Source organism: Neltuma alba, unplaced genomic scaffold (genome assembly GCF_004799145.2).
Source record: "Neltuma alba isolate B1F8T4 unplaced genomic scaffold, ASM479914v2 tig00010203_pilon, whole genome shotgun sequence".
NCBI lineage: Eukaryota > Viridiplantae > Streptophyta > Magnoliopsida > Fabales > Fabaceae > Neltuma > Neltuma alba.
This window is the reverse complement of record NW_021635140.1, coordinates 7,825-79,913: the sequence shown is the minus strand read 5'-3', so window position 1 is coordinate 79,913 and position 72,089 is coordinate 7,825.

Sequence of the window (72,089 nt, the reverse complement as noted above, 5' to 3'; positions counted from 1 at the left end):
TATATATATATACACGTCCACCCTATATTATTCAATGAATCTGGACATATCTTAGATTCTATGAATCTGGACATCATAACTCGTGTTGGGCTATTTTGTGTGCAACCTTGTAGGCCCATATGAAGTTGGCAGTGGGCCATTAACTATAATGACTCACAAGTCGTAAGCGGTCTCTAGCAAGACATCACGACTACCCAAATGATATGAGGATCGTTGAACGATGTAACCTTTCATACAACCATATCACGTCCCTTTTGTCACATGACATTTTGGTCATGGATGAGGCATGGAGAACGTCATCCTCCTATTCATGATCGTTACTTTCTCGATCCCTGAGTAGTATGAGTATAGAAATGGAACTACCTTTCCATTATAGTATGGCCATACATTTCTCAGACTCACTCATCGAGGGGCCCAGTAATATCTCTCTACGAATGTGAGGGACAAATTCCATCTTGACCATTCACATTCCTCCGCATGAAAAACCACTAAGCCTGAACATAGTCTTTATGATCACTTGGTCAAAAGTGACTTTTGACTAGGTCAAAGCTGAGCGTTTCTCATGTAGGAATCCATGATGATCTCAGGTCAAAGGGCATAGTGACATGGTTTAAATATGAGTGAAGCTTATGACTTAACCCATGCAGCTCTCTCTCATAGTGGGTCGATCCAACACCTTGTACTCTTACATGTGCCTATGACTTTTGTAACACCTCATGTTTAAATCAATTAACTTTCCTTGCGGAAGCATTTGGAATCACTTTTGAAGGCTACAATTGATGAAAAATCAAGTTTGAAAATTTTCATTTACGGGTTACTATTCATTGTCACCTTAAAATGTGACAAACTTCGAAAATTCATAACTAATTGTAGAAAAATTGCAATTGAGTGATTCCAAGTTCTAAAGAAAGCTCTTTGGATAAAATTTTGAGGAAAAATAGTTTCTGAACTGATTGCCTTGAAATTCGAGCTCAATTTCCTTTGAAAAAGTTACTGTTCATTTGATCATTTTCAGATTTTACTGTATTTTTACCTAACTTTGGAAAGGCATAAGTTTCTGCTCGGTTATCGGAATCAGGAAAACTGCCCCTCATTTTAAAGAGAAACATCAGATCTCTTTGCTTGCCAAATCCTATGACCTAACTCACTCGTTTGATAGGTCAAACTGGAGCTACAAACTCACTGCTCCAGGACTTATGTTTTATCCCTTAACATCTCTTTAATTCTTTTTATTTCTTTGGCATACATAACATGGCCTTACTCTTTCCCGTTCATACTCATACACTTTCATTCATGCCACAAATATTATAATTAAATACATGGCATCATTGGCCTTCATAACATAGTTCACAAAATAGTAGAATTATACATTTATCAACAGTCTCATCCATTAACAAGAATAATTCTCCGCTTACTTCTCCTTGCTTCTCATGCCATTATTGCCCATCATTGATTGACCTAAATGGTTGGTTAGGGAGGGGTGAGATTCGGGAGAATCTCAGTAGCAAACACTACCCATAAGCATGCAAGACATAATGCACATGCATGACATGTTATAACATTAACACATGAATGCCATGGAAAGTAAGCTAAAGCATTTCATGCTTCCATAACATATTGCCAAGGCAAAATATAACATAAACTTACAAACATAACTTTGCAAACATTTCATCATAGCTTAGTCACATCATGGCAACACAATCACATCATGCAAGCATACATATCAAGCACACAGTATAGGTAAGTTCACTACCTTGTAACATGGCTTTCCCCTTGCTTTTCCTTTGATTCCCTTGTCTTTCCAACCATGTGGACATTCGGTCAACATCACCAACATCCTCTTGGATGGTCCAATGTCCTAAACATAATCATAATGATCACACAATCTATTAGGACCACTAAATTACATAAAGTTCAAGACTAGCTTTCTTGAACCTCAACCCTTTCTCTTGCTCTTAGGGTTTTCTTTCCAACTTTTCTAACATAAATCTTATCATTTCCCATCCTTAAGATCCATTTCTTGTCAATTAGGACCACTTTAGATGGCCTTAGATTCAAGAATACCAAATCTGGAAATTTTGCTTCGCGGGTACTGTTCACGCAGAATTTCCAGAATTTTTGCTCAACTTTGAAAATTCACAATTAATTCTAGAAAAATCCAAATTGAGTGATTCCAAGTCTCAGTGAAAGCTCCTTAAGTTAACTTTAAAGGAAAAATAGTTTCAGGAACCAATTCTACTTTGAAAAGTACCGGAACTGTACGGAACTCGAAACTCTTCCAAAAGTTCAACACTGTTTCCAGATTTCAAACCCTAACTTTGAAAAATCACCATAAATCGTACACATATCCAAATGAAGTGTTCTACCTATGGATTTAAAGCTCACAGAGTGTACTTTAAGCGTGCAAAATTTCAGAATCAGATACACACAGTAACTAATCCGAAATAGTTATACAATCAGGTGCTATAACCACCACATATCTTATTTTAGAGTTTGATCTGGCTTGGAACCACTTGGCCTTTCTTTCTCCCTCTTCTTTCTCTCTCTAGAAATCATTTTGCAAGAGCTTCCCCATGGATTCCTTATGCTTGGACGAAATGGTAGGGAGGGGAGGGGGTATTTATAGAAAAACAGACTGAATCTGGACCATTGATCTTAAAAATACGTGACTCGATCTGGACCGTCCATTTTCTCTTTTGATCTTACGATGACAAGTGTCCTATGACATCATGCTTACCTCATCATGATGACATCATGCTTACATCATCAAGCCACATGTCTTTAATCCGACCGTACACGTGTCTTGCATCCGACCGTACACGTGTCTTCCATCTAGCCGTACACGTAATATTTTCTTTTTCTCATCTAACCGTACACTTGTCACTTTCATGTCTTTTCATCATTTATGGCATTAAAATAGGGAGAAAATAAATGGAAATTCGTGCAAAAATATCTCCTTAATTATTTCTCCACTTATCAAGCCAATCTTGCATCGTAACGGGTATTTTTCGGGTCCTGACTTACCCTGTACCACCGGGACAACTTCTTCTTAAAATTCTGGCCAATAAAAGGTACATATATGGCACCATCTCAGAGGAGCATAGATGAAAATAATTAGCTCTACTGACAGGCTACTTAACCTTACTGAGTCATGCAGTAGAGATTTCACTATAGCGGGTAGACTGTCTAAAATATTCCCATACTGCATTCTGATTTTTATGCTGTCCATAAATATCTTCTGGTGACTCAGCATGATGACTCGTAGGTGTCATGATTATGCTTGGTGACTCAGCATGATGACTCGTCGGTGTCATGATTACGCTTGATGACTCAGCACGCTGACTCAGCATCGTCATGATGGCTCTTAGATATTTTCTTTGGTTTTGTCTCCTATTTAGGGGACAAAATTATTTAATATTTGACTGGAGCATTTTATTCAATCCAGAGCTCCAAAAATTCATCCAAAAATATCATAAAATTCCTCATATTCTAGAGAAAATCTATGAATTTTCTCGGGTCATAATTCAACATGTAGCTCCACTTAAAAATCATTCTTTAAAATGCCCTTTTTCGGCACAACTGGCTTTTAGGTATTCTTAAAGCCATTTCGCTAGTCTTCTGGGGATGAGACTAATTTTATAATTTTCTACAGTCTCTTAGATCATACATCCCCATTTTACCATAATTTTCTGAGGTTTCCTTATGACTCAAACAATTAAATCTACCTCCACATCTCAAATTGCGCCATAAACTTATAAATTCCTTTTAAGTTACCTCAGGGGTATTTTCGTCATCTCTCTTCACAAAAGAGCCTTAGAATATTATTTCCCATTTTCTGGGATTTTCTTAGAATTTTCTAAGTACTTTCCATTTTTACCCCTGATGGCCGTAACTTTTGAATTTACAGTTTTACCCCTGCATAGGCTCAACCTCATAAAATCATCTCTTTGAGGCTTCTAACTTAACCTTTGGTCTGTATCTAGCCTCTTTTCTCTTTCTGGGCCTTTGAGACTTTACTGGAGCCTCTAACTTTGATTACACTTTAGCCCCTTAAAACTTTCATTTTGCAGTTTAGTCCCTGAAACTGCTTTAACTTCCTTTCTCATCTTTAGGACCTCTACTAAAAAGGGGTCTGGTAGCCTATCCCATTCAGGCTATTTCTAGTACTTATAGGCCCAAAAATCGGGATGTTACAACTTTAATTTATATCTCTATATATGTTTAGAGTCATATTGGTCTTATTTCATCTCTGCTCCCACATAGATGACTGACCAGGGACATTTAGGATAAATCATGAGTTATCTAAGGATAGTCATCACAGTAAACATGCAAATAATATGATAACATAATTAATAAATTCATAAATCAACAATGTTCATAACACAATGATTGGCCCCTAGGGCACAATTTCCAACATTTTGAACCCTAATGGTTCTGCCAAACTAAAATTGAAAGAAGGGATTTTATTTTGTTAAATCTAAGTAGATATTTGGAATCTACATGAAAAATTATGTAGGAATGAGTTAAGAGGGAATTTTTAGGGTTAAGGAAATAAACTTTAAAAAATTCAAGAACAAAGGTGGAAGCTTTAAGGGACAAAGGTTGTCCTTGAGTTATGTTATTGATTTTTATGAGGAATGGTTGATGATTCTTACTACCTTTTTTGTGGATTGCCATGTTAGGATTTGGCTTTTGTGGAAGTAAGAAAGAAGAACAAGAAAATCAAAGAGCTTTTTATAGAATTTTGAACCACTCCATTTTGATTTTTCTAAATTATGTTATGAATTTTTTAAGTTGGGTCAGAAAACTGGATTTTTACTCGATAAACAGTAAAAATCTGAAAATCAGCATTTTTCCTGGATTTTTGAGCCCAAGACCATCCAATGTAGTCTAAAATGGTTTTAATTAAATCCTAAGTGGATCCGATAGTAAGGTGCGACACTCAGTACAGTAATTGAATCTCTCAATCACTCTGCCTTACTACCGTTAAAGTTACAATCCCCTCAAGAGTCCACACTCTTGAGTTACTCTCATAATTTGAGTAAAAGGATATAACAAAAACTCTCAAGAGTATACAAGTGATAAACATTGAAGTTCAGTAAAACAGAGTATTGAATGCAACAGTAAATTTCAGCAGACGGTAGCTTCGTGTATTCAATACTTCATCCAATTTCATAGTTAGAGTATTTTAGTTATCCGTTGGACTGAAGAGCTTCTAGTCGTTGGAAGATCGCTTGGGTGTGTTCAGCAATTACAACGGTTGTTCACTATTAATGCTTCTAACACAGTAGCTTAAGCCTGCAATATATCCGTTGTGCTTTGTAATCTGCAGAAGTCTCTTGGCATAAGTAAACTTTCTTCTTCAAGATAATAGAAGTGAGTAACAAAAGAAGTGATGATTCTTGATAATGAGACAACAATTGAAAAACATAGAATCAATTATCAGATATTTAGAAAGTAAGATGAACTTACTTGATTGATGCCTTAATCGATAACTCTTTGATTGATCATATTATCGATTAACAAGAAAGAGAAGTAGATTTAACTGATGTATGCATTTATCTAGTTAATTATGGATCATTCAATAATAGAACAATCGATCAATAAATGGTGAAATATAACTAAAGTGATTTTATAAATGGAAATACTTCTAAGTTCAGTATAAACTTATTTCCTCTGAATTTGTATGCCTTTGTATCTTTTCAAAAGAGGATAATATAATCAAAGAAGGCTGAGAAAAGCTTGAAGATAAAATGAAAATATGATTTATGAAAGATCATGGTGAAGAACTGTATAAGTGTATTGATCGAATACGTGATTGATAATCACTTAATTGATCATGTTATCGACAAAACTAAGCTATTGTGAAAACAACCATGAAGTAAGATGATCAAACATTTGATCAATAAAGGTCTGATCAAATAAATGATCGAAAAGGTAGTTTGAAGAAGAATTAAACAATTATGCATGAAGAATGGTTGATGATTGATTAAATGATCAATTAATAATTAATCGATGATGAAAAGCTTGATTTAGAAGGTGACAAAATGCTTTGATCGAATAAGTTATATGAAAAGAATATAGAAAGATTGATGATGATTGATCATATTATTGATAAAAGGTTGATCAAATAAGTGATCGATCATTGATTGTAAAAACCTTGTTTTGCAATATAACAAAGAATACTTTGACAGAACACATTATCGATTAAGTAGAAATGATATGACACACAATGTTCAAACAAGTTATCGATAAAGAACTGATATGATGGATAATACATAAACTATTTAACGCAGTAACTAAGTCAAGGAGGCTTACCAAATTATCTGAGTCATTATCGATTACATCTTGATCGATCAAGTGATCGATAATTCTTTTGGTATGGGACAGAGGAGGTTGAACCTTGTTCTGACAGCTTATCAATTAATCAATTATCGATTAAATGATCGATAATTTGCTGTGATATCTTACACTCAAATATTTTTGTTAGTGATCGAATACTTGATCGATTACCCATTTTTACAGTGAACTATTATAATAGCAAGGGATCACATAACAATTATCTAACACATGTTCAATTAACTATTGATTGAACACTTGATCGATTAACTTAACAATTATGTAGAGAAACTAAAAACTTATTTTGTTATCATCAAAACCTTTAAATCTAACAGAGTAGTGATCATGCAAGGTGAGGATGGTAGACCTACAAATGCTTGAAGTTGACTTGCAATTGTGGCTAAGGAAATTCTACTGCGAATTGATCAAACCAGCAAATGACTCTGGCTCCTCTTGGCTTTGTTGGTTTTTCAGAAACTGTAAGTATTTCTCCTCTACCTTCTTGTACATCCTGTGTTGTGCTGTTGATGTCAGAAACTTTGATTACCCCTCCATGTTTGGTCTTCCTCAAGGAACCCCACAACCCCATGATCATCTTTGCCATAATTGTAGTTATGACAATAATTAATCATAATAGTCATTGTTATTATTCTATCCCCAAAATAACCTTCACTTTCTTCTCTTCCTCCTTCTCTTGGTCACTAGATCCACTAGCTAAGTTGGAATCATTGATTTCAAGTTCTAGTTACTATCACTTATGGGAATTGAAGAACATAAACAAGTTGTGATTCGGATTGGTTTCGACAGATAAACTATTGCTTTCTTCTCTTCTTTTATCTCTACTTGTCCTCCATTCTTACACGTCTAGCTTTTCTTCTTCTTAAAAGTGTGACGATCTTAAGAATTAAGTAAGGACAGGAGCTTCTTGTGAGTGTTTGAGTTAGTTCCTTGATTTCTTAGCTTCTTGTGAGTGCTCTATTCAAAGTTTTACTGCCCTCCTCACATGATCACCTTGCCCTCACCAATGGTGTTTAACAAGAGGTTAAGTACTTATGTGCATCACTAGTCCATGTGGCATAATCTGATTGGTTACTTGCACCTAATAGACCTAATTAACTTGACCTAAGTATTATCCTTTATTATATATATATATATATTAAAGAAAGGTTACACATACATGCATAAATATATATATTATATCTAGAAAGGTTAAAAACACACAATTTTGAACAATTTAAAAGAAGTTTTTATAATTTATTTTCATTTTAGAATAAATTTCTCTCATATTTCTTTATTTCTTTTAGTATTTACTCTTAGATAGATATATATATATATACATGGATTAGATTAATTTTTGGTAAATGTGTTAGTGGCAGTCTCACCTAAGAGGGGGTGAATTGGGTGAGTTATAAAAATCTTGCATATTAAAACAATAAGCTAAACAGAAACAGAGTGCGTGAGTTAGAGTGATTTCACTGTAGAGAGTAGACACAGAATTTACATTGGTTTGGTCTCAACCACTTGACCTACGTCCACTCCTTAGAACACCTCTAAGTATTTCACTAAGTTCAAAGATTAATCGGGCTCTTGGTGCGGCAGTACAGCAATTGATTTGCTCAATCACTCCCCCTTACTATCCGTAAGGTTACAATCCCACTCAAGAGTCCACACTCTTGAGTTTTGTAAAACCCCTGACCCCAAAACATTATAAACTCGTCATAAAATTACTACTATGGTAGAAAAGGAAAGTTGTTACAATAAACTACCATAGTATAAAGAAATTGCGTAATTTTTGAAATTTACATTCAAACTCGAGTCAAACCCGAACTCCGTTGCATGCAACTAAAAATCATTCATTAACATCTACTGGGCCTCCGAGCCTCCGGCCTGGGAAACAAAAGACATCAACATCAGCCCATCCAAGTGGTTTCCAACAAAATAAATTATAGTTTCGTAAGACACTAGAATTGGCCTCTGGCCAACCAAAATAAGGAGATAACATTCCCTCCAGTTTACAATAAGGCCGGCAATCAAAATATTTCAAAAGGGGCCCTAAGTGTGGCAATATACAACTAGCCATACATATACAAGGGCTAGAGGCCTAAAGCTAACGAAGCTCAAGCCTCTGCGTCTCTTCCCGATGGCACACACCCAAAACCTTCACCTGAAAACATTTTAAACCACAGGGTGAGACAAACGTCCCAGTAACCAACCTTTCCAATTCAAAGTACTACTAAATAGGTGCTCGTGAGGTGTCAAGTGGGGCAGTTCACAAGTAATATTATAAATGGTAGCCACAACAAGTCATGCAAGTGCCATGATGTAATCCCATCAACCATATCCCTCACTTTGGGGGATTTTTAAGAGTTGAACCCGGCCTATCCCTCACTATGGGGGACATAAGGAGCCAAAAGGCCTATCCCTCACTATGGGGGATGTAAAGAGCCAACCATCATGCATTAATGGAGGCCTTACCACGTGGTAGTAACTATCAAAACTCTCACCAATTCCCAATTCATGCATCATGCTCAAACCGTAATCAAAGAGTAAATGACCATTTCACAATTAACTTCTTTCAGTGGCCTATCTTTCACAAGTTCAAAAATTCATTCCATATCAATCGAAACCCCACAAGACGGTTTTCCGTTTCAATATACAACATACAATCTGAACACAATTTGTTACACGGAGCACAAAACATAAATCCACTCACAATACCATAAAAGCATGTATAAAGGATTGGAAAGTGGTTACCTCTCGTCTGAGCAAGGAATAATAAACCAACAATACGGCCCCGTGCACCAACAATGCTCACAACGGGTCTACACAAGCATACAACCATCATGTATTAGCTTTCAACTAATAATGTGGCCAAAACAACATTTGGGGACACAAAATTCTTAGCTCCAACTACAACTCTACCCAACTAAAAAGGGTATAACCATCAAGGCTGTAACACCTCATGTTTAAATCAATTAACTTTTCTTGCGGAAGCATTTGGAATCACTTTTGAAGGCTACAATTGATGAAAAATCAAGTTTAAAAATTTTCATTTACGGGTTACTATTCATTGTCACCTTAAAATGTGACAAACTTTGAAAATTCATAACTAATTGTAGAAAAATTGAAATTGAGTGATTCCAAGTTCTACAGAAAGCTCTTTGGATAAAATTTTGAGGAAAAATAGTTTCTGAACTGATTGCCTTGAAATTCGAGCTGAATTTCCTTTGAAAAAGTTACTGTTCATTTGGTCATTTTCGGATTTTACTGTATTTTTGCCTAACTTTGGAAAGGCACAACTTTCTGCTCGGTTATCGGAATCGGGCAGACTACCCCTCATTTTAAAGAGAAACATCAGATCTCTTTGCTTGCCAAGTCTTACGATCTAACTCACTCGTTTGATAGGTCAAACTGGAGCTATAAACTCACTGCTCCAGGATTTACGTTTTATCCCTTAACATCTCTTTAATTCTTTTTATTTCTTTGGCATACATAACATGGCCTTACTCTTTCCCGTTCATGCTCATACACTTTCATTCATGCCATAAATATTATAATTAAATACATGGCATCATTGGCATCCATAACATAGTTCACAAAATAGTAGAATTATACATTTATCAACAGTCTTATCCATTAACAAGAATAATTCTCCGCTTACTTCTCCTTGCTTCTCATGCCATTATTGCCCATCATTGATTGACCTAAATGGTTGGTTAGGGAGGGGTGAGATTCGGCGGAATCTCAGTAGCAAACACTACCCATAAGCATGCAAGACATAATGCACATGCATGACATGTTATAACATTAACACATGAATGCCATGGAAAGTAAGCTAAAGCATTTCATGCTTCCATAACATATTGCCAAGGCAAAACATAACATAAACTTGCAAACATAACTTTGCAAACATGTCATCATAGCTTAGTCACATCATGGCAACACAATCACATCATGCAAGCATACATATCAAGCACACAGTATAGGTAAGTTCACTACCTTGTAACATGGCTTTCCCCTTGCTTTTCCTTTGATTCCCTTGTCTTTCCAACCATGTGGACATTCGGTCAATATCACCAAACATCCTCTTGGATGTTCCAAAGGTCCTAAACATAGTCACAATGATCATACAATCTATTAGAACCACTAGGTTACATAAAGTTCAAGACTAGCTCTCTTGAACCTCAACCCTTTCTCTTAGTCTTAGGGTTTTCTTTCCAACTTTTCTAACATAAATCTTATCATTTCCCATCCTTAAGATCCATTTCTTGTCAATTAGGACCGCTTTAGATGGCCTTAGATTCAAGAATACCAAATCTGGAAATTATGCTTCGCGAGTACTGTTCACGCAGAATTTCCTGAATTTTTGCTCAACTTTGAAAATTCATAATTAATTCTAGAAAACTCCAAATTGAGTGCTTCCAAGTCTCACTGAAAGATACTTAAGTTAAATTTAAAGGAAAAATAGTTTCAAGAGCCAATTCTACACCGAACAGTACCGGGACTGTACGGAACTCGAAACTCTTCCAAAAGTTCAACACTGTTTCCAGATTTCAAACCCTAACTTTGAAAAATCACCATAAATCGTACACATATCCAAATGAAGTGTTCTACCTATGGATTTAAAGCTCACAGAGTGTACTTTAAGAATGCAAAATTTGAGAATCAGATACACACAGTAACTAATCCGAAATAGGCATAAAATCAGGTGCTATAACCACCACATACCGTGTTTTAGAGTTTGATCTGGCTTGGAACCACTTGGCCTTTCTTTCTCCCTCTTCTTTCTCTCTCTAGAAACCATTTTGCAAGAGCTTCCCCATGGATTCCTTATGCTTGGACGAAATGGTAGGGAGGGGAGGGGGTATTTATAGAAAAACAGACTGAATCTGGACCGTTGATCTTAAAAATACGTGGCTCGATCTGGACCGTCCATTTTCTCTTTTGATCTTACGATGACAAGTGTCCTATGACATCATGCTTACCTCATCATGATGACATCATGCTTACATCATCAAGCCACATGTCTTTAATCCGACCGCACACGTGTCTTGCATCCGACCGTACACGTGTCTTACATCTAGCCGTACACGTAATATTTTCTTTTTCTCATCTAACCATACACTTGTCACTTTCATGTCCTTTTATCATTTATGGCATTAAAATATAGAGAAAATAAATAGAAATTCGTGCAAAAATATTTTCTTAATTATTTCTCCACCTATCAAGCCAATCTTGCACCGTAACGGATACTTTTCGGGTCCTGACTTACCCTGTACCACCGGGACAACTTCTTCTTAAAATTCTGGCCAATAAAAGGTACATATATGGCGCCATCTCAGAGGAGCATAGATGAAAATAATTAGCTCTAGTGACAGGCTACTTAACCTTACTGAGTCATGCAGTAGAGATTTCACTATAACGGGTAGACAAAAGACTGTCTAAAATATTCCCATACTGCGTTCTGATTTTTATGCTGTCCATAAATATCTTCTGGTGACTCAGCATGATGACTCGTAGGTGTCATGATTATGCTTGGTGACTCAGCATGATGACTCGTCGGTGTCATGATTACGCTTGATGACTCAGCACGCTGACTCAGCATCGTCATAATGGCTCTTAGATATTTTCTTTGGTTTTGTCTCCTATTTAGGGGACAAAATTATTTAATATTTGACTGGAGCATTTTATTCAATCCAGAGCTCCAAAAATTCATCCAAAAATATCATAAAATTCCTCATATTCTAGAGAAAATCTGTGAATTTTCTCAGGTCATAACTCAACCTGTAGCCCCACTTAAAAATCATTCTTTAAAATGCCCTTTTTCGGCACAACTGGCTTTTAAATATTCTTAAAGCCATTTTGCTGGTCTTCTGGGGATGAGACTATTTTTATAATTTTCTATAGTCTCTTAGATCATACATCCCCATTTTACCATAATTTTCTGAGGTTTTCTTATGACTCAAACAATTAAATCTACCTCTACATCTCAAATTGAGCCATAAACTTATAAATTCCTTTTAAGTTATCTTAGGGGTATTTTCATCATCTCTCTTCACAAAAGAGCCTTAGAATATTATTTCCCATTTTCTGGGATTTTCTTAGAATTTTCTAAGTACTTTTCATTTTTACCCCTAATGGCCGTAACTTTCTGAATTTACGGTTTTACCCCTGCTTAGGCTCAACCTCATAAAACCATCTCTTTGAGGCTTCTAACTTAACCTTTGGTCTGTATCTAGTCTCTTTTCTCTTTCTGGGCCTTTGAGACTTTACTGGAGCCTCTAACTTTGATTACCCTTTAGCCCCTTAAAACTTTCACTTTGCAGTTTAGTCCCTGAAACTGCTTTAACTTCCTTTCTCATCTTTAGGACCTCTACTAAAAAGGGGTCTAGTAGCCTATCTCATTCAGGCTATTTCTGATACTTCTTGGCCTAAAAATCGGGATGTTACAAAGGCAACACTCCAAGGTCATAAAAATCCATTAAAACCTTAATTCCTTTCCAAACATCAATTGAAACTCATAACCTCAAGGACCCACTATAGGAATTCAACACCCAAACATCCCATTTGAACAATTGAAGTCTTAACAATATTCTAAACCGATTAAACATCCAATTTAACCCTCCTTCACATAACCCAAATCACAAAACTCAAAATCAACCTCTACATTATCATCCTCAATCACAAACCTCCCATTCTCATAAACCCTAACTTCAAAAACTCCAAGTTCTTTAAATCCAAGAAAACTACACCGATTAAATACTTAGGCTAACCTAAAACAATCAATTAAACTCAAAACAATCGGTCAAAAACCTCAATTCCATAACAACCTAGAAAACTCTAGGGTTTCAACATAAATCCTCAGAAATTCGAAGAAAGAAAGTAGATTAGAGGTTAAAATCACTTACTTGAGGTAATGGATCCTTAGAAATGCCCCCTCTAAGCCAAAAATTTGAAACCTTAGCAGAGCCTCTCTCTCTTCCTTCAAATTTTCTAATTTTCGCACATCTGACCCCTCCTACGATTATATAGATTCGACCCCCTTCGCCGCGGCGAACTAATCCTGAGAGGGATTACTCGCCTGAAAACCTGACTTCGCCGCAGTGAACTCCAATCTTCACTGCGATGAAAGCTTCCCGAAAGGAAACTCTCGCTCGCCTAAAAAACCTACGCCGCGGCATACCCCTACATTCGCCGCAACGAAACCTTCCCGAGAGGGAAACCTTGCTCACCTAAACAACTTCGCCGCGTCGTCCTTCTGATTTTGCCGCTGCCAAACCTTCCCGAAAAGACACTCCCCCCTGGAACTCTCGGTTCACTTCGCCACGGCGAACAAACCCTGAGAGGGATTGTTCACCTATTCCTCCAACATACCTCAATTCCAACCCGAACACCAAGATCAACATTAAATCACTAATCTATCCTTAAAATCAACCAAAAGAGGTTATTAAAACCTGATAAAACTCAGGATGTTACAAGTTTCACTCAGAAAGTAATTGAAGATGATAGATATAACTCTCTTGTAGAGTAAATAAATGAGAAACATTGAAGCTCAGTATAAGCAAGAACAGAGTATTGAATGCAACAGTAAATTATTTACAGAAGGTAGCTCGTGTATTCAATTCTAGAATTCAATGCTTCTTCACGCCTTTTATAGTTGCAGAGGTTTAATAACTGTTAGACAGAAGAGCTTCTAGCCGTTGGAAGTTCAGTTGCATGTTTTCCCAGTTGTAACGATTTTCACCATTAATGGTTCTGATGGTTCTGACATAGTAGGTTACTGGCTTCTAAATAACTGTTGGATAACCGTTGAACTTTCTTCGTAATCTGTAACAATACGTTAATCGAATAAGTTTTTCTTGCAGAGTAAAGCTCAGAAACATAACTAATCAAATGATAATAATGAATATTCATTCATTGAAAATGGAATCAATCAGTTGCTAAAGGTATTGAACAAGAAATGGACATCTTTGATCGAAGTCATGATCGATGACTGGTTGATCGATTAAGTTATCGATTATTCAAAGTGAGAGCTTTTAAAACAGTAACTATATTTATCGACCAAGTGATGGATTAACCATTGATCGATCAAGTGATCAAAAAGTGAAAAGGATGACTTCAGAAAAACATGTAAAGAACAGTCTCGAGTTCACTGTCTATTTTGAATTCCTTAGAATAGAGAATTAGGATAATCAAGAAAGCTGAGAAAAGCTCGAAGAGAAATATTCAACATATTTTGAGAGTCACTGCAACAAGTTGATGTTTAACTGAAATAAGTCAATGATCGATCAAGTGATCAAAAAATATTTGATCAATCATGTTATCGATAAAGCTGAGTGAAGTAGAAATAGATTTTCAACAAGTAATGATCGAGTACTTTATCGATAAATGAAAGATAGACAATTTGATCAATAAAGAGGTTTAACAAAGATTTTCTCAAAGTGCACAAAACATATGATGATAGATTAAGTGATCGATAAAGGATTGATCGATCAAGTTATCAATAAAGATAGTGGAAAGACTTAGTTTTGATATGCTAGGAAAACATTTGATCGATCACGTTATGTGAAAACAGAGCACTCAGAAGTTTGGGTGATCGATCAATTTATCGATAAATAGATTATTGATCAGGTGATCGAAAAAGATAACTTAACATAGTAGCACAGCGAGATAAAGATGATCGATCATTTGATCGATAAATTGTTGATCGATCAAGTGATCGATAAAAAGCTTTGTCAGCATACTTGAACAAAACGATAAACAAGTAAGTTATGATGCAATGATAGAACAAGTTATTGAAAAACTTTTGATCGATAATATGATCGATAAATTGTGATTAAGACAAAATACAAAGTGAGTAGAGAGCTTTACCATTTATATATCTTCTCATCGATGACTTGTTTATTGATCATGTGATTGATAAATACTTACCAGATTTGTGTTCCATTATCTGACAGTTATTCGATCATTAGATTATTGATCAATTGATTGATAATTTTCTGCAGGCTTCTATACACAACTGTGTTAACAATGATCAATCAACACATTATCTATCAAGTTATCAGTAAGTTATTAATCACCTGATCGATCAAGGGTTTATCGATTACTTTATAGATAACTTTCCTGTGCAAACAATTGATCGATTACTTTATACTAACTTAAGCATTGTTGGATTTTGACTTTGACCATAGAGATTTTCTCTGAGGAGTGGGTTGCTCTTCGGTCTAACTTTCCTGAATCTTCAATACTCCTCTATTCTTTGATGGTTCTTCCCTCACTTTCAGTCTGTATCTTTTCTTTGTAGTGTCTCGGAACTGGGTTTGTTTTTTAGTGCTTTCCTCTTGGCCAACATTAGGTTGCTTAACTCTCACCATACTTGTTGTATCAAAGGATTCTAAGGATTTGATTGGTGAGAAGAGTGTTTGAAGGGTGCGGTGGAGAAAAAACAATGCTTCAGGAGTGATTTCGAGGGGAAAGGGAACAGCAATTTAATAGAATAGTGAGTTTTGGACCGTTACGTAGGAACAGGGGAACAATTTATCGAGTTAGGGCTGCGATAACTGATGGGGGGTTTTCAAAAATTGAACATTATAAACACTAAAATTATCGATCAAGTTATTGATCAATGAATGATCAATCACGTGTTCAATAAATATGGAGAACACACAAGAACACTGAAGACAATTATCGATCAAGTTATCAAGCAATAAATTATCGATCACGTTAACAAAAGAAATACGTACCTGGTTTGATTTATCAATCATTTGATCGATTAACATTTTATCAATCAGCTTATCGATAATTCTCATTGCTCCTGATCGATGTGTTGATCGATAATTAACTTATCAATCAGTTTATCAATAATTCTCCTTCCAACTTTGTTCTTTTGCTTCACATACTTTATTTATCGATCAGTTGATTGATAAATTAACCCTTCTTGGTAGCATGATTATTGATGTCTTTATCGATCATTCCATACTCTGTTTACCTTTGTTTTTCTTCAACAAAACAAAGCTTCTTGCAAAACAAATTTCTATACACTCCGATGCTTAAGTTAGTCTTTTAATCATCAAAACATTAAATTTAAAGATTCAAATTAGAGAAATAATATGAGATTTCTTATAGCTCATTGGGATTTACCATTTCCAATTCTCTTCTGAAGTAGTTGAACTTCTGTTGATCAAGAGGCTTTGTGAAAATGTCTGCTATTTGATATTCAGTGGGGATGAATTCTACTTTTACATCTTTTTTTGTACACGATCCCGAATGAAATGATGTCGAACGTCAATGTGCTTAGTTCAGGCATGATGAATTGGATTCTTGGACAAACTTATTGTACTTGTGTTGTCACACAGAATTGGAATCTCTCTCAAGTTGATTCCCAAATCTTGTAGTTGTTGTCTTAACCATAGAATCTGAGCACAACAGCTGGCAATGGCAACATATTCTGATTCTGTGGAGGGAATTGCCACAGTATTCTGCTTTTTACTTGACCACGAGACAAGACATCCTCCGAGGAATTGACATTGTCTACTGGTACTCTTTCTGTCTGTCTTATAACCTCCATGATCAGCATCTAAGTATCCCATTAGATATTCTGTGCCTTTCTTTGAATACCAAATTCCCAAATTTTGTGTACCGACAAGATATTTGAGGATTCGCTTGACGGCTTCTTCATATGATTCTTTCGGGGCTGATTGATATCTTGCACACATTTCCACACTACATTAAATATCTGGCCTGATTCCCGTGAGATAGAGTAATGAACCAATCATTCCTTTATACCTAGTTAGATTCACGTCCTTGCCCTTCTCGTCTGCGTCCAGTGAAATGGTTGAGCTCATAGGAGTTTTTACACTTTTGGCATTTTCCAATCCATATTTCTTTAGTAATTCCTTGAGATACTTTGTCTGAGATATGAATATGCCATTTTTCTTTTGCTTGATTTGCAATCCCAGAAAGAAGTTCAGTTCTCCCATCATTGACATTTCAAACTCACCTTGCATTAGGTTGGCAAACTCTTGACAGAGATCCTCATTAGTAGCTCTGAAAATAATATCATCTATATAAATTTAAACAATCAAAAGTTCCTTTCTACTTCTTTTAATGAAAAGAGTAGCATCCACTTTGCCTCTTTCAAAACCTTTTCCCATCAGAAAATTGCTAAGGTGTTCATACCAAGCTCTAGGAGCTTGTTTTAAACCATATAAAGCCTTTTTCAAAACTAGGAGGCTGCTCGATAAAAACTTCTTCTAAAATATAGCCATTCCAAAATACACTTTTAACATCTATTTGATATAATTTGAAATCTTTTATGCAAGCAAATGCTAAGAGTACTTGTATGGCTTCCAATCTAGCTACTGGAGCATATGTTTCCTCATAATCAATACCTTCTTCCTGATTATAGCCTTTAGCTACTAATTTGGCTTTCTTCCTGATGATTTGTGTAGATTCATCGAGCTTATTTTTGAATACCCATTTTGTCATACCTTACTATGGGATCCACTTAGGGTTTAATTAAAACCATTTTAGGGCACATTGGATGGTCTTGGGCTAAAAAATCCATGAAAAAAGCTGATTTTCGGATTTTTACTGTTCATCGGGTAAAAATCCAGTTTTCTGGCTCAACTTCAAAAATTCATAACTTAATCTAAAAAAATCAAAATAGGGTGGTTCAAAATTCTATAAAAATATTTTTGAATTCTTTTTCAAGAAAAAAATAATCTTATGAACCAATTCCATTTGAAAAAGTGTCAGGTTTTTGTGAAATTCACCTCTGTCCATTTAGCAAAAATCCTTTTTTGATATTCTGAACCTTAACTTTGAAAAATCAATAAAAATGGTGTAGTTTGCCATTTTTAACATGCTGCCTATCAATTTGAAGCTCATGATGTCAAATTTAAGCATACTAAATTTCATGTATAAATTCATTCAGCAACTTAATAAAATGTGGCTCTAAACTGACATCCTGCTTGGGGATTACAGCACTATCCAGCTGAATATTTACATAATCAAAAGTCCATGAATTTTTATGGTGTGACACCATAATTTAGCCTTTAATCTGTAGCTTGCTCTTGGGAGTTTCAGGCCCTAAAATGTTATATTGTATTTGGGGGATGAGATTTTAAGAAATCCCAGTAGCAAGATCAATCAACCAAAACATTAATATGCATCAATTACAAGCATTCCAATCTTTTGCTATTAATAGGGAACTACTTTACCTCATACATGTAGCACTCTAACATGCAATAGCCAAGGCACATAAAGCAAGGAGTATAGCTACACAATCATCATCATTTAGTTCAACCACATAATAGCACATGAAATTACATAGCAATCAATGCAACACTCAACATTAAGGTCAATTAAATCTTACTACCTTAATCCAATGCTCTTTGATTTTCTTGTTCTTCTTTCTTGCTTCCACAAATGCCAAACCCTAACATGGCAATCCACAAAAAGGCAGCAAGAATTATCAACTATTCCTCATAAAAATCAATAAGATAACTCAAGGACAATCTTTGTCCCTTAAAGCATACACCTTTGTTCTTTAACTTTTAGAGTTTGTTTCCTTAAACCCTAAAAATTCTCTCTTAACTCATTCCTACATGATTTTTCATGTAGATTCCAAATATCTACTTGGATTTAACAAAATAAAATCTCTTCTTCTTGTTAGGATTATGGTTTTGTTGATAACAAAGTAAGATAAAAGTGGTTCAATGTGTTAATCGATCATCTGATCGATCAAGTGTTTATCGATAAGCTATCAGATAAATTGACTGTGTAAGCAAGAAACATAACTGATATTTTGATCGATAAGCTGTTCGATAATCCACTGATCGATAAAATGATTGATCATTGTTAATGCAGAGGTTATAGAAGTTTACTGTGAATTATCGATCACTTGATCGATAATGTAGATTAATCAAACATGAAACAGATAAGACAACTAAATCTGAAGTGTATTTATCGATCACATGATCGATAAATCAGTTATCGATAAAGACTCCGATAAATGGTAATACAATTTACTCATTTTGTACTTTGATTCTGTCATCATTTATCGATCACATTATCGATCAACCAGTTATCGATAATATGATCGAATATTGTTCGTTAACTCTTTGAATGCAGGTACTTATCAAAGCTGCTGATCAATAACCTGATCGATCACCAAATTATCGATAATCAGTGTTTCATCTGCTCTTACTTGGTTCTTCTATAGCCAAATTATCGATAACATTATCAATAATTTAACCATTCTGCATAGTTCTTTTTCACATAACGTGATCGATAAAATGCTTCAGGATAAAGTCTCTGTCTCACATTTTATCGATAACTTGATCGAACATTCACTGATCGATCACCTATTCAATCAATCCATTTAGTCTTTGCTCTTCACTGAATATTTTTCACATGGTGTTTATCGATAACATTATCGATCTTGAGTTTATTGATAATGTGTTCGATCAACATTGACTGAAGTTTTATTTCTGTAAAATTTGTATTATCGATAATCTGATCAATTAACAAATATTCGATTAACTGATCGATCATGGAACTCCTTCAGTTCAATTTCAGTTAGCTTTGATATTTCTCATATTCAATTATCTATTTCCTTTCAAACTATTTTTAGTATGCATGATCATCTTGATTATTTTGCTAAGTGATTTATGATCAAAAGTGACTCTAATCTTTCTCTGGGTTACATATCAGCATAAGTGTCTCTACTGCATTTTATCGATCACTGGATCGATAAAGTGATGATCCATCACTTGATCGATAATCCTCATTAACTGAGTCAAAAGCTTTCACTCTAATTATTGATAACTGGATCGATCAACCAGTGATCGATCAGCACTTCAGTCAAAGGGGAACCATCCACTATCGATTCACCAAGCACTTGACTTTCGCTTCTAGCACCGATATCTCATTTCATGGATTCGGGATTTGTCCCAAAATTAGGTCCCACAATGACATGACTGGTTGGTCAGATCTATTACTTATTTTCTTGCTTCGAAAGCTACTGAGAAAAGTAGTCTTTTAGGGAGCATTTCCGAAGGTGAAGTAGTTAACCCCCCTTCCCTCAGTTAAGGGAATTGAATGGAGTGAGCATTCTACTCAGATGAAAAAGTCCCGACAAAGGGAATTCGGGGATCACATTAGATTGAGATAGGACGAGCTAAGTTAGCAGCATCTTCTAACCTGAGCTGATATCTATACTCGCAAAAGCTCACAATGACGGGGAAATAAATACATTCAACAGCTGCTCGATATTCTCCAACCACTAGACCAGAGGTTTGTCTTTCATCTCCGCACGGGAATGGAAAGCTTCCCGGCCACTTCCTGATCTCAGAGATTTGATGATAGGGATTGTTCACAGCACGAGTTCTCACCTTCGACCTGACATACAGCTCTGAAAATGTCCTGTGCTACTTTTCCACATCACTTGACTTTGCCAAAGGCATGCCAGGGAATAGATTCACCAGATAAATGAAAAAGGAAAAGATTCAAACCTGAGAGAGATACTGAACACATTCCATTAGATGAAAGAGACTCTATAAAAAGATAGGGATCACAGCCCAATCCAAAAGACCTTGAACACTAGACTTCATCCCATGGAGAGAGAAAGATCCAGTCAGATGGGAGAAGACTTTCATTACTGGAATCAATCTATCACACGTTGGGATCAGCAGGAAACGAAGGTCAAGGTTCAGAAGTAGCCAGCCATATGCTGATCCTCCCTGAACCCTTAAAGACATCAGCTTAGACAACAACAACTAGAGCAGGAGAAGAGGGATAAAAACCAGCATGCATTGTGAATAGCATTAGTTGTCACCGTCTAATCCTTTCATCAAAGACATTCACTGACCCACGTAGGACTGCTGAATGGAATGATTCCTCCCCCGAGGGTGATGGAAGGGGGGGCACGACCCAATCTAAGATTACTCCCTGAGCAGAGTCTGACTTTTCAAAAAGAAGAGAGGAAGGAAGGGGCGTACAAAGAAGTTCTCCAATTTGATGAGGACAAGCAGGCACAACAATCCCAGGAAAGGTTCAAAGCACGTAGTTGCAAAGCTAATATTCAGAAGTTCAGTTCGTGAGATAGCTCCCCGGACCAGATACTTTTGATAGATTCCTAGTACCGACCTTCCATTCAGTGTAGGGAATGGAAGGGAAGGGATTCGCCCCTTGCCACTCGGCGGCCTTTCTATCCCATCTCATCCGCTTTGCTTTTTCCCATATCTTCTCACGTGATGGTCAGAAAGCTTTTGGACAAAGGAAGCTGATAGTCGCATTCCGTTCCTTGAAACATGATTTAAAAATCGCATTAGCTTTCCCCTGTGTCGCTGACGTCAGCCCCTACTTCAATTAAAGCTCGCTCAGTGTCCGGAATCGGGACCCGGCTGGACCATGGTAACTCGGCGAGTCACTTACTCATGAGATCCAGCCTTGCCTCCCCTCAACCTGCTTTCTCTTTTTTTGTTTTAGACTTGGATCTAGGGGCCCAACCCCATATCCCTGCTCGAAGAGATGGTCATCTGTGCTCCACAGCTATTGGTCTCATCACCCTACAAGGATGGGGAACCAACCAAGATGTATGTCATCCAACCTGACCTCAGACTCTTTCTTCCCAACCTAATTGACTCTCTGACCGCAGTTATCAAATTTGTTCAGATTATTATTTTGCATATTCAACAAACATTTGATTCTACCTGAAAACAATGAATAATCATATGATGACCTATTCAGTTTTGCTTTAAGGGTTACACTGCAAAGATCAACTTATTGAGTAAAAGTTTTGTTGTAGATTACGAAGGAAAATCCCAACGGCTCTTCAACGGATGATTACGTAGCATGTAACCTACTTTGTCAGAAGCTTAAAAGCATTAATGGCAGAACTGTTGCAATTGGGAAAACACACAAACGGAGTCACAATGGCTAGAAGCTCTTCCGTCTAACGGTTACTTAACAACCTCAACTACAAAAGGCGTGAAGAAGCATTAATGAAGGGATTGAATACCCGAGCTACCATCTGTGATCATTTACTGTTGCATTCAATACTCTGTTCTTTCAATATACTGAGCTTTAGTGTTTATCATCTATACACTCTGTAAGAGAGATTACTCACTCATCATTAATTACATTTGTGTGATACTCAAGAGTGTGGACTCTTGAGTGGGTTTGTAACCTTACGACAAGTAAGGGGGAGTGATTGAGTGACTCAATTACTATACTGAGGCGCCAAGAGCCCGATCAATCTTAGAAGGTAGTGAAATACTCAAGGTGTTCTAAGGACTGGACGTAGGTCAAGTGGTTAAGACCGAACCAGTATAAATCATGTGTCTTTCTCTCTACGGTGAAATCTTCCTAAACTTACACTCAATGTTTTCAATAGTATTTATTTTTAATTCCGTAAATTTTTATAACTCACCCAATTCACCCCCTCTTGGGTGAGACTGCCACTAACATTTAGTATTAGAGCAGGTCTCTTTAGTAAAGGCTTAACAGTCTGAAGAGAGATCCCATGGTAGGATTCGGAGACAGTGTGCTACCGGAAGGGTGTTCAACGTCTAAACCGCTAGGCTTTAATGGTGAAAACTATACATTTTGGAAAATAAGGATGAAAATCTTTATCAAAGCTACCGAATATGGATTATGGGACGTGATAGAGCACGAAAACTATGTCCTTATGAAAACCGTAGACGGATAGCAAATACGCAAGAGTCCCAGAGAGTTCGATGAAGAAGACAAGAAGCTGGTGACCCTAAACGACAAAGCCATCAACATACTCACCTGTGCGCTGAACTAAAGAGAATACTTCAGAGATTCCAGCCTGGAGACTACAAAGGAAATGTGGGAACCCCTGGAGATAGCTCATGAGGGAACCACCGGTGTAAAACAAAGCAGAATCAACACTCTCACCACAGAATTCGAGCTATTCAGAATGAAGGATGGAGAGAGTGTTCGAGACATGGAGGTTAGATTCTCACATCTCATAAACCACCTCACGGTACTCGGAAAGAAATACAGTCAGGAAGATCAAGTGAGGAAAATACTGAGCGGTCTCACAAAAGAATGGGAACCGAAAGTGACAGCAATTGAAGAAACCAAAGGAGAATCAATTGGGTCTGTTGCAACGCTGTTCGGAAGTCTTGCTGAATACAAGACCAAGCAAAGATACAAAAAGAGATGAACGAGAAGAACCGCAAAAGCATCGCTCTTAGAACTCAAGAGAGCGAAGATGAAAATTAAGATGATTTGGAGGATGATGAAATGGGCCTTATAGTCAAAAGGTTCAAGAAATTCTACAAGAACAGAGCTGGAAAGAAGTTCCAGTCAAAATGCAGAGCCTCAACATCTCAGAATGAATCAGAGGAACCAATCATTTGCTTCGAATGCAAGAAGCTAGGACATATCAAGGCAGAGTGTCCCAACTATCCAAGATGAAGGATAAAGAAAAGAAGAAAGAAAGATTTAGAAAGAAGAAAGCCTTCGTCACATCAATCTGGGGAGATAGCTTTTTGGAGGAAGAAGAAGAAAGTGATGATGAAGAAACCGCTAACATCTGTCTCGTGGCCTAGGAAAACAAAGAATCAGAGACAGATGAGGTAATCATTTCTGAACCCTCTTATGATGAATTACAATCCGAATACAATGCATTACATTTAGAATTAGTAAGAATTGCAAAGGAGTTGGTAAGCTCCAAGAAAAGAATAAAGTTTCTAGAGGAACAACAGACAAAGCCTGAAGACAACATAGACCCGCCTCCAGTATGCAAGGAATGCGAAAAGAATAAAAAGAAAGTTGAAGATCTCACAAGAACTCTAGAGAGATTCACTAAGGGAAGTGAAATGGTCAAAGTAATCCTAGGAGCTCAATGGTGTTCGATGGATAAAACCGGTATAGGATATGATCCTGCTCAGGATAAGTCGAAGGGAAAGAAGAAGAGTAGTGGTAGATCGTATCTTACATACTTTAGAAATACTGTTCATTCTTTTAATCCTTTTGTACTATGTTCTTACTGCAACCGTAAAGGTCATTCAACCTCTTCTTGTTATCACAAGAAGAAAGGAACTTACGGGACATTAAAATGGGTACCCAAAGGTACTTATGTGCCTAGAACAACTCATACTAACCAAAAAGGACCCAAGAAGATATGGGTACCTAAAACATGATTGTGTTTTTGCAGGTATGCCTCAAAGCATCCAGAATGAACAAATAGTACATCGACAGTGGATGCTCCAGACATATGACGGGTGATACTGAGAAGTTCATGACTCTCAAACCAAAAGACGGAGGCAAAGTAAGTTTCGGAGGCAATCAATCCGGAAGAATTGCTGGAATTGGAGAGGTAGGAAGTGACAAAGGCATGAAAGTTGAGGATGTATACTATGTGGAAGGTCTGTGTCACAATCTACTCAGTGTTAGTCAAAGTACAGATAAAAACAACTGGGTGATCTTCGATTCTGAAGAATGTATAGTAATAAGCAAAGACGACCTACCTTTGAAGAAAGAGGAGTTGAATATAAAGCTAAGAGCTCTAAGGGACGGTAACTGTTATACACTTCAAATTGACTTTAAATCCTTTGAAAACTATTTTATTAGTAAAAAGGAGGAAAGTTGGATTTGGCACAAACGTCTTGCACATGTTAACATGAATCAAATTTCAAAATTAACAAAAAGAGATTTAGTTGTCGGTTTACCAAAAAATTCAGTATGAACATGATATTATTTGTGATGCCTGTCAGAAAGGTAAACAAACAAAGTCTTCATGTAGATCAAAGAAGACAGTCTCAACTAAAAGGCCACTCTAAATGCTTCATATGGATTTGGTTGGTCCATCGAGAGTGAAAAGTTTCGGTAGAAACCTGTACACTCTTGTGATAGTTGATGATTATTCAAGATTCACTTGGACTTTTTTCTTTCCTCTAAAGATGAAACGTTTAGTGCATTCATTGTTTTTGCCAAAAAGGTCCAAAATGAGAAAGGTATTTCCATTGTGTCAATTAGGTCTGATCACAGAGGAGAATTTGAAAACAACAAATTTGCTTACTACTGTGATAAGCATGGAATTGACCACAATTTTTTAGCACCAAGAACTCCTCAACAAAACGGAGTAGTCCAACGGAAAAACAAAGTGCTCACAGAAATGGCAAGGGCAATGTTGAACGAAAAAGGAGTTTCACAAGTATTCTGGGCAGAGGCAATGAGCACGGCTTGCTACATCTCTAATAGAGCCTACATCAGAACGCTACTTGGGAAGACGCCATATGAGCTATACAAAGGGAGAAAGCCTAACTTGGCTCATTTAAGGATCTTCGGGAGTAAGTGCTACATTCACAACAACAACAAAGAAAACTTGGGTAAATTCGATCCTAAAGCTGATGAAGGTTTATTTCTTGGTTACTCTAATCGTAGTAAAGCTTATAGGGTTTTCAACAAACGTACTTTTACAATTAAGGAATCAATTCATGTTGTGTTTGCTGAAACCGAACCAATTTCAAAACCTCTAGATGATGATGCTGAGATCATTCAAAATTTTCAAAAATTGGATTTGAAAAAGTCTTCAAACAAATTACCCTCAGAAACCTTTTTAGAAAATAGGGATGATCTAAATGAACCTTCTTCACAAGAAAATTTAGAGCAGCCTAAGGCCTGGAGACATAACCGAGATCATCCACTGGAACAAGTCATTGGTAAAGTCAATGAAGGGGTTAAAACTCGGAGACAAGTGTTCAATAAAGTGTGTTTCTCTGCATTCATATCTCACATTGAACCTACCAATGTTGACGAGGCACTATCCAACAAATTCTGGATAGTCGTAATGCAAGAAGAGCTTAACCAATTTGAGAGAAATCAAGTTTGGGAATTGGTACCCAGACCTAATGATCATCCGGTCATAGGCACCGAATGGGTATTCAAAAATAAGTTTGATGAGTCTGAACAAATCGTCAAAAACAAAGCCAGATTGGTAGCTAAAGGTTATAATCAAGAAGAAGGTAATGATTATGAAGAAACATATGCTCCAGTAGCCAGACTGGAAGCCACACGAGTACTTTTAGCGTTTGTTTGCATTAAAGACTTCAAATTGTATCAAATGGATGTTAAAAGTGCATTTTTGAACGGTTATATTTTAGAAGAAGTCTTTATCGAACAACCTCCTAGTTTTAAAGATTCAAATTTTCCTGATCACGTTTATAAACTGAAAAAGGCTTTATATGGTTTAAAGCAAGCTCCTAGAGCTTGGTATGAACGACTTAGCAATTTTCTGATAGAAAAAGGATTTGAACGAGGCAAAGTGGATGCCACACTCTTTATTAAAAGAAATAGGAAAGATCTTTTGATTGTTCAAATTTATGTGGATGATATTATTTTCGATGCTACTAATGAAGATCATTGCCAAGAGTTTGCTAAGCTAATGCAGGGAGAGTTCGAAATGTCAATGATGGGAGAACTAAATTTCTTTCTGGGATTACAAATCAAGCAGAAGAAAAATGACATATTTATATCCTAGACAAAATATTTGAAGGAGTTATTAAAGAAATATGGATTAGAGAATGCTAAAAGTGTAAAGACTCCTATGAGCTCAACCATCTCGCTTGATGCAGCGAAGACGGCAGGGACGTGAATCTAACTAGATACAGAGGAATGATCGGCTCATTACTATATCTCACTGCTAGTAGACCAGATATTCAATTCAGTGTGGGAATATGCGCAAGATATTAATCAGCTCCAAAAGAGTCACATGAAGAAGCTGTCAAGAGAATGCTCAGATATCTTGTAGGAACTCAGAATTTAGGAATCTAGTATCCAAAAAGGGGAGCAGAATATCTAATGGGATACTCAGATGCAGATCATGGGGGATATAAGACGAACAGAAAAAGCACCAGTGGACAATGTCAATTTTTCAGAGGATGTCTTGTCTCGTGGTCAGGCAAAAAGCAGAATACCATGGCAATCTCCTCGACTGAATCAGAATATGTAGCCACTGCCTGCTGTTGTGCTCAAATCTTATGGTTAAAGCAACAACTACAGGATTTAGGAATCAACTTACGTGAGATTCCAATCCTATGTGATAACAGAAGCACAATAATTCTGTCCAAGAATCCAGTCCATCATGCCCGAACTAAACATATCGATGTTCGACATCACTTCATTCAGGACCATGTTCAAAAGAAAGATGTAAAGGTTGAGTTCATCCCCACTGAATATCAAATAACCGATATCTTCACGAAGCCTCTAGATCAACAAAAGTTCAACTTCTTTCGAAGAGAATTGGGAATGGTAAATCCCAATGAGTTGTAAGAAATCTCACATTATCTCTTAAATTTCAATATTTAAATTTAATGTTTTGATGATTAGATAACTAACTTAAGCATCGGAGTAGATAGAAATTTGTTTTGCAGGAACTCTGTTTTGTTGAAGAAAAACAGAGATAACCAGAGTATGGAATGATCGAACAAGAGATCGATAATCATGAAGCCACAAAGAAGTAATTTATCGATCACCTGATCGATAGATATAGCATATGTGGAAAATGAAGAGATTCAGAACGATGATTATCGATAAGCTGATCGATAAATGGACTATCGATCAGAACATTGATCAAAAGCGCCAAGTTCTTGAGACACTTTCAGAATTGGTAAGCATTAATCGATAAGCTGATCGATAAATGGATTATCGATCAAATGATCGATAAACAGACTAGGTTCGCATTTCTGTCACTTATTTTATCGATAACATGTTCGATAATTGCTTGATCGATAACGTGATCGATAATTCTATTCTGTGTTCTTGTGTGTTCTTCATATTTATCGAACACGTGATCGATCATCAATTGATCGATAACATGATCGATAATTCTGAAGCTTATAACGGTACATTTTTGAAATCCCTCTGTCAGTTATCGAACCCTAACTCAAACATTACCCATCCCCTATTTCTCCCAACGATCAAGAATCACTGTTCTATTAAACTTCCAACCTCTCTTCTACTCGAATCCATGCCTACACCTTTTCAACCCTCACCGAGCTCAAAACACATCCTTTCAACCGATCAATCTCTTAGAAATTCCCCAGTACCTCAGAAATGGCGCGAGTTAAACAGCCGAATGTGGAAAGGGAAGAAGGGTCGGAGAAGCAAGTCCAATGGAGCGACACTACTCCTTTGGGCACTCGGAAGCGATATAGACCAAAAGTGAGGGAAGAATCATCCAAGAAGAAAGGTGTCCTGAAAATCTGAGAAAGTCGAACCGAAGAGCAACTAGTTCCTCCAAGAAAATCTCCCCGGTCCAAATCCAAGTTGCCTGTAGTCACTGAGGAATCAAAAACCGAGTTAGATGATGGAGCCTCAGTTTAGAAAGCTGTGGAGACCGCATTGAGAATACCCATTCCAAAGCAACCGAGGCAGAAAAAGCAAAGAGCCAGTGAAGGGATCGCACGGCAAATCCCCCTTGAAGGTATATCAACTGATTTCTCTGAGTTGTTAATTGGCAATCTTGATAGTGAAGTAAATATAGCAAAGTATAAAGCTGATTTTGCCAATAGAAGATTCTGCCCTGTGGTATCTGTGGACATAGAAAGCCTAAAGAAAAACAAGTAGATCAATCTTGACTTAGGTGACCCACTGCAGCACTACTCTAATTGGCTAATTATAGGTAGTGAATACTGTCCTGAGGTAGTTAAGAGATTCTACTGCAATATGGAATCAGTAGAAGAATATGATGATAAGGACAATCTCATAGAAAATTATTTGAAGGTCACACTGAGAGGCAGATCGTTCAAAATCACTAGTACTAAGTTGAATGAGCTGCTGGAGACTCAGGAATTTGTAAGAGGGGGAGATATGAATGAGATAAAAGCATACAAAATTTTGATGCAAAGTGATGATTACCCTAGTGAGCTAAACTTTCCACCTAAGCAGATGTGATTTTTATCGAATAATCCATTACATCTACTCCAGGAGGATGATCAATAAATCTGGAAGTTTCTCACACCTTACTCAGGATGACTATCTTCTTCTGGCTCGGATTATTAGTGGGGAGAAGATAAATATTGGGGATATAATCTACACTGAGATAAAGGACTTTGTCCTTAACAAGTCCAAATCCACCCCAATTCCCTACCCTCAGCTGGCTACCTACCTCTTACAGGCACATAATATTGCCCCATTTGAGCCTGGAGAACTCAAGACCAAGATTCCTGCTTTTGGTCTCACACAGCTCAACAAGATGAGAATTCCTGTTCCCTTTACTCCATCACAGGAACATAACTGATATTTGGATCGATAAGTTGTTCGATAATCCACTAATCGATAAAATGATCGATCATTGTTAACGTAGAGGCTATAGAAGTTTACTGTGAATTATCGATCACTTGATTGATAATGTAGATTAATCAAACATGAGACAGGTAAGACAACCAAATCTGAAGTGTATTTATCGATCACATGATCGATAAATCAGTTATCGATAAAGACTCTGATAAATGGTAATACACTTCACTCGTTCTGCACTTTGATTCTGTCATCATTTATTGATCACATTACTGATCAACCAGTTATCGATAATATGATCGAATATTGTTCACTAACTCTTTGAATGCAGGTACTTATCAAAGCTGCTGATCGATAACCTGATCGATCACCAAATTATCGATCACATGATCGATAATCAGTGTTTCATCTGCTCTTACTTGGTTCTTCTATAGCCAAATTATCGATAACATTATCGATAATTTAACCATTCTCCATAGTTCTTTTTCACATAACGTGATCGATAAAATGCTTCAGGATAAAGTCTCTGTCTCATATTTTATCGATAATCTGATCGAACATTCACTGATCGATCACCTATTCGATTAATCCATTTAGTCTTTGCTCTTCACTGAATATTTTTCACATGGTGTTTATTGATAACATTATCGATCTTGAGTTTATCAATAATGTGTTTGATCAACATTGACTGAAGTTTCATTTCTGTAAAATTTGGATTATCGATAATATGATCGATTAACAAGTATTTGATTAACTGATCGATCATGGAACTCCTTTAGTTCAATTTCAGTTAGCTATGATATTTCTCATATTCAATTATCTATTTCCTTTCAAACTGTTTTTAGTATGCATGATCATCTTGATTATTTTGCTAAGTGATTTATGATCAAAAGTGACTCTGATCTTTCTCTGGTTTACATATCAGCATAAGTGTCTCTGCTGTATTTTATCGATCACTGGATCAATAAAGTGATGATCCATCACTTGATCGATAATCCTCATTAACTGAGTCAAAAGCTTTCACTCTGATTATTGATAACCGGATCGATCAACCAGTGATCGATCAGCACTTCGATCAAATTTGTTCAGATTATTATTCTGCATATTCAATAAACATTTGATTCCATCTGAAAACAATGAATAATCATATTATCACCTATTCAGTTTTGCTTTAAGGGTTACACTACAAAGATCAACTTATTGAGTAAAAGTTTTGTTGCAGATTACGAAGGAAAATCCCAACGGCTCTTCAACGGATGATTACATAGCTTGTAACCTACTTTATTAGAAGCTCAGAAACATTAATGGCGGAACCGTTGCAACTGGGAAAACACACAAACGGAGTCACAACAGCTAGAAGCTCTTTCGTCTAACAGTTACTTAACGGCCTCAACTACAAAAGTCGCGAAGAAGCATTAATGAAGGGATTGAATACCCAAGCTACCATCTGTGATCATTTACTATTGCATTCAATACTCTATTCTTTCAATATATTGAGCATTAGTGTTTATCATCTATACACTCTGTAAGAGAGATTACTTACTCATTATTAATTACATTTGTGTGATACTCAAGAGTGTGGACTCTTGAGTGGGTTTGTAACCTTACGGGAAGTAAGGGGGAGTGATTGAGTGACTCAATTACTGTACTGAGGTGCCAAGAGCCTGATCAATCATGGAAGATAGTGAAATACTCAGAGGTGTTTTGAGGACTGGATGTAGGTCAAGTGGTTAAGACCGAACCAGTATAAATCCTGTGTCTTTCTCTCTACGGTGAAATCTTCCTAAACTTACACTCTTTGTTTTTGATAGTATTTATTTTTAATTCTGTAAATTTTTATAACTCACCCAATTCACCCCCCCTCTTGGATGAGATTGCCACTAACACTTCTAGTTTTGAACCGACCAAACCATTAGGGTTCAAAATCCAAAAATTACAACTTTGATTCTATGGCTTCCAACACTTGTTCTTTAGGTTTACCCTACACCATTTTTCATTTTGAACACAATGAAAGCCTCAAAACTTTGAAAAACACATCCTAGGGTCCAGATCTTGCTTTGGCCGAAATGGTTCTCATGTAACATAGCAAAGAAAACACTTCAAAATCAACCTACAAACTCTTGTAACCACTAGGATCTATCATGTTTTGAAGTGTTCTAGCAAGATTGAACAATAAAACTTCCTCCCCTACACCATAAGCATTTCGGCTAGCTCCAAATGAAGAGGGAAAACCAAAAATTTCAACCATACAAAGCATCAAAACAAGACAAGGAACAACTTGAAACCAACAACTAACCTTAAATCTCACTTAGATGATCAAAGTTGCTCCCTTTCTCATGATTTCTCCATCAAGCTGTCTCTTTTCCCTCACCTTTCTCACTTGGCCGAAACATGATCTAATTTAGGGGGAGGAGGAGCTCATTAATGTTCACAAAATATCCCACCAACCATCATTAATGATTTGCCAAGTGTCATATGCCTACTTAATCTTAATCCTCTCTCTTAATTAACTTAAATCATAATGTAATTAAATTCCAAAGTCAAGATCCTCTCCATTGGTAGCTTGACACTTGAAAAGCTTTAATTACTATCCATTGAAGGTTTGACAAGTGGCAACTTGTGGGCCAAGTAAAGTGCAAAACTCTGGTCTTGACTTTATCGGTGCACTTTTACTTCGGGTTTAACTTATTTTCTAGAATTACAGTGCTCTGGCCTCTGTAATTATTTTTTATCAGATCCATAAATTATTCTCCTCATTTTTATCTTTTCGAATTGCCCTCTTTGTCTCAAATTTAATTTCCCAATAATTAAATAAAAGGAAAAACTAATTTCCTTCTCTTTAGTGATTTTTCCACTTTTCAGAAGAATTGGAAAAAATATTGGATACTTGAGGGTCTTCTTTTAATTCTATAATCTTTTATAATTCCTTAGAATATCATAGGAATTTTCTTGGGATTTTATTCTCCTTCCAAATATTTATTTGGGATTTTCCAAATAAAGGACCTTAAACTAGCTTAAATCTCCCTTAAATTCCTTTGTAATTTCTCTAAGGGCAATTTGGTCATAAAACTAATTTTATAATCCCATATAATTCTCAAGGAACATTGTCCTTATTTTTTCTTAATTTTTTGAGGCTTGGAAATATTTTTTTTTCATAATTAATTTTGACCAATTTTCCTTAATTAGTCAAATTTCCATAATTGGCTGGGAAAACCATAATAATTATTTTCCACCAGAATTCTTCTATTTCTCCTTGTCATTTTTTACCCTTAGTTATTTAGGAATATCCCTATTCTTAAATGTCATATTACTGGATGTGAGACATTTGGTGCCTATGACCGGATGATCATTAGGTGTGGGTACCAATTCCCAAACTTGACTCCTCTCAAATTGGTTCCGCTCTTCCTGCATTGCAACTATCCACAATTCATCAGATAGAGCCTCTTCAACATTAGTAGGTTTAATATGTGAGATGAATGTAGGGAAGCACACTTCATTGAACACTTGTCTCCGGGTTTTGACCCCTTCATTGACTTCACCAATGACTTGTTCCAGAGGATGGTTTTTGTTATGTCTCCAAGCCTTAGGCTATTCTAAGTTTTCTTGTGAAAGAGGTTCATTTGAATCATCTTTGTTTTCTGCAAATTCTTCTGAAGGTACTTTATTTGGAAATTTGTTTAAATTCAATTTTTGAAAATTTTGAACAATCTCATCATCATCATCTAGAGGTTTTGAAATCGGCTTAGTTTCAGAATACACGACATGTATTGATTCTTCAATTGTGAAAGTGCATTTGTTGAAAACTCTATAAGGTTTACTGCTATTGAGTAACTAAGAAACAAACCTTCATCAGGTTTAGGATCGAATTTACTGAGATTTTCTTTGTTGTTGTTGTGAATGTAGCACTTACTCCCAAAGATCTTCAGATGAGCCAGGTTAGGCTTTTTTCCTTTGTATAGCTCATATGGTTTTCCCGAGCAGTGTTTTGATGTAAGCTCTATTAGAGATGTAGCAAGCCGTGCTTATTGCTTCGGCCCAGAATACTTATGAAATCCCTTTCTCATTCAGCATTGCTCTTGCCATTTCCGTGAGCACTCTATTCTTTTGTTCAATAACTCTATTTTATTGTGGAGTTCTTGGTGCTGAGAAGTTATGATCTATCCCACGCTCATCACAGTAGTCCACAAATTCATTGTTTTTGAATTCTCCTCCATGATCAAACCTAATTGACACAAACAAAATACCTTTCTCATTTTGGACCCTTTTGGCAAAGACAATGAATGCATTAAACGTTTCATCTTTAGAGAAAAGAAACAGAGTCCAGGTGAATCTCGAATAGTCATCAACTATCACAAGAGTATACATATTTCCACTGAAACTTTTAACTCTTGACAGACCAACCAAATCCATATAAAGCATTTGGAGTGGCCTTTTGGTTGAGACTATCTTCTTTGATTTAAACAAGGACTTTGTTTGTTTACCCTTCTGACAAGCATCGTAAATAATGTCATGTTCGTACTGAATTTTTGGTAAACCAATAACCAAGTCCCATTTTGTTAATTTTGAAAGCTAATTTATGTTAACATGTGCAAGACGTTTATGCCAAACCCAACTCTCCTCCTTTTTGCTAATAAAACAGTTTTCAAAAAGTTTTGAATCAATTTGGAGAGTATAACAATTACCGTCCCTTGGAGCTCTCAGCTTTACATTCAATTCTTCCTTCTTCAATGGCAAGTCATCTTTGCTCACAACTAAGCATTCCTCTGAATTGAAGGTCACCCAGTTGTTTTTGTCAGTACTCTGACTAACACTGAGTAGATTGTGACACAGGCCTTCTACGTAGTACACATCTTCAACCTTCATCCCTTTATCACTTCCTATTTCTTTGATTCCAGCAATTCTTCCAGATTGATTGCCACCGAAGCTTACTTTGCCTCCTTCTCTTGCTTTGAGTGATGTGAATTTCTCGGTATTACTCGTCATATATCTAGAGCATCCACTGTCGATGTACCATTTGTTCGTTCTGGATGCTTTGAGACATACCTGTAACAACACAATCAAGTTTTAGGTACCCATACCTTCCCGGTTCTTTTTTGGTTAGTATGAATTGTCCTAGGCACATAAGTACCTTTGGGCACCCATTTTAATGTCCCTTAAATTCCTTTCTTCTTGTGATAACAAGAAGAGGTTGTATGACCTTTACGGTTGCAATAAGAACATAATGTAAAAGGATTAGAGGAATGAACAGTATTTCTAAAGAAGGTAAGGTACGACCGACCACCATTTTTCTTCTTTCCTTTTGTCTTATCTTGAATAAGATCATATCCTATTCTGGTTTTATCTATTGAACATCGTTGAGCTCCTAGAATCACTTTGAGTATTTTACTACCCTTAGTGAACTTTTCCAAGGTTTTTGTGAGATCCTCAGCCTTGCTTCTATTCTGTTCACATTTTGTACATACTGGGGGTGGAATTGTGTTATCTTTTTGCTTTGCTTGTTGTTCCTCCAAAACCTTTATTTTTTTCTTCGAGCTTACCAACTCCTTTGTAATTCTTAGTAATTCTAAATGTAATGCATTGTATTCAGATTGTAATTTATCATAAGAGGGTTCAGAAGTGATTACCTCATCTGTCTCTGAATCTTTGTCTTTCTGAGCCACGAGACATATGTTGGCGGTTTCTTCGTCATCGCTTTCTTCTTCCTCTAAGGAACTATCTCCCAGATTGACATGAAAAAGGCTTTCTTCTTTCTAAACTTTTCCTTCTTCTTTTCTTTGTCCTTTATCTTAGACAGCTAGGGACACTCTGCTTTGATGTGCCCTAGCTTTTTGTATTCAAAACAAATGATTGGTTCCTTTGGCTCATTCTGAGATGTGGAGGTTTTACTTTTTGATTGAAACCTCCTTCTAGCTTTTTTCTATAGAATTTCTTGAATCTTCTGACGATAAGACCCATTTCATCATCTTCCAGGTTCTCTTCGTTGTCATCTTCACTCTCTTGAGTTCTGAGAGCAATGCCTTTGCTGTTTTTCTCATTCATCTCCTTTTTATATTTTTGCTTACTCTCATATTCTACAAGACTTCCAAATAACGCTGCAACCGAGCCAATTGATTCTCCCTTCTTTCCTTAATGGCTGTTACTTTCAACTCCCATACTTTTGTGAGATCACTTAAGATTTTCCTTACTTGGTCTTCCTGACTATACTTCTTTCCGAGTGCAGTGAGATGATTTATTAGGTGTGAGAATCTAACTTCCATGTCCCTGATGCTCTCTCCATCCTTCATTCTAAATAATTCGAATTCTGTGGTGAGAGTGTTGATTCTGCTCTGTTTTACACTGGTGGTTTCTTCGTGAGCTATCTCCAGTGCTTCCTATATTTCCTTTGCAGTTTCCAAACTAGAAACTCAGAAATATTCTCTTTGGCTTAGTGCACAGGTTAGTATGTTGATGGCTTTGTCATTTGGTGTCACCAACTTTTTGTCTTCTTTATCGAACTCGCTGGGACTCTTACGAACTTGTTGTCCGTCTATGGTTTTCATCAGAATGTAGTTACCATGTTCGATCACATCCCATAATCCATACTCGATAGCTTTGATGAAGATTTTCATTCTCATCTTCCAGAAGGTATAGTTTTCTCCATTGAAGCCAAGTAGTTTTGATGTTGAACACCTTTCAGGTAGCATGCTGTCTCTGAATCCTGTCATGGGATCTCTCTTCAGACTGTTAAGTCTTTATAAAAGAGACCTGCTCTGATACCGAATGTTAGTGGTAGTCTCACCCAAGAGGGAGGTTAATTGGGTGAGTTATAAAAATCTTTCGTATTAAAACAATAAGCTAAACAGAAACAGAGTGCGTGAGTTAGAGTGATTTCACCATAGAGAGTAGACACGGAATTTATATTGGTTCAGTCTTAACCACTTGACCTATGTCCAGTCCTCAGAACACCTCTGAGTATTATACTAAGTTGTAAGATTAATCGGGCTCTTGGTGCCGTAGTACATCAATTGATTCACTCAATCACTCCCCCTTGCTATTCGTAAGGTTACAATTCCACTCAAGAGTGCACACTCCTGAGCTTCACTCAGAAAGTAATTAAGGATGATAGATACAGCTCTCTCGCAGAGTAAATAAATGAGAAACACTAAAGCTCAGTATAAGCAAGAACAGAGTATTGAATGCAACAGTAAACTATTTGCAAAAGGTAGCTCGTGTATTCAATTCCAGCATTCAATGCTTCACGCCTTTTATAGTTGCAGAGGTTTAATAACCATTAGACAGAAGAGCTTCTAGCCATTAGAAGTTTAGTTGTGTGTTTTCTCAGTTATAACGGTTTTCTCCATAAATAGTTCTGATGGTTCTGACATGGTAGGTTACTGGCTTCTAAATAACCATTGGATAATCGTTGAACTTTCTTCGTAATATGTAACAATACGTTAATCAAATAAGTTTTTCTTGCAGAGTAAAGCTCAGAAACATAACTGATCAAATGATAATAATGAATATTCATTCATTAAAAATGGAATCAATTAGTTGCTGAAAGTATTGAACAAGAAATAGACATCTTTGATCGAAGTCATGATCGATGACTGGTTGATCGATTAAGTTATCGATTATTCAAAGTGAGAGCTTTTAAAACAAGTAACTATATTTATCGATCAAGTGATGGACTAACCATTGATCGATCAAGTGATCGAAAAGTGAAAAAGATGACTTCAAAAAAACATGTAAAGAACAGTCTCGAGTTCACTGTCTATTTTGAATTCCTTAGAATAGAGAATTAGGATAATCAAGAAAGCTGAGAAAAGCTTGAAGAGAAATATTCAACATGTTTTGAGAGTCACTGTAACAAGTTGATGTTTAACTAAAATAAGTCAATAATCGATCAAGTGATAAAAAAATATTTAATCAATCATGTTATCGATAAAGCTGAGTGAAATAGAAATAGATTTTCAATGAGTAATGATCGAGTACATTATCGATAAATGAAAGATAGATAATTTGATTAACAAAGAGGTTTAATAAAGATTTTCTCAAAGTGCACAAAACATATGATGATCGATTAAGTGATCGATAAAGGATTGAGTGATCAAGTTATCAATAAAGATAGTGGAAAGACTTAGTTTTGATATGCTAAGAAAATGTTTGATCGATCACGTTATGTGAAAATAGAGCACTCAGAAGTTTAGGTGATCGATCAATTTATCAATAAATAGATTATCGATCAGGTGATCGAAAAAGATAACTTAACATAGTAGCATAGCAAGATAAAGATGATCGATCATTTAATTGATAAACTACTGAACGATCAAGTGATCGATAAAAAGCTTTGTCAGCATACTTGAACAAAACAATAAATTGCTCGATAATTTTCTGTAGGCTTCTATACACAACTGTGTTAACAATGATCAATCAATTGATTGATCAACACATTATCTATCAAGTTAGCGATTAATATTTCTCCTAAGTTACTTGTTTGCACAGGCAAGTTATCTATAAAGTGATCGATAAACCCTTGATCGATCAGGTGATTGATCAACTTACTGAAACACATATTCCTAAATTTGTTATCATCAAAACCTTAAATCTAACAAACTGATTTTGAGGAGTGAGTCTTATAAATTATAATACTTTCACTTAATAGTCTCATCTTTGTGGGTGAGGTTTTTCTCTCTCCTTTGAGAGTTTTTTTCCCCTTAGTGTGTGTGGCCACCGTTCATTCATTGTTCATGAAAAGCTTTCCTACACCTTAATTTTCTACGCTAGCTAGGTCAATTTATGATAACTTTGAACCAATAAGCTAGGTTTCATCCTAGGAATGTAATAATACTAGTAAGCTAGCTTTCGTCTAGGGAATATAATAGTACTCTTGCATAAATTTTCATGTAAACTTATCCCATACACAAGGTTCGATCCTGTATAGGGAATAAAATTTTCTCAAAAATTTAAAACTTTTTAAAGCTATTTCAAAAATAAATGTTTAGTGGTTCAAACTCTCAATTTAACCCTTCTCCCCTGGTCTGGCATAGTTATTTCAAATCCTTGGCTTTAACACTAACAAAGCCTTTCTTAGCTAACCAATTATTTTAGCTATCACCACATTCACTAATCCTCGTTTACGGGCATGATACATGCACTTACCCTTAACTACGTTGTTTAATAATATAGTAAGTTAATAATGCTGCTAATGTACCACCACATAACCATATTCCCAGCTCATCTCCTACTTTCTCAAAAATCAATAACATCCAAAAACTTTAGCCTAGAGACAAGAAAGAAAAGATTGCCATGTTTGGGATAGCTCATTTGAACAAGATGCATATTAGTCTCCCTTTCTTTGTTGCACAAAAAAGACCTCCATAGGAAAAAGAGTAAGAAAAACAACCTATTAAAAGTGCAGCAAATGCTAAGTGAATTATAAGAAAATTTAACTTATACACAAGGTAATATGGAAGGAAAAACGAAAATTAATTAGCCACATTTAGGAGAACCAAGTAAAGATGAAATAAGAACACTTATTGGGTGTTGATTAATGTCCTGAATTTTGGGGTGATAGAACCCAATCTTTATATGGTTTTCTCAAGTATTTGCTAATGTTTTGCAATACTTTTACCCTTATTATGCATGCATTTATATCCGTTTGATTACATTGAGTTATGCATTGCATTTTATTGTTTAAAGGGTAAAAAAGGTCATTTTTCTCTCCTCAATTTTAATTGCCTTGATCTGTAATCAGTTAATCTTCACAAAGCCTTTTGTTGTGATTTTCAGGCAATTGGAGGAGGACCCAAAAATCAAGATGGAGCATGGATGGAGCCACAATGTTACAATGACCAAAACACAAAAGTTTGAAGTGTTCTGCCTCCCAGGTCACGACATGGACTTCTAAGGTCACAACCTGGATGCCCTTTTAATGAAACTACGTGTTTTGGACCTGAGTCAAGATGAAAGCTCTCTGTCTTCCTAGGTTGCAACATGAAACTTCATAGGTCACGACCTGAGCCCCCGAAGTCGAGACTTGACACTCCTGAGGTCACAACCTGAGTGCATTAAGTGAAGCTGTGCGTTTTAGAATAGGTTTATGAGCTTCTACACCTAAAAAGGGGCAGCCACTATGTAGAGCACTCTCCCATTCTACAGATTTGCAATAGGTTGAGCCAATATCATCTCCTCTCAAGTTTCTATTGATCCTATACCCAAAACTTCCATTTTTCTTCATCTCTTCGTCATTTTCTGCATTTCTGAACCCATCAAACCACTCTAACCACCTTCTTCTCTATTTTTCCAACCTTATTTTTAGCTTTAACTATGGCTGTTAATTCCTAGAGCGATTGCTATTCGTTTAAAGGCATCAGAGGCTAAACCCTTAACCTCTTGGTGATGGAAGACAAAGCTTGAGCTCAAGGACTTAATTGGGGAGTTTTTCTATAGTCTAAACCTGTGCTTAATGTTGTGTTGAATATTTCTAGATTTAGAAATTTTTTGTACTTGTATCAAACTTGGTTTATGACTCTAAATCTTGTGTTTAGACTATTTTATTGAATTTGTATTGGATGATGTTAATGTTGACTAATCTATATAATATTTCAGTTTGAATCCTTGTGTTCAGTTTGATTACCAGTGATTATTGTTGATTAATCTATGTGCTTGGTATTCTGTGCTTGTTGATTGACATTCTGAGAGCATTTGCATCATCTATCCATTTATACTCTAAATGGTTTTCAATAGTGTTTTAAGAGATGTTAATTAACTTTGATTAAAGTGAGTTTTCATTGATTAACACATTGAACCCAAGTGATTACTTGGGGTTTTCTCCTGACTTGGAGATTTTCTAAAACTTCCAATCATTTTAAAGAGCAATAATAGCTGAGTTTTCATCATCAAGATTCTGTTTAACCATAATTCTCTTTTAATCCAAAACATTTTTTTATTCATTTAAAATACCTAAAAAATTTAATTCTCTGTATTTTTTTTGGCACCACCTTTAATAGTTGAAACCCCCTTTTTCTTCAGCCAAATTTACAATGCTTTTGATAACCAACTTAGACTAGGATATCTAATAATAAGCTCCTCAAGAAAAATGACTAGTTGCATCGTATATTGTATTTTTTACTGGTGTAATTCACTTTCTTAACAATCCAGAAGCCAACGATCCGGCCTCGATCAATGGCGTCGTTGTTGAGGAGCCATTGAATTGGTTCCCTAGTATTTGGTTTTCCTTACCATTGTGGTTTGGGTCGATTCTCGTTGAGTTTTAGTTTTTGAACTTAAGTCTTGCATTTCATAGCATTAAAATGTTTGAGAAATATAACTAAATATCTTGTTTTCCCATACATTTGCATTTACATTCTTGAACAGCATTTTGTATTTTATACTAGGTTGATCTTGAGTGTTTTAGACAATTGCTTGAAGTTTTGAACTCTTTGCATAGTTTGTTTAGCATCTGGTTGAAGTACTTAGTGAATTGTTCAAATATTTTGCAAAAGTAGTTCTCTGTGACTTTGAGTCGTGACCTCATATCTTTGAAGTCGTGACCTGACTTATGGCTTGTCACGACCTCAGCCTTCTGTTTTCTAGTGTTACTCTTGATCTTCTCAAGTCGCAACCTAAACTTTTTTAAGGCACGACCTCATTTCCTTTTCCTTTCAAGGTTGCTTTCTGTGAACTCAAGTCACAACCTAGATTACTTAAGTTGTGACTTGATCTGGTTTTTCACTGAAAATTTTCTTGAGTGTCCAAACTTACTCTTTTTGCATAACTTTGCTTTCTACACATACTTTAAGAGTGTATAGCACTTCATACACGTCAAACTCACCAAGTATTATTTGAAATCATTGAGTTTGCCTTAATTTTGAGCTATACACTTGGTAAATACACGGTTTTGAAACTATCTCTTTCTTGAACTCTTTTTGTGCTTGAATTTTTGAGTAATTGTGCATACTAGAGCGCGTAGAGACATGAGAGGTAGACCTACAGCATCTCGTAGCTCGCTTATTTTACGAGACCTATCCCATTCATCTAGTGAGAGTGACGAAGTAGAAGAAGAAATCATAGTTGAAGTACCTCCTCATAGTCCAAACAGTGGGAATGAGAATGGTAACCATAATAGACCTAATAATAGTGGTAATGAGGGGCAAGGAGAAAATAATAGCCAGAATAGGATTAATGAAAAACCTGGGGGTAGAACTATTAAGGAACTAACTTAATCTGATAGAAACTTTGAACCTATGCCTGGTGCTTTTTCTACTTTTAATGCAGATTTTGAAATTAAAGGTCAATTGATCTACTCATTGCCTAAGTTCCATGGTCTTACAGGAGACAACCCATACTTACACCTCTAGACTCTTTATATGCAGTGCTTGTCCATAAAACCAGTAGGATTAAGTATTGATGATATTATGTGAAAGGTTTCTCACTTATCTTTGGAGGGCAAAGCTAAAGAATGGTACATGAACCTACCGCTCTACGTGGACAATGCTTATAAGTCATGGACCAGTTTGAAGAAAGCATTCTTGGATAAGTATTTCCCTTCCACAAAGATTTCAGCCCCCCACAAGGAAATTTTAGCAGCTAAGCAAGAGCCATTCGAGACATTCTTTGAATTTTGGAGCAGATTCCAAGATATGCTTACCTAGTGCCACAACCATCAGATTCTTGAGGAGCACTTGGTATAACATTTCTACAATGGGTTGTCAACATATGATGTACAAGTCTTGGATGCCGCTGTAAATGGGTCTGTGGAAAATATAGAACCAAGGGCTGTGTGGGAGTTAATAAAGACCTTTTCTCTTAATAGACAACATGTGAGCTTAAGGGATTCAAGGACCCCAAATCTAAAAGAGATCCACTTTTGGTAAAGCTAGCCCAAGACATGTCTAAGCTTGCAAATACAGTTGAAAGCCTCCGCTCCAACAAGCCACAATCTCTTGCTTTAGTGGCTATAAGTTGTGGAGTTTGTGACTTTCCGATGCATACTATTCTAAATTGTCCTGGGCTGGTAGAAGATGTTAATGCAATGTACCAAGGAAGAGATGGGCAATATCATAAGAGAGACCCCTACTCAAACACTTACAACCCCTGTTGGAGAGATCATCCAAATTTCAAATGGGGTAGGGGAGCAAATAGACCAAATCAGTTCCAAGGCAATCAATTCCAAAATAGTAGGGTTTCCTCAAGCAATTTTTAAGACCCTTCAAGAGCAATAGTTACAACACCTCAACAGGCTATGGTATATCAACCACCACCAAGAGGGGATGACACTTCTCAACTTTTGAAGAGTATGGCTGCATAGATGACAAACATTGAAGGACGAATGAAGGAGAGTGATGACAAGTTCGTCTTCATAACCACCATATTGTAAGGGATGCAGAAAGATAACTCTAATGTGCACAAGAAATTCGAGGAGCTTACGTTGAAGAACATTGATATCACTAGTCATTTGACCCAACTATCTAACGCGGTCAATGACATACAAGCCAATAGTAGGGGGTAGCGTTCCTTCCAACACAGTGATCAATCCTAAAGCTCTTAATGCGATATTCTTATGAAGTGGTAGAAAGGTCCACTTTGAGGATGAAAAGGTAGGCAAAGATGCATCTGAGCAAGAAATAGAGAGTTCTTCACTCACTCCTATGAGGTTGGGCAAATCTAAGAGTTTTAAGGAGGAGGAACTTCTGAGGAGGAAGAGATCCTAAGAAAATAAAGACATACAAGAAAAGGAAAACACTACAGAAGGATCAAAATGTGAGGACAAACAGAGGAAAGACAAAGCGAAAACAAGCACTCATGGAGTCATGAGTAATGAGGGTAAGGAGGTAAATCTCAATGAACTCTCTTTTCCTTAGTCTTACTTAAAAAGTGTGAAAATTGCTAATGAAAAACAAGATAATGAGTTTCTTGAAACTTTTAGAAAAGTTGAAGTGAATATACCCTTGCTTGAACTAATTAAAAAGGTCCCTAAGTATGCTAAAGTTTTAAAAGAGTTGTGCATACATAAGAGAAAGTTTAAACCTAATGAAAGAGTCCAATTGCCCTCTAGTAGGTCTGCTTGTTTAAACCACAACTCCCAATTAAATGTCATGACCCTAGTTCCTTCACTATACCTTATAGTGTAGGTAGGACAACTATTACTAAGGCTTTACTTGATTTAGGTGTTGCCATTAATGGTATGCCCAAGTCAATATATGAGTCCTTACAAATCAAAAGTCTTAAACCTACCACTATGATGCTTTAGTTAGATAATCAGACCATTAGGTAACCACATAGCTTCTTAAAAGATATCCTAGTAAAAGTCAAAGACTTAGTTATCCCTGTCGATTTTTATGTCTTAGATATGCCTAATGAACAAGATAGGGATGGGACCTTTATTTTGGGTAGACCTTTTTTAAGAACTGCTAATACTAACATTGACATGCAAAAGGGGTCTATCACTATGTCTGTTGGGGATAAATTTGTTTATTTCAATATGTATGAACAAATGAAACAATTGCATGAAGATTATTTCATGTGTGATGTTAATTTTGTTGATGGGTTATTCATTAATGAGCTTTATAATGTTAATAAAATACATGTTTCATCACTTGCTTCTAATTTTGCTTCCCTCTCTCTTTCTAATGGTAGTGACGTGGGCTGTTCTATTGTTCATTAGTTAGATTACACCCTTTCTACTCCATTTGATTCTATAATTGCTAATGATACACTTGGGAAGTCTTCTACTAATCCCCTTAAGCCCGAGAGAAGCCTTGTTTCTAATGTTAATACGGGTGTTAGTAGAGCTACAAAGACTTTTAAGAAGAAGAAGTGCTTCAACTGTTTTAGGGAGCTGCGAGCCCTGAGTGCTATGCATGGACCAGTTGTAATTCCAGTTGCCTTTCACCTTGCTGTCTCTACACCCTCAACTGAGACAGCTAATCAGGAAACAGTAGTTGGTGCTACGAATAGCAAGAAAAGGGATCCTAAGGAAAAGAAGATCAAGATAACTTGCCCCACTTTCCCCTCCTCCATTGGCAACTATAAGATGGTTGATCTTGCAGCTGAGGACCCTCATCTATCAACCCGTGAGGAGGTTGTCAAGATTAAAGCTGGTGCTAAAGTGTGGGTTCTACTATCCCCAATCACACACCAGAGGTGGGAAAACAGGCCAAACTGATTGGACCCTTTGAAGTTCTATCCACATGCCAATATGGGAAGGTTGTTATGAAGGACACTCTAGGCCAGTTCTTTCAAGTCAAAAATAAACACCTGCGGTTCTTTAAGGAGAGTTATCAGCCCCCATAACACCTTAGATTGTTTCTTTCCTTTACATATCTCATTTACCTATTCCGTATGTTTTTGAGATAAGTGTGGGGGAGGGAACCAACCAGTAGGAAAAGTAGTTTAGCTTAATTTAGGTCGTAGTTTTTCAATTCAATAATTTTCTTCCCTTACTCTTCTTGTCCTCCCTTACAATGAATAGTTGGTTTACTGTGTTCTTATTTATGGTTACTGCTGTTCTTTACCCTTTTCCTTGACAGTGGGGACACTATCAAGTTTAAGTGTGGGGGAGGGATTCTTTTCACTTTGCTGTTTACCAGTGTTGCATCCTTTTTGTGGTTGTTTCAAAATTTTTGGCAAAAGTTTTTTGAAAATCCAATCTTTCATCACTATTACTTGGCTTTGAATTGATTGTGGTTGGTGAATTGCTGTGAATTGGATTATTTCTGTCTGTTTTGATGCTTGCTGAAAGGGTTTTTACTTTTTAAGTGTTGGCCAAGCTTTGAAAAATTTCTTTGGCAGTTTCTGTGACCTCAGGTCGTGACTTGATTTGGTAAGGGAGGGCTTTATGTGATTTCAGGTCAAGATCTCGCTGATTTTAAGTCATAACCTCAACCCCCCTGATACAACCCAATTTTTATATATTTTATCTCACATTAATTCAAAATTTAAATGATAATTTTGAGCTTAATTGGATTTTTAAGCATAATTAGATTAATTGATTGATTTTTGGATTTTGCATAAAAATTGAGATTTTGGATTAAAAATATAAATATTTTGTGATTTCCTATTTTTGACTTGGAATTAATTTTTCTTATTTCTTTGGAAACAAGTCTCATATTTTTAGAAAGATTATTTTTAGAAAGTTTTGCAATTTCTTGCCTAATTTTTGTGCATCTTTAATATTTAATTTTTGATTATATTTGGATATAATCTACATTAATGGATGCACTTAAATTCTTGTAGGTCAAGAAAGAGCATATAGGAGATCCAATGGTGCAAGATTGTTTCTTGGAATCTAAGCACAATCCAATGGCTAATATCAAGTGGATCAATTAATTACTAATGGGCTTGAGCTTTGGATCCACAAAAATTTCTTTTTCCCTTATTATACTATTTTTCTTATTTTTAGAGGAGGGAAGCACGCCTAAATATCACACTTTTCCATCTCCATAGGGACGCTCACTCTCTCACCATAGACGCAATCAAGAAAAGCTCTCTCTCAACGGTTTTCATCTTCAACGCCTACTCCATCGTCCACTCATCAAACATCCATTATTCCCATCCCTCCAATCACGCCAATTGTTCTTAATCATCCACACCTCATCATCCATGGCTATGGCGTCTAACAACTTTGGAGGAGGAGATATGTTGATGGAAGCTTAAGCTTCTTTGGGAGGCAACTTGGGAGGAGCATGGAGGAAACTTGAGCCTTGGGCTAGCACTTGAAGACCACAAGGGAGTGATACTCTATTTATCTTTTTAATTCAAGGACTTAAGATTATTTAGTTTTAAATAATTTTAAGTTGTATTTTTGTTGAGGCAATTTAGTTCTAGATTGTCATTTTTATTCTTGGATTGGATTGATATTTGGATCTTATTTGTGCTGAGATACTTGTTGGAATTTATGTTTAGAACCTTTGCATTGTTAATTGAAATTTATAATTGAGTTTTCATTATGAGTTTAATTATCAATGTGGTTTCAATTGTAAAATTTGGGTTCTTTCACCTCTTAATTGTTTAATTAAGTTGGTTGGTTATCTAATTGTTTAATTGGATAATTTCAAACATAATTTCTAAAATTAATTTGAATTATTTTCATTGGTTTTAATAAGCTTAATTAACCAACATTACACTGTTATGAGTTCTCTAATAGTTTAAGGGTTTTTGAAGTTGAGGGTTCCCTTTATTTCAAGTAGGTAATTAAGTTTATTAATTCCACTCTCTTATCACTTTCCTTTGGTCTAATTAACTGATTAAGGTTATGAAGGTTAAATCCATGCAAATCCTAAGTTGTCCCCTCTACCTTATCGAAGAGAACTTCTTAATTTTCACTTGTTAATTTTCTTTGCTCTTTAGTCAATTTTCTTCATTTATCATTTTAATTTTCTATCTTCAAACAAAAAAATCCCCCCAAAATTTGCATTTCATTCATTTAGTTTAATTTAATTTTCATATAGATTTTAGGACATTTGCATTTTCTATTTAGAATTAGAATTTTGCATTTTAGTTTACGTCCAATTTATTGTATTTTTTTTATCACCTGAATTTTTATCTAAAGAAACCCATAACTTGCTCCTTGGAAGTAATGATCTAGGTCGATCCTAAACTACAAATCAATTAGGACCTAGTTTAATTGAGTGCTTTAACGACAGAGGCATCATCACCCCCCTCTTAACTTGGTGCTTCTGTGTACCCAGGTCGCGACCTCACTGTTTTCAGGTAGCGACCTGGCCTCTTTTGCTATGCACAACTATCCTTCTCTTTGCTTTTTGCAATGCTGTGTAGGAGGAACCTTTTTAAGCCACCTTTGCATCTTTTCCGAGCAAACCATTGCCTTTTTAATATACCTCATTACATCAAATAGTTTTTTCTTAAAAACCATACCCATCCTTGAACTTTTAAGAACACTGGATTTTGATAATGATTTCTCTAAAGATTTTATAGTCACTTTTGAGATTCAAGTATGTTCTTAAGTGATTATTTTGATATTTTTTTTAATCCTCATCTTATGGGTTGCTTTTGTGATAAGTGTCTTAATGCCTTGTGACTAATGCATATTGATTGAAACTTCTTGTATGAGCAATTGAGATGTGAAACCCTTGTTGGATGGATATTCTTGAGCCTTAATTCCTATATTGAGTGATTATTCATGTGGTTTACATCCTGTAGAACTTGTTTTAGCTCTTGGTCAAAATTACATGTGCATTTATGATTTTGAATATGATAGAGGCATTCTTTTCTACACCTTTCTATCAAAAGACAACCCACAACCCTCTATCCGTTCCTTTACCATTTTTAAGCCTACACTTCTTTCGTTTCGTCTACCATTTTGAGTGTTCTGAACAACGGTGTTAATTGAGTTGATTTCATCTTGACAATTACGATTTCCTAATCTTAATAGGTCTTAATTGGGAATTTTAGTTTTATTTCAGTTTGAAAAAAAAAAGTTGAATAAAGTATTCCCTTGGTGGTAGAAGTGGGATATGAACTTCCATGTCTAAAAATAGATGAGATTTAACTTACATTTCTTTAATTCTTGACACTCAATTTCACCTTTTTCCATCACTATAACCTTAAAAGTCCTCTTGATTCTTTACATGAATGCTAAATAGTAGTGGAGATTTTAGAGTCATTACAAGCTTATGGTAGAATGGTTGTTGCTTGGATGTTTGAAAGAAAAGAACTCCAATGAGGAGAGATGAGTGAATCAAACACTTTTATCCTGTGAGCAAAATTTTGTTGTTCATGCATTTAGAGTCAATTGCACCTTGTACCTAATTACTTGGCATTGTTCATGTTATCATTTTTTGTATTCCTAAAAGATGTTGATCGATTAACTCTTGAGATCACTTTTGAACATGCTAGTTTCTTTAATTATAGCTGTGCTTTCTTTAGAACGATTCAAGTCTTTGTCTAGGAGTATAAAGGTTCAAGTGTGGGGGAGTGATAGAACCCAATCTTTATATAGTTTTCTCATGTGCTTTCTAATATTTTGCAACACTTTTACCCTCATTGTGCATGCATTTATATCCATTTGATTACATTGAGTCATGCATTACATTTTGTTGTTTAAGGGGTAAAAAGGGTCATTTTTCCCTCCTCAATTTTAATTGCCTTGATCTGTAATCAGCAGGTCTTTACAGAGCTCTTTGTTGTGATTTTCATGCAATTGGAGAATGACCTAAGAACCAAGATGGAGCATGGATGGAGCCATAATATTACAAAGACCAAAACACAAGAGTTTGGAGTGTTCTGCCTCCCCAGGTTGCAACATGGACTTCTGAGGTTGCGACCTAGATGCCTTTTTAATGAAACGACGTGTTTTGGATCTAAGTCAATATGAAAGCTCTCTGTCTTCCAAGGTCACGACATGAAACTTTTGAGGTCGCGACCTAAGCCCCCTAAGTCGCAACATAACACTCCTGAGGTTGCGACCTGAGTACGTTAAGTGAAGTTGTGCATTTTGGAATAGGTTTCTGAGCATCTACACCTAAGGGGGGTAGCCACCACATAGAGCACTCTCCTATTCTACAAATTTGCAATAGGTTGAGCTACCATTATCTCCTCTCAAGTCTCTATTGATCCTACACCTAAAACGTCCATTTTTCTTTATCTCTTCATCATTTTCTACATTTTTGAACCGATCAAACCACTCCAACCACCTTTTTCTCCATTTTTCCAACCTCATTTTTAGCTTTAACTATTGCTGTTCATTCCTGGAGCGATTGTGATTGGTTTGAAGGCATGAGAGGCTAAACCCTTAGGCTTTTGGTGATGGAAGACAAAGCTTGAGCTCAAGGACTTAATCGAGGAGTTTTTCTATAGTCTAAACCTGTGCTTAATGTTATGTTGAATATTTCTTGATTTAGAAACTTTCTGCACTTGTATCAGACTTGGTTTATGATTGTAAATCTTGTGTTTAGACTATTTTATTGTATTTGGATTGGATGATGTTAATGTTGACTAATCTATATAATATTTTAGTTTGAATCCTTGCATGTGTTCAGTTTGATTACCAGTGATTATTGTTGATTAATCTGTGTGCTTGGTATTCTGTGTTTGTTGATTGACATTCCGAGGGCATTTGCATCATCTATCCATTTACACTCTAAATGGTTTTCAACAGTGTTTTAAGAGATGTTAATTAACTTTAACTAAAGTGAGTTTTCATTGATTAAGACATTAGATCCAAGTGATAACTTGGGGTTTTCTTCAGACTTAGAGATTTTCTAAAACTCCCAATCATTTTAAAGAGCAGTGATAGCTGAGTTTTCAACATCAAGAGACTGTTTAACAATAATTCCCTTTTAATCCAAAACATTTCTTCATTCATTTAAAATACCAAAAGCATTTAATTCTCTGCATTTTTCATTTTTTTGCACCACCTTTAATAGTTGAAACCCTTTTTTTTCTTCACCCAAATTTACAATGCTTTTCATAACCAACCTAGACTAGGATTTCCATTAATAATCTCCTCAAGAAGAATGACTTGTTGCATCCTATACTGCATTTTTTCTGGTGCAATTTACTTTCTTGATGATCCGGAAGGCGACAATTCGATCTTGATCATGGGGACAAGATTCTTTTAAGGAGGGGGAAACTGTAACATCCTATATTTTGAGGACTTAGAGATGTAATGATAATTTAGAGTATAAGAAAGGTATATTATAATCTATGAGAGAATGATTGTGTGTTACAAAATTAATTTTACACAATAGTCTAATTAGAAAAAGATAATTATTTAAATATATGCTTTAGTTTTGGTGTAATGAATATATGCTTTGGTATGTGTGTGTTAGCGCATAGTAATTAGTAATGAATTAAATAACGTTATCTCGATTAAATAATAATTAGAAAAATTTTAGATTTTAAAAGATTGACATTAGTTTTGGGGTTACACGAAAGAATCTTAGAATTTATGTTTTGATGATGACATGTATTTTCTAATTTTAATTTTCTAGAAAACCAAAACTAAGGTGCGAGAACCTTCTTTGATCAATTTTCTTAAATATATTTGTGAGAATGAGCTTTCTCGAATACGTATTTGAGAAGCTTCTTCTATTTCACTAAACAACTCTCCTTTGAACAACTTTCTCTAATACATATTTGTGAATTAGTCTTCTTAAATACATATTGAAGAAACTTTCTCTATTAACTAGAGAATTCTTGCCAAAACTTCAATATGATGTTTTTACAAGGTTTTTATTGAATATATACTCAAGAATTTAGATCTAGTTTATTATGCTTTTCCTCTAAAGATTTTACGATAACCTTATAAAGAAAGAACTCTTTCAATAACATATTCGAGAAGTTACTCTTATGTCATAAGGTCTCCTTTTATAAGACTTCTTGAACATGTCTTCAAGAAAGCTATCTCTCAAAGAACACCTCGATCATTCTTTGATCTCTTTGAACATGAACTAATAGATTTAATTCTACCTCTCACTTGCAATTGTTATATATATCTACATCTTACTTTTTCTTTGAGTTTCTTAAGTTCACAAATGATACAAGTAAAGAAGTTTGAAAGGATCATTGAAGCATAAAAGCTTCAACAAAAAAATGACATTGAACAAGCAAAGTGTTCTGATAGCATTAAATGCTAACTCAATCTTCACAAGCTACCTACATCCCAACTACTTCTACAACAGTAACTTCATCTCTGACAAATAGTTAATAAAGCTCAACCATAAAAAAAAAAGAAGTGAAGCATTCAATGGAGAAATAGAATAAATGAATGCGAACAATTACTCTGTCAAATTTATTACTCATAGTGCTCTATTTTTCATTAAGTCCATCTACCAAACTTTAATGCTCATGTATTACTCTTTAAGAGAGATACATTTATACATTTATTACTTAATTGTGAGTTACTCAAGATTATGGGAATCTTAGGTGGGTCATAGTCTTACGGGAAGTAAGGGAGAACGATTGGAAGTGATGAATTGCTGTATTGAGGCACTAAGAGCCCATTTCAAATCTTGGAGATTAGTGCAACTCTCAAAGGTATTCTGGAAACTAGATGTAAATCAAGTGGTTAAGACCGAACTAATATAATTCTCCTGTGCATTATCATCTCTCATTTATTACCTCTTTAGTGATAACTTTCTAACTTAAACTCATTTAATTTATACTATTACTTTTAAGTTTAAAAAAAATTTTAATCACCCAATTCACCCTCTCTTGGGTGTACTACCAATCTAATATTTGGTATTAGAGCAGGTTTTTTAAAAAGGGACTTAACCATCTTAAAAGGAGATCTAATGACAAGTTTTGGTGATAGCACACTACCTTAAGGAAGTTCCACAATAAACCCATGAGGATTCAAAGGAGAAAACTTCACCTCCTAGAAAATGAGGATGAAGATCTTTATTCGAGCTTTAAAGTTTGGATTGTGGGATGTAATTGAAAGAGGCAACTATGTTTCCATGAAAGAGGAGAATGGTCGAAAAATTCCTAGAAAGCCATAAGGGTTTAATGATGAAGATAAGAGACTTGTGCTGTTAAATGATAAAGCCATCAATATGCTAATGTGTGTTCTAAGTCAGAAAGAGTACTTCAGAGTATCAAGTTTGGAGACTACAAAAGAGATGTGGGAAGCCATCAAAACACAATACTTGCTCTAAATCTTAGATCAAAAATTTTCTTTAAACAGAACAAAATCACTATAATTTGATGGATCTAAAAGAGGAGAACAACTTTGATGAAAGAAGTTTTGTGACTAGGAGTAGTCTTACTTATCAACAAGATTTGCAAAGAGAAAACCCTAAACTGGAAAAAAAATAGAGAAGGCGACATAATGGGAACGGTAAAAGGAAAAGGTTTGGGGTAAATTGAAGCTAAAGACCCTATTTTAAAAATAAAAACATGACAGTTTGGAACCCCATTTTTTTCAATTTCCATCCAATTTCCTTTTTTTAATTATTTTCACTTAATAATTTCTTTTACTTTTAATTAATTAAATTTTTTCATAAATTATATTTTAGGTAAAAAATCTTTTTCATCAATTAATTAGAAAGTAAAATTATATTTACGATAACATAGTTATTCTTTCCAAATACTTAAATCTTAGGATGTTAAAGATTAAGATTGAATTTAATCAAGATCTTGAGTTGTATTAAAGATTGCTTGAGGTTTGTAAGGTTTAAAGGTGAGTTAAAGGTTGTTTTAGAGGGAGTTTTGAGGCTCTTTGTTTGATTTGCCACAATAAAGGGCATTATTTGCCACAATGAAATATGTAGTTCACCATAGTGAATGTATGAGCATATTGATAAATATCAATGTCAAAAGCACGACAAACAGAAAGAGAAAGGTGAAGAGATGTAACACCTGAATTTATAACCTCTTTTTACATCAAATAGAAACAATTGGAATCATACATTAAGTCTTTAAGTTGAAAAAAATTCAAATTTTAAAATAAACCTTCTCCGATTACTATTTATTGTAACCCCAAAATTTAGCCCAACTTTGAAAATCATAACTAATTCTAAAAAAAATTGAAATGAAGTGATTATAAGTTCTATTTAAAGATTTCAGAGAGATATTTAAGGAAAATATACTTCCAGGTTATGAATCCACTTATGTGTGCCTAGTTTTCATGTGAATTAAAGGGAAAAAAATTTTATATAATCAATTTTCCAATTTCTAGAATTTATACCCAACTTTGAATTGGTATAACTTTTTGTACAAAACTCTAATTCTAATAAATTACCATTCTTTTTAAAGCTGAAAATGAGATCTTTCATACTACCAAATTTCATGGTCAAACCCTTCTATTTGCTCAAAATCACGTGGGTCCCAAGTTAAGTGCAATTTAGGTTCATTCTTATCTCTTTAATTTCTATTCTTGCACTATTGTGTTTTACCATCTCAAAACCACTAGCTATAATATGATTCAACTTAAAACCATGCTTTAACCATATTGTGCAGTATACAATAGCCAAAGGGTTAAACATCCATGATCACACATAATACATATCATAGTTCAGAATTTCATAACATAGCAAGGGTCTTCAAGCTATGGCCACCTCTTTGCTTTTTTCCTTGGTGCTTTCATCCCCTAAATGATTAGGATTGAAATATAATAGGGTAAGATTCCAAAGAATCCCAGTAGCAAAGAATAATAATTATAGCTTCAAAATGCAAGGTTAATTCATGTTGTATACAAGTATTTAACTCATGCATTATCATGCCATCAATATGCCATAGAAAGAGAGCACATAACATACCATTCAATAACTCAACTAAACATATTTGCCAAGGCATCAATGTAGGAGTTACTCATATTTCCATATTTAAAACTCACCTACATCATGTCACATATACATAACATAAACAACCAAGGCAATTTAACACTAAAATTAAAAGTTCTTGCTACCTCTTTAGAGACTTGATTTCTTCCTCTTGCTCTTAAGCTTTTTCTTGTTAATATCAATTCCTATCAATCAAACAACAATGGTATTCCAATCAACTTCAACAATCCCATTAACACTTTAACCTAAAACCCTTATCCTTTTGACCTTCATTTTAGCGTTTTAGAATCATCCTTTTTAACTTTACATCCCCATACTTTTCCTACATGATTTTTCATGTAGAATCGAAATATGGACTTAGATTTATCAAAATCCAACTCCTTCCCGTATATTTAGGATTGAAAAATTTTATTTTTAATTTTAATGCTTCCAGCCACATGTTCTTTATATATTCCTACACAATTTCACCTCCTAAACTCATTGGAAACATCAAATTAACAAAAATCAAATCTTAGCATAGAGAATCGGTCCTCAAGTTTCACAAGTTAAAATTCTTCCAAGAACAAGGTTTAGACATCATAATCCAACCATTTTCTACCTTCTAATCCATATACAAGCTTTGAATCATTCATATCTCAATATGAACCAAGTTAAACAGCACCAAACCCTAATATTTTCATGCTTTAAACTCCATGAAAACTATATTTAAACCATCAAGTTACAAGACATCATAAGCTAGAAGAGAAATCTACACTCTTGCCTTAGATTAGCACTTGATTTGACCTACTTTAACCTTAATCTTCCCTCCTCTTCATTCTTCCTACTTGGCCAAAAATCCTCTCTTCCTTTGCTTCTTGACGTTGGCCTAAAAATGGCCTAAGAGAGGATGGGATGGTATATATAATATGAGCCTAAAATCTACCACATGGTAACTTTCATTTCCCATTTATCTTTACCCTTAAACACTTGTCATCATCTTGCTCCATCTCCCTTTATGATCTTGCCACATTATCCCCCAAAGGTGTCCCCTTATTCAATGCCACAAGTCACCTCACATGTGTCATCTATTACACATATGTGGAAAATACAAATTTTTTATTTCATAATTCATTCTTCCAAGCTTATCCTTCAACAAATTATATTATTTCACTTAGTTCATTCCCTCTCTATTTTGATGCCAACTCAACCAGAAAAATAGTAAAAAAAAATTTTGTTCCACCAAGCTTATGTTTATTACACTGTACAATCTCACAATACTAATTAAATTTTTCTTAGATCCTATTAAATTTACTACTTCTAAAAATTTATTTCTTTTTTCCAATAGCCTCCTTTTAATAAGGAGAGGTTTTTCTAATTTTCTCAGATTTTATTTTGACCTATAACTCTCTCAATTAAATTTTTCTCAAAATCAGCCTTCTACCGATAAAAATTAAGCTTTAAATATTTAAAGCTATCCTCTGCATCTTTAGAGGGTGGGAACAATTTTAAAATTCATAATAACCTCTCAAATAATTTCTATAAATTTTTTATGAATTATTAAGGCCTTCACATATTTTAATTAATTCATTTTGGCCAATTTTCCTCTAATTAGCCAAAAATACTAATAATTACTAAAATTCAAAAGTAAATTATTTTCATCTTTCAAGCCATTAATTCTAGACTCTTTATTCTCTTCTTCAACAATTTTTGGGGATTTTTGAAAATTTTGGGTATAATTTCCCAGTTTGCCCTTCCTTGATCGACCTTTTTCAAAATGATAATAAGATCTTTTTCCAGGTTTCACTTTAAAATTTTTTCCATCTATGATCCTACTATACTACATGGTCCTCGATCAATCCTAATTTTCTTATTTTTCAGGTTAAAATTAACAAGATATGGTAAGAGATGTGGGAGTTCTACTAGGCTTTGCATTTCTTGTCTTTGGGGGGTATTTTTAAGCTTTCAAACCTTTCAAGTAAAATTCTAACTTATTTTCTATCTTCTTCTTAGGGGTTTCTAAGATTTGGAAGTTTGGGATTTTAGGATTCTTGGAGATTTTTTATCTTCTGAAATCTTTTGTGTCTATTGGATTTATTTGGCTTAAAAAAGATGTTTAATTAGTTTAGTTTCATTGAATTTTGATTTTTATATGATTTTGAGTTTAGGGTTTGTTGTTAGAAGAGAGGTTTGATGAGATTTGACAATATGATGATTTAAATGGTGTTTTAATGATTAATTTTTGTTTATTGGAGTTAGATAAGGATTTTAATTAGCTTAGATGGTTGATATTGATAGGATTTTTAATATTACGTGTTGCAGGTTCAAGATTTTGAGCGTTTGAATTGGGAATTTTATGAATGATTGTCATTGAGGTTGATTAATAAATCTAATTAGTTATTTGAGTTGAGAAAGCAAGGATTATAACTTTCGATTGAGAAATTGGACATGGGATTGAGAGTTGATTATGGGAGCTGTTATATGGTGTGTGATGTGAGGTCATAGCTTTGTTTATTACCTTGCGTTGAATTGTTTGATATGTGTTTAATTGTAATCTAGATTGTGACGTTGATTAGTTTGTATTCAAGCTTGACAGAAGCAGTAACCCTATGCTCAGGCTAGTGTCAAACTTGGGGTTAAGGTAACAATCACAATCTTATAATCCCTTAACTCTATTATATTTAGTAGAATTCTTAATTAACAATAATGTCACATCCTAAAAAATTCATCCTGGTATTGTGAGTTAAAAATCTTATTGTGGGCCAATATAGAAAGTAGATAGCAGGATGAAATAAATTTTTATATGAAACCCCGATAGGATCCGAATTGATATTTTTAGAACTATTAGTCTAGAAAGGGCAAAATAGAAAATTTCCAGAAAATTTCCAAAAAAATAGTAAAAGGCTAAATTAGAGGTTTTGGAACCTCAATAAAGGCCTTGGAGGTGAAAATAAATTATTACAAAATTTTCTAAAAAAGGAGGTTTTTGGGAAAAAATAGTAGAAATTGAGTAAAAATCATTATTATAATTATTTAGAGGCCTCAATGATTTTGAAAAAAATATGGAATAATCATCTAAATATTTGATTGAATTTATAAAATTGATTTCAGGCCCTAGAAGTATAAGAATTAATTTTGGAGAATTTATTTTCAAAAGTCTTATCGATATAGTCCTATTCGGAGAAAATTTAAAACAAATAGTCAGATATGGAAAACAATTTTAAAAATTTTTAGAATGTATTCTTATATTAAAATAGAATTTTTCATGGAGAAAAATATGATTTTGGAGACCTAGAATAATTATGAAAAGTTACAAGTGAATAGTAACTGATAAACTTTATTATTGCTTAGAATTAATATTTTATTGTTGAGCCATCTTCTTGACACTTTACATATCATATTGAGCCTTTATTTGGGCCAAGAAAAGCCCAAAAATTAATACAAAAACCTGGCCCCACATTTAAATTGGAATTAGGCCCAATTTTCACATAAAAATCTATGAGATATTCTTGGAATTGTACACATGGCATGATCAGGAGATTTGGAGCATTTGATGGCAGCCATTTGTCCCCTTATGTGGCAGCTTCTCATGCTAAAATGAAGGGGGGAGGGGTCTGAACTTTTGCCTATAAATACCCCCTAAATGCACTAAAATAGGCAAAAATTGACAAAAGTGGGTAGTGCTGTCAAATTGGTTTTTTGAGCCTTGAAGTGGATCTTAATTAGTGTATCTGGAGGAGGAATTACGAAGCTTTGGTCAAGGATTCATCAAGATAAGTTTGAGCCTTACTTTGGTTAAGATTCAAGCTTGTTTTCGTTGGAAACTTGAACTATAATTCAAGGTTAAATTGCTGCCATGATTCGGTTAAAATGAGTATGTATTAGGAAAGGATAGAAGTCTTGAAAATGAGTTGGAATTATCATATTTGAGTAGTGTTTGGATTGATTTTTGGAAAAAAACCAAGTTAGGAACTTAAGACACTCAATTCGACCAAGGTGAGTTTTTGGGATAGGAGTTTGTTTTGCTGTGATTTGATAATTCTAATGAGTTTAAAAGGTGTTTTTGTGTGAAAAGTGTTTAAAATCATTGGAATCGAAAATAGAATTTTTGAAAGTTATACTGCCCCTATTCGGCCAAGTGTAAATAGAAGGGAAGGAGTGTGGTTTTGATAAATATGAATTGATATTTGGATTCTACATGAAAAATCATGTGGGAATGAGCTAAGATATTGATGGAATCAAAGGAGAAATAATTATGTCAAAAATCAAAGAAAAGTGGGATTTAATTAGGTTTAAGGTTAAGTGTTTGTGTTCAAATTTGAATGGTTGTTAATGTGGCTTGTAATTATAATTGAATTGATAGGTTTTGTGGAGAAGAATCAAAGAGAACCTTAAACCCTTGAGAAGGCCTAATTGGTTCAAGTAAAAGAGGTAGCATTAAATCTATAAGTTGATTGTTTTTCTTGCTTGCTCAATGTGTTTATGTTGCTTACTCTTTATGTTGAGTTAATTATGTTATGGTAATGATGGATTGTGTAATGCTTGAGATGCTTTGGCCAAATGCATAATGAAATGCCAATATAATTATGTGCTTGTTTTCTTTCATGGCATAATGCACGACATAATGATTTGAGAATGTTTTAGAATATTGTAACATAATACATTACGCAAAGTTGGATTAACATGATAATTATGATTCATTGCTACAGAGATTTCTATGAAATCTCATTCCTTCCTATGTTAAATTATGTACTAATTAGGGAATGGATCAAGCAAGGACAAGGGTAAGGAAATAGTTTTGGGATGATGAAATAATATAGACTTTATGACAATGTATTGTTGTATTGTATATTGCTAAACTTTGATACAATTTTGTAATGGATTATGAAAGAGGTAAACTTGAGATCATGTAACTATAACATTATTTATGCTTATGAATATGGTCTTGGCATGGCTAGTATGGTCTGGCATGAAAAAGAGGAAGGAAAATTAAAGAAATTAAGGGAATAAATAGGACCTAAAATAGACAAATTTGGAACACATAAAATAATGAGTAAATGGACGATTTTGGACCTGAGATTTTGCGGACTTATAGATCTCATTTTTATTTTTAAATCAAGTAGTAGATCATCAAATTTGGAGTTTTGTACTAAGAGTTATGTCCTTTCAAAGTTGCGCTGAAATACTAGAAAATTGAAAAGTGACAAAATAAATAGTGCAATTTTGTAAATTTCTTGACTCTGTTTTGTAATGATATGATACCAATGAGTATTTTTTCCGTAAAGAACGTACTACAAGCTCCAAATAGAGCTTAGAACCATCTCATTTTGATTTTTCTACAATTAGTTATGAATTTTTTGAAATTTGTAAAACTTTCAGTGAATACTAAATAATAACTTGAGACCAAGTTTTGAAATATTGAATTTTGGCACCTTTAAGTATTGTGAAATGGTTCCAAATGACTCTATTTGTGATATAATATGGTATAAAAAGGAGGTGTGACAAATAGACTCCTCAAATAACCCAAAAATACAATTTTTAAACCTTAAAGATTTAAATGAAAACTATCAATATTCATTTTCTATCAAAATCCTGTATAACCCAACCATTAAATTTTCAATATAATCCCCAATAAACATAATCAAGACATTAAATTCAAAGCTAACAACATTATTATCACAAATCGCAACTTTTTCACCCAAACCTTAACTTTAATGCTTCAACTTAACCATTTAAGCAAAAATAAACCATACATACTTTTATTCTAAGATCATTAGCTATGCTATCAACTAAATAATTAGTTGAAACACCTAAGAATTTAACATACATCAAACATTTAGATTTTTCAAACCTCGATGAAGTATAGCATTTATTTAAGCCTTTTCAAGAATTATTAATATTTAAGTTTCGATCTTTTTTCTACTTAACTAAATCTCTATATATCAACTGTAATGAAACAGCCATACATAGTCAATATATAGAACTAATTAACCATTTGATCTGAAGAACCTAACTTTTTATATAAAAATTTATACTTTCAATCAGAAAAAAAATTGGCTTATCTTCGGATAAGTTTGTGATAACATTTTGATGTCTGAATGTACAGTGCAACTAAGAAAACTTGCCATGGATGAAGTTTTGGTGTTTATATTAGCAATAGGGTAATTTGAATTTTTCATCAAAAGCCACAATAAGTTAGTAAAGGATTCAGCGTACTTAGAAGTCTGATGATGATAACCTGGTAACCCATACACTATAGAATCACTAGATGGATACAACATGTGATACAACAAATGTCATCGAATGGAAGAGAACATAAGTCTACATAGAATAAATTTTTCTTGTATGGCAGTTATTCTACTTAATTTCTAAACTGACTCTATAAATTATTCCACTTAATTTCTAAAATGACTCCATGAACTGATATAATCCTATATCTCACGTATGGGTAGTTACGAGAATTTGAATTTTAAATAATGAGGATAAATTCCTACTCTGGACCCATATTTTCTCTAATTTTGTCGTCAACACCATATCAACTTAAGTTTAGATAAACATACACACACATTGTATCTAAACCCAGATTCTTCAATTCTACTCACATCATATGACCTCAATTTAAGGAATTTGTTGTCTAGCTATAGGTATCATGGATTTGGGCATCCAAATTTGATCCATATTTAGTTTAATATAATTGCATCTCAACTTACAGCATCTTGAGGTGATGCGATATTTATTTTGCATTTCTTCTCAACCATATTAAGACTCTTGCTACTTTACTGGTGAACATGTCTCATCTTTGCACATTCATCATAAGCATTAAAAGTGGTTGCTTATGTAAGAGTTGAAGGGAATTGAAAGATGACGCGCAGCGGAAAAACTTAAAAATTTTAAAACTTTCAATCCCTTGCCCGGATCTACCGATCGCGTTTAAGTCAGGTAGTAAGAAGCATTACCTTCGGTGTTCGATTTCCTGGTGACTCGATGATTCGGCCGTTCAGGATGCTTCTGCTCGCCTCCTTTGTCGTTCGAAGTCGACAACTCCGGTCGGCTTCCTCTACCGATATCCACACGAGTAGCCCTCAACCTCGAACGGCGTGCTAGCGTCTATGTCCGTCTAGGGTTTTGAAAATCCGTCCTCTCTCCTCACTTTTGGCCGTCCCTTATCTCCTTAGTGTTTTCACTCTCACTCTCAAAACCCTAGCTCCCTAATATCGAATATATAGGATGCTATAGGTATTATGAGTGATATTTTAATTTCGAAATTAATCCCAAATTAATTCCGAAATTAATACAATATCAAATATTGCATAATTAGATAAGAGAACAATTAAATAAATACGGTTTATATTAAATCCGTCTCACAGATTTAATTCACCTATTTATCTAATTCAAAAATAAAGATATGACGGAATTAATTTACATAGATCTAATTTGTCCTTATAAATTAAATCTAACAATTAATATCTCTTATATTTATATATAATATATATATACGAATATATACATATATATATATACACGTCCACCCTATTTATTCATTGAATCTAGACATATCCTAGATTCAATGAATCTGGACATCATAACTCGTGTTGGGCTATTTTGTGTGCGACCCTGTAGGCCCATATGAAGTTGGCAGTGGGCCATTAACTATAATGACTCACAAGTCGTAAGCGGTCTCTAGCAAGACATCACGACTACCCAAAACATATGAGGATCATTGAACGATGCAACCTTTCATACAACCATATCGCGTCCCTTTTGTCACACGACATTTTGGTCATGAATGAGGCATAGAGAATGTCATCCTCCTATTCATGACCGTTACTTTCTCGATCCCTGAGTAGTCTGAGTATAGAAAGGGAACTACCTTTCTATTATAGTATGGCCATACATTTCTCAGACTCACTCATCGAGGGGCCCAATAATGTCTCTCTACGAATGTGAGGGACAAATTCCATCTTGACCATTCACATTCCTCCGCATGAAAAACCACTAAGCCTGAACATAGTCTTTATGATCACTCGGTCAAAAGTGACTTTTGACTAGGTCAAAGCTAAGCGTTTCTCATGTAGGAATCCATGATGATCTCAGGTCAAAGGGCACAGTGACATGGTTTGTATATGAGAGAAGCTTATGACTTAACCCATGCAGCTCTCTCATAGCGGGTCGGTCCAACACCTTGTACTCTTACATGTGCCTATGACTTTAATTTAGATCTCTATATATCTTTAAAGTCATACTGGTCTTATTTCATCTTTGCTCCCACATAGATGACCGACCAGGGATATTTAGGATAAACCATGAGTTATCCAAGGATAGTCATCACAGTAAACATGCAAATAATATGATAACGTAATTAATAAATTCATAAATTAACAATGTTCAAAACATAATGATTGGCCCCTAGGGCACAATTTCCAACAAGAGTGCCCAACCTCATCAACATATATGACATACTAGCGATTGTGCACTTTCACACATATGTATAGCCACAGCGAAATATATTCCATCAATAATACTTTATTTTGTCTATTACTTCATATCCTATGCATGTCAAAAGACTTGACATACTCTTTAGGTACTTTGTTGGCTATATACTTAGTTTAAAAACGTTGCATAGGAAAGAGTTGTGTAATAGAAATTTTTGCTATGATAATTTCTACAAAATTACTATGATACTAAGGATATTTGTAAAGGAAATGGCTACAATTCTTTCACAATGCGTTAACATTAGACTTGACTTCTCACTTTCAAAATCAAGATGTTTTTTTAGCATCACTAGCCATGTAACCATTTGTACTGCAATAGTATATACTTAGAATGCAGTTTTATTTATAATGTAACACTTATACTTAATGTGCCTTACAAGTATCTTATGACCCTTTAATAGTTTTTTTTATGTTTCTCATAGTAGTTAGATTAGTACTAACTTATAAATCCTACCACTAAATAGATATTTGGTCTCGTATGCCTTATTGCATACGTTAGACTATTAACAACTTGCATATAAATCTCTTTCTATTTCTTTTTAATTTATGGATGAAGGGGCAAATTCACTTATTGTAATATCAAAAAAGAGTATTAGACACCATAATAAAATATCAAGGGTAAATATACCTATAAACTTTTTAAATCAGAGCAAAAATGTCATCTCTATTGATTAGTATAGACATTTGTTACTTTTTTGTTTAGTGGGCCCCTCATTATTGTCTAAATATCTTCTATTATAGTCTTATCCATCAACCACAAGGCACCAAGTCATTAATTTAGTCCCACTTGTCATGCTCATAGTAGCACTAGTCGAAATAAAATTGATGTTATAATTTAATTGATATTTGGGTCAAATTAAGTCTAGAAGCACCCAAAATCACCATAATGGCAGCTAATGATTCATAGAAGTTCTATATATATGTAATTATATATAAGCGTGTGCATGAAGATAATCATTAGTGATCAATCTGATTTTCATCTTTGAAGAACAGAAAAATACAAGTACAACTTGACTTGTCACTGTAGCAATTAGAGCTCCAACCATTTTATGGGAATCTAATGTCAAACCTACTACTGCAACTGTTGTTGCTGCCATCCTTACTAGTCGTCAGGTCAGGTGCTACCTTACCAAAGAACTCAGTAATAAGAATTCAAATTGTACACAAAAATGCACCTCATAAACCCTCAACTTTGTAGAGGATTCTAGCATCTCACGACTCAAATTGATAATTGAAACCATTATGGCATATATGGGATTATAATCACTCATATTGAGCCTTGTCACATCCAGTAATATGACAATTAGAAATAAGAATATCCCTAAATATTTAAAGGCCAAAAATGACAAGGAGAAATAGAAGAATTTTGTTGGAAAATAATTATTATAATTTTCCAGGCCAATCATAAAAAGTTTGACTAATTAAGGAAAATTGGTCAAGAATAATTATGGAAAAATAATTCTGAGTCTCAAAAAATTAAGAAAAAATAAGGATAATGTTCCTTGAGAATTATATGGGATTATAAAATTGGTTATATGACCAATTTACCCTTAGAGAAATTACAAAGGAATTTGAGGGCAATTTAAGCTAATTTAAGGTCTTTATTTGGAAAATTTCAAATAAATAAATTTAAGAAGAATAAAATCCCAAGAAAATTTCTATGATATCCCAAGGAATTATAAGAGATTATGGAATTAAAATAAAACCCTCAAGTGTCCAAGATTTTTCCCAATTCTTTTGAAAAGTGGAAAAATCAATAAAGAGAAGGAAATTAGTTTTCCTTTTTATTTAATTATTGGAAAATTAAATTTGAGACAAAGAGGGCAAATTGTAAAGATAAAAATGAGGAGAATAATTTATGGATCTGACATAAAATAACTACAGAGGCCAGGGTACTATAATTATAGAAAAGAAGTTGAACCCAGAGTAAAAGTGCATCGATAAAGCAAGAAGCAAAGTCTTGCACTTTACTTGGCCTACAAGTTGCCACTTGTCAAGCCTTTAATGGATAGTAATTAAAGCTTTCCAAGTGTCAAGCTACCAATGGAGAGGATCTTGACTTTTGAAATTAATTTCGATTGTCATTAAGTTAATTAAAGGGAAAATGCAAGACTAAGTAGGCACTTGACACTTGGCTCCTCATTAATGATTGTTGGTGGGATATTTTGTGTGGATTGAATGAGCTTCTCCTCCCCTAAATCTGATCCAAGTTTCAGCCAAGCAAGAAGAAAGGGGGGAAAGAGAGATCTTGAAGGAGAACCAAGGAAAAGCTATCAACTTTGGTTATTCTATCAAGGATTCAAGGTGAGTTCTTAGTTCTAGATATGTTCTTGCCTTGTTTTCCTTCTCTTTTATGGTTGAAAAATCTGTCCCCTCTCTCTTTAATGGTTGGCTGAACTGAATATTAAAAGGGGAAGAGAGTTTGGTTGTTAGATCTTGCTAGACCACTTCAAAGTATGGTAGATCCAAGTGGTTTAGTGTTGTTTTGAGGAGTTTTTCATGGTTGAACTTCAAGAGGTTTGGTTCGGCCAAGATCAAAAATAAACCCTAGGATGTGTTTTCCAAATTTTTGAGGCTACCATTGTGTTCAAAATGAAGAATAGTGTAGGGTAAACCTAAAGAACAAGTGTTGGAAGTCATAGAATCAAAGTTGCAATTTTTGGGTTTTAAACCCTAAGGGTTTGGCCAAGCTGAAACTAGAAGAGAAAAATTTATTTTTTAAATCCAAGTAGATATTTGGAATCTACATGAAAAATCATGTGGGGTTGAGTCAAGAGGGAATTTTTAGGGTTTATGGAAACCAACTCTAAAAATTCAAGAACAAAGATGGAAGCTTTAAGGGGTTTAGGAGTTACTTAAGTTATGTTGTTGATTCTATGAGGAATAGTTGATGATTCTTGCTGTCCTTTTTATGGATAGCCATGTTAGGGTTTGGCACTTATGGAAGCAAGAAGGAACAACAAGAAAAACAAAAAGCATTGGATCAAGGTAGTGGGATCTAATTAGCCATTAATGTTAACTTTGCATTGTTATTTATGGCATGTATGCTTGCTATTATATGGTTGAACTATGATGTTGTGATATGGTTGCTCCTTGCATTTGTTGCCATGACCTTCATGTTGAGGTTCCCTATTTATAAAAAGATTAGTTCTCCTATGATAGCTAATGTTGAAATGCTTTATAATGATGCATGTTAATGTTTGGTTGATTGATCTTGCTATTGGGATTTCTTAAAATCTCATCCCCCAAATATACTCCTATGAGCAAGCTGCAGATTGAAGACTAAAGTATGGTGTCTTGCCATAAAATTTGTGGACCCTTTTTGGTTATGTATATATTAAGCTAACAGTGCTGTAAGCACACTGACATTGTCATGTTTACGCGACATTTTGACTATGCTCCCAAACGCTTTTAATCACAAAATTTGGCATGATTATAGATAACATCCTGAGCTTCACATTTAACCCTGAAGCAGAAGGATAACAAGTCAATTGATGAGTAGTTAGCTAAGTTTAGACGTCTTTCTCATTACTTCAGTTACTGGTGTTACCGAGATGATGAAAGGTAGATGACCAAAAGATGGTCAGAGGACTAAAGTAGTCCTTAAGGGAGATGATTGCTCAAAGGCAGTTCGAGCACTTCGACAAGGCAATTGAGGCCTACCGAATTACAGAGAATAGTTTGAATGATCATTTGATTATTGAACCTACTCCCAAGTTAGAGGAGGGAGATCAGGGTAGTACCTCTTCTGATGTGAACGGCAAGAGTCATAGTGATGGAACGTATATGGTTGAGCAAAACGTTTGCTGCATTTGCAGCAAGTCCAGACACTTCTCGAGAGAATGTCCATAGAGTATAGAGAAGCCAAGGTTACGCACCCAAGGACGAGTACTTGCCATCACAGGGAAAGAAGCCCAAAAGTTTTCAGAAATGATCCAAGGAACGATCATTATTATGAACTTCCCAGTGATTGCAATGATACATTAGGGTGCTAATCATTTTCTTCTCTCATATGATTATTTTAAAGGACCTGACTTGGTTAGGATTATGTTGCTGTATGATATATGTCCGCACCAACACATAATAGGACAATTACATCTGATGTGTGCTTAAACTGTGTAGTTGGTTATGAGTACTGTTATATTGCCTTAAACTTGATATATAGGCCTTCTACGAAGGTAATGTGATAATGGGATTGAATTGGTCACCTTCCCATAACAGTAAGGACAAAACCCTGATCCTACCTTCAAGAGAAACGGAGTTAAATCCAGAAGAAGTAAGTTAAACTTCATAACAGATGCCTATATAGGCAATAGTATGATAAATGAAGCTAACCAAGACTAGCAGAGGTTAAGAGAAAAGTGTGTTTTGTCATGATAAACCAAGGGAATTAGTGGCGATGGACGAATACAGAGGGATTATCAAAGAAGGTGGTAACTTCTATCGCTACAAACAAGGGTTCTGGTCATGACAGTTGAACACAATAACTTTCAGATGTTGAGGTGACATCTCAACAAGACACAATGACTCTCAGAGGTCGCAAAGAGTGAGATTAGTAGAAGTTAGAAAGAGAGAGGTAGCCCTCGATTATAATTATTAGATTCCCCCTCAAGAGGAAGAGTAATGATGAGGAGTTGAATGAGACAGTTAGGGGTTGAGTCTTTACACCATTAAGAAGGTGTGAGTGGCAACCTAAGCTTGACAAACTCTTACAGCCTCGTTAGGGCTAGGGCCCCATGATGGAATAGCCGTCACACCCTGATAATTTTATCCTAATTGATGAATGATTTGAGACTGACTAAGGTCAAGTAGTATAGTAGGCTGGTAGAGGATCCAGGCTATGAGGAAAAATCAGGATAGGGACATAACGGTCATTTTTGAAAAGATCGGTCAGGAAAGGGTAGTATTGGAAATAATGTCCGAAATTCCTGAAAATTCCCAGAAAATCATGAAAAATAGAAAGGAGGGTACAGAATAATGTTTGAGGCTTAGAAGGTGAATATAGGATTAAAAATAATTTATCAAGGAATTATTTGTAATCATTAGAATTTTTGGCTAATTAAGGAAAATTAGCCAATTTCCATTATTTAAAATATATAGAGGCCTAAAAAATTCAAGGAAAAATAGGGATAAATTATGTGACATATTATCCTAATTTATAAAATTACTTGCCACCTTTGGAAGTGTAACATCCCGATTTTTGGGCCTAGAAGTATCAAAAATAGCTGAATGAGATAGGCTACCAGACCCCTTTTTAGTAGAGGTCCTAAAGAAGAGAAAGGAAGTTAAAGCAGTTTCAGAGACTAAACTGCAAAGTGAAAGTTTTAAGGGGCTAAAAGGTAATCAAAGTTAGAGGCTCCAGTAAAGTCTTAAAGGCCCAGAAAGAGAAAAGAGGCTAGATACAAACCAAAAGTTAAGTTAGAAGCCTCAAAGAGATGGTTTTATGAGGTTGAGCCTAAGCAGGGGTAAAACCGTAAATTCAGAAAGTTACGGCCATCAGGGGTAAAAATGAAAAGTACTTAGAAAATTCTAAGAAAATCCCAGAAAATGGGAAATAATATTCTAAGGCTCTTTTGTGAAGAGAGATGACGAAAATACCCTGAGGTAACTTAAAAGGAATTTATAAGTTTATGGCTCAATTTGAGATGTAGAGGTAGATTTAATTGTTTGAGTCATAAGGAAACCTCAGAAAATTATGGTAAAATGGGGATTATGATCTAAGAGACTATAGAAAATTATAAAATTAGTCTCATCCCCAGAAGACCAGCAAAATGGCTTTAAGAATACTTAAAAGCCAGTTGTGCCGAAAAGGGCATTTTAAAGAATGATTTTTAAGTGAGGCTATAGGTTGAGTTATGACCTGAGAAAATTCATAGATTTTCTCTAGAATATGAGGAATTTTATGATATTTTTGGATGAATTTTTGGAGCTATGGACTGAATAAAATGCTCCAATCAAATATTAAATAATTTTGTCCCCTAAATAGGAGACAAAACCAAAGAAAATATCTAAGAGCCATCATGACGATACTAAGTCAGCATACTGAGTCATCAAGCGTAATCATGACATCGACGAGTCATCATGCTGAGTCACCAGAAGATATTTATGGACAGCATAAAAATCAGAACGCAGTATGGGAATATTTTAGACAGTCTTTTGTCTACCCGTTATAGTGAAATCTCTACTACATGACTCAGTAAGGTTAAGTAGCCTGTCAGTAGAGCTAATTATTTTCATCTATGCTCCTCTAAGATGGTGTCATATATGTACCTTTTATTGGCCAGAATTTTAAGAAGTTGTCCCAACGGTACAGGGTAAGTCAAGACTCGAAAAGTATCTGATATGGTGCAAGATTGGCTTGATAGGTGGAGAAATAATTAAGAAAATATTTTTCCACGAATTTTCCATTTATTTTCTCCCTATTTTAATGCCATAAATGATGAAAGGACATGAAAGTGACAAGTGTACGGTTAGATGAGAAAAAGAAAATATTACGTGTACGGCTAGATGGAAGACACATGTACGGTCGGATGCAAGACACATGTGCAGTTGGATTAAAGACATGTGGCTTGATGATGCAAGCATGATGTCATCATGATGAGGTAAGCATGATGTCATAGGACACTTGTCACCGTAAGATCAAAAGAGAAAATGGACGGTCCAGATCGAGCCATGTATTTTAAGACCAACGATCTAGATCCAGTCTGCTTTTCTATAAATACCCCCTCCCCTCCCTACCGTTTCGTCCAAGCATAAGGAATCCATGGGGAAGCTCTTGTAAAATGGTTTCTAGAGAGAGAAAGAAGAGGGAGAAAGAAAGGCCAAGTGGTTCCAAGCCAGATCAAACTCTAAAACCCTGTATGTGGTGGTTATAGCACCTGATTTTATGCCTATTTCGGATTAGTTATTGTGCGTATCTGATTCTGAAATTTTGTATGCTTAAAGTACACTCTGTGAGCTTTAAATCCATAGGTAGAACAATTCATTTGGATATGTGTACGATTTATGGTGATTTTTCAAAGTTAGGGTTTGAAATCTGGAAACAGTGTTGAACTTTTGGAAGAGTTTCGAGTTCCGTACATTTCCGGTACTGTTCAGTGTAGAATTGGTTCCTGAAACTATTTTTCCCTTAAATTTAACTTAAGGATATTTCAGTGAGACTTGGAACCACTCAATTTCAATATTTCTAGAATTAATTATGAATTTTTAAAGTTGAGCAAAAATTCTGGAAATTCTGCGTGAACAGTACCCTAGAAGCAAAATTTCCAGATTTGATCTTCTTGAATCTAAGGCCATCTAAAGTGATCCTAATTGACAAGAAATGGATCTTAAGGATGGAAAATGATAAGACTTATGTTAGAAAAGTTGGAAAGAAAACCCTAAGACTAAGAGAAAGGGTTGAGGTTCAAAAAAGCTAGTCTTGAACTTTATGTAATCTAGTGGTCCTAATGGATTGTATGATCAATGTGACTATGTTTAGGACCTTCAGAATATCCAAGAGGATGTTTGGTGATGTTGATCGAATGTCCACATGGTTGGAAAGACAAGGGAACCAAAAGAAAAGCAAGGGGAAAGCCATGTTACAAGGTAGTGAACTTACCTATACTGTGTGCTTGATATGTATGCTTGCATGATGTGATTGTGTTGCCATGATGTGACTAAGCTATGATGAAATGTTTGCAAAGTTATGTTTGCAAGTTTATGTTATGTTTTGCCTTGGCAATATGTTATGGAAGCATGAAATGCTTTAGCTTACTTTCCATGGCATTCATGTGTTAATGTTATAACATGTCATGCATGTGCATTATGTCTTGCATGCTTATGGGTAGTGTTTGCTACTGAGATTCTCCCGAATCTCACCCCTCCCTAACCAACTATTTAGGTCAATCAATCATGGGCAATAATGGCATGAGAAGCAAGGAGAAGTAAGTGCAGAATTATTCTTGTTAATGGATGAGACTATTGATAAATGTATAATTCTACTATTTTGTGAACTATGTTATGGATGCCAATGATGCCATGTATTTAATTATAATATTTATGGCATGAATGAAAGTGTATGAGCATGAACAGGAAAGAGTAAGGCCATGTTATGTATGCCAAAGAAATAAAAAGAATTAAAGAGATGTTAAGGGATAAAACGTAAATCCTGGAGCAGTGAGTTTGTAGCTCCAGTTTGACCTATCAAACGAGTGAGTTAGGTCATAAGATTTGGCAAACAAAGAGATCTGATGTTTCTTTTTAAAATGAGGAGTAGTTTTCCTGATTCCGATAACTGAACAGAAAGTTATGCCTTTCCAAAGTTAGGCAAAAATACAGTAAAATCCGAAAATGACCAAATGAACAGTAACTTTTTCAAAGGAAATTGAGCTCGAATTTCAAGGCAATCAGTTCAGAAACTATTTTTCCTCAAAATTTTGTCCAAAGAGCTTTCTGTAGAACTTGGAATCACTCAATTTCAATTTTTCTACAATTAGTTATGAATTTTGAAGTTTGTCACATTTTAAGGTGACAATGAATAGTAACCCGTAAATGAAAATTTTCAAACTTGATTTTTCATTAATTGTAGCCTTCAAAAGTGATTCCAAATGCTTCCACAAAGAAAGTTAATTGATTTAAACATGAGGTGTTACAGGAAGTATAGAGGTTAGCTTAAAGAATACTTATTACCGAATTATTATCGATAGAATATTGATTTTTGATGGAATAAAATTTAGAAAATTATAGAGGGAGGTAAAACTTGAGAAAAATCATGGAATACCCTTAGAATGAGGGGAATTTAAGGAGGTGTTGAAATCAAAATTTTGTGACAGTAAATTGGACAGGATTGTTGGAAAATCGGACCGAAAATACACAAATAATCAGTGGATTGCACTAAATATTGGATGAGTCATTTTCTCCCAATATTTAGAGTAATATTTTGGCCAAAAATAAGGGGGAGGACAAAGTTGAAATTTTCCAAATTGTTCAAGGGCATAAAGGGAAATAAGAGACAAAACATTAAAATAATATTTTATTACCACATGAAAATCACATGGTGAATAGGTGTCCATCCATGTGTCAATTTCTTGTGGTGTGTGCTCTAGGATTTGTCCATGTGTAAAGTGAAAAAAATGGGCGGCCGAGATCGCATCTTTTTCCTGAAGGGCATTCTTGGAATTTTGAAAAATCAAAGGCTATAAATACCCCCCTCTCATGAACATTTCGGCCAAGGCAAGTTTTTGGTGAGGGAATGTTGTGTTCTTGAGTTCTAGGAGAGAGAAAGGAAGAAAGAAGAGAGAGAAAGGAAGAAAGAAGAGTTAGACACCTCTAATCGCCGATTAAGAGCTAATTAAGGTATGTTTACCTCCCTAAGTGTTAATTATTTTTAGTTAATTATTTATTTGAGGAAAATGAGGATTAATTACCTTGATTAATTATGGTTTAGTGATAGCTAAGATTAATCATGTTATTTGATTAAAGATTAGTAAGTAATTAAGGTTAGCTACCTAGATTAATTAGTAATTAGTGATTAGTTATGCTAACTGAAGGATGATTAATTATGATTAATCATGTTGATTAAGGAATGATTAAAGGCTAATCATGTTGATTAGAGAATAACTAATGGTTAATCCATAAGGGATTAGTGACTTAATCTTAGAGGATTATGTTGTACTAATGACTATGTGACGAGAGCCTTTTGTCATTCGCCTTGGGGTTCTCAATCAAAAATAAATCCAAGCTATGTAGTATAGTGCAAACTCAGGTCGTTTCACTTTTGGGAGCCTTTATTAATTACCTA